At 54.4% G+C, this 70,828-nt stretch overlaps 1 protein-coding gene and 1 pseudogene across 1 annotated transcript; both read right to left on the bottom strand.

Moving 5' to 3' along the window:
• Positions 1–1,664: 1,664 nt before the first annotated feature.
• LOC120393483 lies at positions 1,665–37,995 on the bottom strand (annotated as a pseudogene).
• A 5,608-nt stretch (positions 37,996–43,603) lies between these two features.
• LOC120393491 (inositol 1,4,5-trisphosphate receptor-interacting protein-like 1) lies at positions 43,604–45,667 on the bottom strand. Its single transcript, XM_039518081.1, has 2 exons — positions 45,539–45,667; positions 43,604–44,168 (listed from the first exon to the last, which is right to left on the bottom strand). The coding sequence occupies exon 2, from the start codon at positions 44,163–44,165 to the stop codon at positions 43,605–43,607; it is 561 nt and encodes a 186-aa protein (XP_039374015.1). The 5' UTR covers positions 44,166–44,168; positions 45,539–45,667; the 3' UTR covers position 43,604.
• Positions 45,668–70,828: the final 25,161 nt, after the last annotated feature.

A 70,828-nucleotide genomic window follows, 5' to 3' on the forward strand; every position in this document is an offset into this window, starting at 1 on the left:
AGGGTGCCTTTGCTGCTTCTCCTGCTGTTTACTCTCTACAGATTCCTGCTTTGCAAAGTGCCTGCCACCCAGAGCAGACTCTGAGAGAAGCTCAGCCGATCTCAGGCTGATTGCCTTTGACTATACAGCAGCAGCACACACGGCATTACTGCTAACTTGCTTGGGCTACTCATCCTGTTTTCATGCACTGCACCTTCCCAATTAAGCTTTTACATCTGGGAGGGAAAATAGCTCTTGTTAACAAATCCACTGCTAGCCTGGACGTCCAGGACTGTCACCATGCTGCACTGCAGACACTCAGAAATTTCACACTGACATTTTCAGATCCTCGCTTCTCCAAGAGACCAGACCAGTCTGCTCAGAGGAGAATCTCATTAAATATTTACACTATAGGGCCTGCGTGACACACAGTATGGCAGTTCTCAATCCATCCAGCCAGAGGAGCAGTAGTAACACACACATGACAGTTTCATTACAATATCAGTGAGTTATCTCCATGGTTTGTAAGTTTAAATTGCTATGGACCAGCCTCTGCCAGCCTTTGGTTGCCCCTTGCAGTTTCACTGTTAGAAAGCTGCATTCATAGACTGGCTGAAACTCTCACAGATCCAGTGGCAGAGCCTTAGGGGGTACCAGGAATCCCACTGCCATAAGATGCAGGAAAAAATGTGCACCACCATTTCCCCCCAATGCGCCAAGACTCTGCATCTCCCAGCACCTGCGGCTTTGTAGTGCTACCCAGCCCAGTAGTGATCTGAGCCTCCCAGACCACACTTGGGGAGGGTGGGAAGGAATTTTGCAGCTGAGGAACAGACAAGAGATGAAGCCACTTGCCCAAAGAAACCACACAGACGGTCTGTGCTCAAAGCTGAGAATAGACCCTAGATCTCTGGGTCCTGTGCTTCAACACACTCCACGATCACACTGCAGCTCTCCCCAGCGCTGGCCATTTCTCTCTGGCCAACGTGAACCTGTCACCCCTTGTCCCCTTAGAGATGGGTCTGGATCGAACACCCTGAGACTCTGGGACACTTCTTGAGCTCCTGAGATACCAGAACCAGCTTACGCCTGTATAATGGAGCTAAATCTGTGCTCCTTTCCAAAGCCAGGCCAGAATCCCACCCCAGAACTCCTGGCACTTGCAGATAACACCCTGACCAGCACTTTCTCAGGAGTGGCAGCTGTAAAAGCCCCCTGAGATCAGCACATGATCCGACATTTTACATTTAGAGCCTACAGACTGTTTCCATTCACTGATGGTTTCTTTATTGATGTGTTCTCTCTGACAATGCGTTAGGGCTGTACAGGACATTAAACGTGGACAGTCCCTGGCACAAGAGCTTCCAGCGTAAGAAGGCTGGAGCCCGGGATGTGCTGGAAAGCCCAGAGATAATAGCTGGAGTTCCTAATCTGGGGACATCATGGAAGGCAGCAGGTCTCACAAGGGCACTGCCCACCTCACTAAAGGACAGAGCAAGGGAGATGGGTTGGCGAAGCTTCATTTCTCTGCTCCAGCATCCCGTCCTCCTCAATAAAACACCTTCTCCAGGAATGCGTGTTCAGGAACATGCCGGTGGGATCCAGCTCCTCCCGGATGGTGCAGAACTTCGGAGCTTGGGATACATCTTCTCAAAGTCCTTCCGGGTACAGGTGTGAGCCCTCACGAGAGGAAGCGGCCGTGTAGAGGTAGACCCTCTGCCCACGAACACTGAACAGACAGCGGCCAGAACACGAGCTCTCCGTGTGCTCGTCTGGAGAAGCTCCACCAGTAGCTGTGCAACAGCAACAGAGTCCCACGACCCCAGAGGCTTTACAAGCAGGACCAGGCTGGCTCCAGCTCAGGACAGAGGAGCAGCCCAGGAGTGGTGTGGTTCTTACAGACCGGAAGACCTGTGATGTCCAGAGTTGTCCAAACTATCACATACAGTGAAACCTGCCCTAGAAACCCCTACCACCTCAAACACCTTTAGGGACATCCCCTGTTTTTGTAAAGCCAGGTCTACGAAGCTCCTTTCCAGAAGCCCAGCCTTGGAGTCCCACACTGCATAGTAAACCTGGACATTGCATAATTGCTGGGCCCACTGGGTCTTCCAGTCATGCTAATGCATCCACACTGCACAACACAGACCTTCTGACTCAGGCCCACAGCACAATGACAGGGTTGGACCCAACTCACAGCCCAGGACCTGGGCTCCTGACCCGACCCCTAACCCAAGAGGTCCTGGGGCCCAGGCTCTGAGTCACTTGCTGGCCTGACTCAGAGTGATTGGTGTGTGGACGGAAGGGGGCTTGGTCTCAAACCTGAACCAGAGCCCGGGCTCCATGTGCAGTGTAGAGCAGACCCTCCTAAGTCTGAAGGACCAATTTGCTCATCCATGAGGTCTAGACTCAAAGCTGAGCCATGCCACCCACTTCCCCCATCTCTCCCTGACCCACATTGCCCCAGGAGGACCTCGCCTCACCACCCGTCCTTGAATCTAAAGGAGGCCTTTCCCTTGCCCCCCGTCCGATTCCATGCCACCCCACCCCTGCCCAGGAAGTGAGCAAGGGGCCAGGAACCCACAGCAGTGGAGATGTTGGGGCGTGTCAGAGAGGGCAGGCCAGGGTTCCCAGCTGAGCCAGATCACGACTCTGCCTCAGTGTGAGATCCAGGCAGGCCCTCCACTCCCTCCCTCATTACCCACAGAACCTGGGTGTGGGTCACAGTCATCTAGTTCACAAAGGGTTAAAGGCTGGGCTCTGATTCCTCCCTGAGCCCACGGGCCAGAGCTGCAGCGGTGTACCTTTTGCCCAGTGCGGTCGCCCCAGCCTTCTTCGCAGTGCTCTACCGTAGGCGAGCCAGTAGTCCAGCCAGGGCCACGTCAGCCTTCCCGTGAGACCTGAGGGCTGGGGCGGGAGTCAGTGGCTAGCAGCTGCCTCCATCCCCCTTCCCAGAGGATTTCTTTGGCGATTCCACAAAATGACCAAGAAATTACGTGACACCAGACTCGTTAGCCTCTTACGGACTGGCCACAGGGGGCAGAGCTACCACCGCCTTCACAGAGGTCATGGATTTCCCCCACTGGGGATGCTCGTGGGACCTACTGGGAGTCCTGAGTTCTGCGGCCCAGCCCAATTCGGGCCAGCAGTGGGGGTGTGAACCCGGCACTGTCCCAGCGCTAGAAGCAGCAGCCGCTGCCACGGAGCTCGAGGACTAACCCCCGGCTGGGTAGGGCCCATAGAACTCTGCTCCAGCTCAGACCAGATGGGCCAGAGACGTGCTCCTGCCTCCTAAGCCTGGGTTAAAAAACTGAGCCAAGGGCACTTGGGCTGAATGGCAGGAAAAAGCGTCCCGGGAGGGAGATGGTGGATCTCTCTGCTGTGCAGTGTCCCGGGAAAGGGGGCTGGGAGACCCACTTCGCTCGGGACAGAGCCCTGGGGAACAGGCTGAGGACCATTTTCCGGGTCTGTGTTTGTCAGCACAACGGGGTCCTGGTCATGATGGGGCCCCTAGACATCCCCACAATGTCAGAACAATTAACGTAAACAAGTAACAATAAAAATTCCCCGGGGACAGAGACCCGACAGCTCTTTTAATCTCGTATGTTCAGGATCAAACCAACCCAGCTGAGGAGTCAATAATCAACTCAACCCTTAAAATCCCCATGAACCAGCCCGTGTTGTAATCCCCATGTGACATGTGGGGAAGCTGAGAACACGCAGGAGGGGACTTTCAGACTGGCCCAGAGTCCCATAGCTGGGAACATCGTCAGGACTCTCAAGCCACTGGACAGTTTTCTGCCCCGATGATGCAGCAGGGAAGAAAACTCTGGGGCTTGCCGCCCACCAACTCGGGCCGAGCCGCGAGCAGTGAGATCTGGATCGGCCGAGCCGTCGACGTCTGGTAACACCAGCTTCCAATGTCCAGGTTAACTCTGGCTTGTGCGCAGCCAGCCATTTGCCAGAGCCAGAGCCCGTTCCTCGGCCCAGCCCGCTTTACCTGTACATAACCAGCATTCATGTAGCAGCTGTCTCTCTGAAACAGGGACTCAGCAAGATCATCGTCCCCCGAGCAAAGCGCACCCCTCCACTGGGTAGTGTGCACCACTTTGGGGTTGTTCTCCAGCACGGCCTTCGCTCCAGCAGGCCTCCTTACGTCTTCTCACTGCCCAGGCGCAAACCACTTTAGGCGCACGTTAGCACTGGAGCCACCGTCTCGCTGCTGGGCCTCAAATAGCCCTTCCCCACAGCGGGGCGGCGTTCTGAGCCTGACCACAACTCCCCTAGTGCTGGAAGGGCAGGGGCTGCGGGTCGGGATTGAGGGCACCAGCAGAGCTGTGTGGGGTGCCCAGAGCTGAGGATAGCAGGGGGCACCGACAGGAGGCGTGGTGGAGCCCAGAGCTGGGATAGCGAGGGTTGTGGGTGAGGATTGAGGCATTGGCAGAGGTGTGGGGTGGGAGCCCAGGGCTGGGATAGCAGGGGCTGCGGGTTGGGATTGAGGCGTCGGCAGGGGTGTGCGGTGCCCAGAGCTGGAATAGCAGAGGCTGCAGCCGGCAGGAGCTAATGGGTGGGAGCCCAGGGCTGGGGCTAGCAGGGGGCTGCGGGGTTGGGACTGGGGATGTCAGCAGAGCTGTGTGTGGGGTGCCCAGGGCTGAGATAGCAGGGGCTGGGCCAGGATTGAGGGGCATTGTGGCAGAGGTGGGGCAGGGCTGGAATAGCTGGGGGCTGGCGCGGTGGCCAGCGCTGCAGGAGCAGAGGCTGGAATAGCTTAGGGGCTGCAGCGCTGGCAGAGCCGAGGGGGCAGGGCTAGAATGGCTGGGGGCTGCGGCGCGCTGGCAGAGCCTGGGGAGCAGGGCTGGAGTGGCTGGGGCTGCGGCGCTGGCAGAGCTGTGGGGGCAGGGCTGGAATGGCTGGGGGCTGCGGCACGCTGGCAGAGCTGGGGGCAGGGCTCTGGAATAGCTGGGGGCTGCGGCGCGCTGGCAGAGCCGAGGGGGCAGGGCTGGAGGCCAGCTGGGGGGCTGCGGCGCGCTGGCAGAGCTGGCATGGGGGGCAGGGCTGGAGGATCAGCTGGGGGCTGCGGCCCGGCGCTTGGCAGGAGCTGTGGGGCAGGGCTGGAATGGCTGGGGGCTGCAGCGCTGGCAGAGCTGCGGGGGGAGCCAGGGCTGGAATGGCTGGGGGGCTGCGGCGCGCGCAGAGCCTGGGGAGCAGGGCTGGAATAGCTGGGGCTGGCACGCTGGCAGAGCCGAGGGGAAGCTTTCACAGCTGCCTGCACCACACTTGGCTCTAGCTGGCATTAAAATCCCTCCTCCTTTGTGAGCGTTTATTTACAGGTCGTTCCCAGAGAGAAGATGCTGAAGAGCTAAGCCGGGACCAGAACCACCTTCCCAGCCTGTAAGCCACCAGTGGAGCTGGTCCCTGCAGGACGGCCTCAGGCTAACAGAGAGCGATGCTGCTCTGAGTTTCTGCGCATGTGTTTGGAGAAATCCCCGCCCCATACACACACACACTGGGGTTCTTGGCCAGCGACGACCCTAAGCGTTTCACCGCCTCGTGCCGAGTGTGCTCTGAAGAGGCGACGAATTCACCCTTCTGTGTCTGTTTGAGGAACCTGCAATGGAGGAGGACCGGATTAGGTCCCAGTGCGCCGGCGGCTGGGTTACCCACGTGGGTGGGAATCGGCTGATTGGTCCCAAAAGTGGAACAAAACCAGGTGTGAAAGCAATAACCAGCAGTAACTTACGCCTCCAAGGGTATTGGGCACCTAACTCCCATTGGCCTCAGTGGGCGTTAAGCCACAGGAGTTAGGATCTGGGCCTAAATTCTGTGGGTCTCTGCATCAGCCCTGCCCCCATACCCCTAAGCCGTGCTGAGCCTAACACCTTGCTCAGTCATGTGTGAGGAGGGGTCTCTGCTGCCAGGATCACAGCACAGTGGTGCCCCATAAAGTCTGTCCTGGGCCCAGCCATCCTGGAAGGGATTGCTGGCTACCCCAGAGCCTGGCTGTCTCGCACACCCCAGCCTGGACATCCAGGTGCTCTGGGCACATCCAGCGGTCGCTGAGCAGATGAGTCAATCCCTACCACTGGAAGGCTTTCCGAGCCCGGCTCCTGCCTGAGTGGGACTGGGAAGCAGGAAGGAAAGAGGCACCGTGCAATCTCTCCTCTCCCGCTAGCATGCACAGGCCTGGGCCATGAACGGAGTGCAGAGCTGCATTGCACAGCCAGCAGTCCCGTACAGCCCCTTGCACGGCCTGGGTGTGGCAGGGGTTCCATAGGCTTACATGAGATAGCCCAGTCCTGGACGTGCTGTCTGAAGCGGCACTCGTAGTTGAAGATCTTGTAGCTGAGGTCGACATGCTCCACCTTGCCCTTGAAGAGGAGCCAGAAGAAGAAGCGATTGATCCAGCACACCAGGCTGGGCAGGAACGTGCTGCAGGGGAGACAGGGAGAGATCAGGGCCGGGGCAGAACCACAGAGACCACGTGTCAGATCCGCAGCTGATGAGGGGCCAGGGCTCCCCGAAGAGGTGGGTGGGTCTGACGGCCAAGCCAGCCCCTCAGTAGTTCCCAATGGGAGGCACCACTAAACCAGCTGCCCCCTGAGGTTGTAAGGAGGGGAAGGGGTTATCTTAGGGGGCAAAGGGAGGCCAGGGCTGGCTCAGGGTCTGTGAGGCCAAGGGGACCTGCAGGCCAATTGGGGCAGTAGGAAGGAGGTTGAGCTGCCTCTAGTGCACTGTTCAGTCATTGCCGTCACACCCCAAGCCTGAGGCGCTGCACCCCCTTGCACCCCAGCCGAGACGTCAGCCTCGGGCACTGGGAGCCAGAGAGGCCAAAAAGCTCGCTCGGACACACGCGTCCCTTAGAATCAGGGCAATGCCACTGCATGCCCCCTTACTGGCAAAGCCCCACACCCCATGTCACTGCACCACGGGCACAGTCCAGACAGGGCTGGGGCTTGAAGGATTTACATCACCGCATCATGCTGAAAACGCTGTCCCATGCCCTTTGCGTTATTTCAATCATTTTTAAAGCATTTGCAGGGCAGAGGTTATTTCCTTACATGGTGGGGCTTTTCGAACTTCTTCTCAGTCCCCTCAAGCTCTGGTTCTTATATTAACAATCCCTCAATACTGGGGTTTGAACTTGGGACCTTTAGATCCAGATTACAGACCTGCTACCAGGTGTGCTAAAGGAGCAACTCCATGAGCTCGCCCTGTCACAACATGCCGGCCTCAGCGTTTCTGTGGGTCTTCCAGACAGGCTGCAGTGACAGTGCCTAGAAGTCCTAACCCCCTAGTACCTACAGAGGAGGAGATTTCACGGAGTAGGGCTCTTTTAATCTAGCCAAAGGTAGCTCAAGGCAGAACGGCTGGGAGCTGAAGCGAGAGAAAGTCAGGCTAAACAGCGAGGGTAATTAATCACTGGGGCAGCTCACCCAGGGACATGGTCGATTCTCCATCACACAGAGTCTTTAACTCAGGCCTGGGTGTCTCTTGCTAACAGATCTGCTCTAGCTCAGCCAGAACAGAGAAAAAACTCACTTCTGTGCAACCTCTGAACACTCCTCTGCCATAAACCAGTTCCCTCCACCTCCACTATGTACCACTTACATCTGATTGGTTTTGATCTCAAGCTCCTTGCAACAGGGACTGCCTGAAGCTGCAGCTACCGGGGGAGTTTGGGGCTATTGCCATGTGATGTACGCTAGTTACTTGGCACTTTGTGGTAACAGCAGGACTAGAACTCAGATCCTCCTCCTCCTAAAGCATAACCCCTCTTGCCCGGCTAAGCTGAGGGAGAATCACCCTCAACAGTAGAGAATCACTGACACACACCGCTGAGTGTTTTTGTTTTTAACAACAGTCCCAGGGCTTTCTGCACCTCTGGGAATGGATATGCAGGGATGTAGCAAGGAAGTAAGGGAAGGTTCCCCCTTGCTCTGACAATGGGTGTCTGGAGAGTTTATTATCGCCTGGTGGTGATTTTATATCATGTTACACTTTCCATCCTTGCCAGGCCAGTCCCAGCCATCCTCCCTCCCTGAATTCAACCATCATCTTTCCGGCCTGACGTTCTCAGCTCCTGCAGGGTGGGGAAACTGAGGCACAAAAAGTGTATGTGTGTGTGTGTGTGTGGAGGGTGACTTCCTGAGGTCAGCAGCAGAGCCAGGACTAAAACCCAGGCAGTTCCACACTCTAAGTCAAGTTCCTTCAACCCCAGATCAGGTGCCTGACCTAATTCAGGTGGAACAGCTGGTTGCCTCTTCTCCTAGTCCTAGATTTATTCTGTGGATGCAGGGAACAGCGTAAATCCCCAGCAGCCTGGCGTGCTGCGTCAGCATATCCCAAGTGGACTCCTTAACAGCCATCCCACAACAGGGTGCCACACCAAAACACTACAGGAATCCATCCCTACCTGATCCAGGCAGAAACTCCAGCAGATAGTATCCGGCATAGTCCCAAAACCAGTTGGCAGAGGACGAAGGAGGCTGAAAGGTACCACATGAAGGCTCTGATCAGAGATTTCCCCTGGCAGGAAGAGACTGGCAGCCCTTTGTCTCTCTCTCCAGGACATTCACACTGACAGCAGGGAGCGGAAAACGGATGCTAGGGAATGAAGGTGGCAAAACAAAACTGCCCCCGCTCAAATCTGGCCAGGAGTTTGGGGTCATACTTTTGTGCAATGCATCATGGAGTCTTGGGTACAGGAGATACGGGGTTCAGTCACCCCTCTTGGCCATAGGAGGGCACCCCCGATAGCACAGCACCTCCAATGGGAGCGGCTTGGAATGCCACTGACTCATCACCCCATTTCTTCAAGGACATTGGGAGACTCCAACCCAAGCATTGGCCGGAAAGGGCCCTCTTCAGTCTGTCAAGGAGAGATCCCAGCCCCGGGAGAGGAGACTAGCAGAAGGCCCTGAGCCTGGCTGTCCCTGAGGCATGACTGGTGCCCTCTGGCATGGTGGTTTCCTCAACGCTGGGGTCTGACATTGTATCTCAAACAGTGCCTGATCTGCTTTTTCATTGCTGCCCGTGCGTGTGTCCTTCCTCGCCCCACCCTGGGGCAGGGTGGAAGACAGGATCAGGGCTGCAGTGGGACAGGCTGTACCTTGTTGGTATGATCCTGATAGATGATGCTGACGTTCTCGCTGTGGGGGAACCACAGGAAGCGGAAATATTCCGATCGCCGCAGGTGGCTGTCAAGGTTGTCGAGCACCTGTGTGGGGCAGAGAAAGAATGCAGTGGGAAGAGAAAGAATATAGGCTAAAGGAGAATCTCCAGTTGTTGGTTATAGTCTGGGGTCTATGGCACACAGTCGAGCAGTTCCGATTGCATCCCGTAGAGGGCAGTGGCACATTAGCCCATATGTTAGAGGCAGCAGACAGCCAAGAGCTGCTTCACTGGCCCTGGGGAACCGCTCCCTGATGGTGGGCATCTTGTCCTGGTGCTCAGAGCTCAGCACTTGGGACAGACCAGGGGCCTGGCAGTTGTGGGGTGCGGGTGGGGAAGCCAGATGCAAGGGCACTTTGTGATGGAGATAATAACTATATTAAATAGCAGCCCCGCCCCGCCCCCCAGGCCCACGCCCTGGGGAGCTCAGAGCCCCCACCAGGGTGCCTGTGATCAGAGCGAAGGCTAGTCTGGTCTGCAGCCACCTGGCCACGGGGCTATAGGACCAGTCTGTGCAGCCAGGATGGACCAGACCATTGTTACAAGGGTCACCGTGCAAAGGAACTTCTAGTCCCCCTTCCGTGGGAGCTGCGTGGGGGCACTGTCAGGGGGCCTCGTGCTATCTACACTGCGGGTCGGGTTGGTTTAGCTGCATTGCTCAGGGGGGTGGTTTTTTCACCCCCCCCCCCCGAGCGACATGATTACACTGTCCTAATTTCCTCATGTAGATATAAGAACGGCCACACTGGGTCAGACCAAGGGTCCATCCAGCCCATTGTCCTGTCTGCCGACAATGGCCAATGCCAGGTGCCCCAGAGGGAGTGAACCTAACAGGCAATGATCAAGTGATCTCTCTCCTGCCAGCCATCTCCCTCCTCTGACAAATAGAGGCTAGGGACACCATTCCTTACCCATCCTGGCTAATAGCCATTTATGGACTTAGCCACCATGAATTTATCCAGTCCCCTTTTAAACATTGTTTTAGTCCTAGCCTTCACAACCTCCTCAGGCAAGGAGTTCCACAGGTTGACTGTGCGCTGCGTGAAGAAGAACTTCCTTTTATTTGTTTAAACCTGCTGCCCATTAATTTCATTTGGTGACCCCTAGTTCTTGTATTATGGGAACAAGTAAATAACTTTTCCTTATCCACTTTCTCCACATCACTCATGGTTTTATATACCTCTATCATATCCCCTCCTTAGTCTCCTCTTTTCCAAGCTGAAGAGTCCTAGCCTCTTTAATCTTTCCTCATATGGGACCCTCTCCAAACCCCTGATCATTTTAGTTGCCTTTCTCTGAACCTTTTCTAGTGCTAGAATATCTTTTTTGAGGTGAGGAGACCACATCTGTACGCAGTATTCGAGATGTGGGCGTACCATGGATTTATATAAAGGCAATAATATATTCTCTGTCTTATTCTCTATCCCCTTTTTAAATGATTCCTAACATCTTGTTTGCTTTTTTGACTGCCACTGCACACTGCGTGGACATCTTCAGAGAACTATCTACGATGACTCCAAGATCTTTTTCCTGATGCGTTATAGCTAAATTAGCCCCTATAATATTGTATGTATAGACCAGGCCTGAGTTCTCTGGTGTCCGATCAATAAGAAAATTGAGCCCATTGGTATCAATAGGTTATTCAGGTCACACATAAAGGGTGCGTCTACACTGCATGGCAAACCAGGCCTGGAGACTGGGTGTTTCCAAGCCTGCACTTCAGCATCCAAACTACATAGTAAACTTGGGTTACCAGCTGCTGGACCCAGGTGTCAGCCCTGCTAATGGGTCCCACACTGGCCTTCCGGCTCGGACCTGTGCTTGGGCTGCATCCACACCACAAAGTGACAGGGCTTGGAGCAGAATCTCAGCCGGACGGGCTCTGACCCAACCCCCAGCACGGTCCTAGGGTCTGAGTCGTGAGTATTTGCTGACCAGAGTCAGCCTGATTTGTGTGTGGACGGAAGGGGGCTTGGACTCAAACCTGAGAGGCTGGACCGGGGAACGAGGTGGGGAAGCCAAGGCAGGGCACGCTTCTGAAGACAGTGTGACTGGCCATGACCACAGCATCCCAGAGGCTGGGGAGGAGGGTGGGCAGGAAGCCATGGGAGGTGTGGGGAGAGCAGCCGCAGTGGAGCTGAGAGGGCCGAAGCCGATGGGAGAGGGCCAAGCGGGAGGAACTTGGGAGGGTTGTTGATGGCTGGGGGGGGCAGGGCTGTGGTGACAGATGAAGCAGTGAGCATGCTCAGCAGCCATGTTGTGGCAGGGTGGGGTGTGGGAGACAGCTGGCTGCTATCGGGGGCTGCTGGAGTAGAGAGCTCCCCCCCCCCAAATGTCAGCACCCCCGGCCCTGCCAATAACAGGAGATGCATTTCCCCCACGCCCCTGCAAATCCAACCCCCCACCCATAAAATGCTCCTCAAGCCTGGGACCATCTGTGATCCCCATTGGCCAGGGCCATGGCCCTCAGATCCCATCCGACAGACAGCAGCACAACACTGCTCATCACCACCTACCACGTCTGACATGTACTGGCCAGGCCTAAAGCTACTTAGTTTCACGTGGGTGGACAAGACTCGCTAGGTGCTGTGGGGGCCTTAACACCCAGGGTCACATCCTCAGCTGGTGCAAATGGCCACGGTTCCCTTGACACCAGACGGGCTCTGCTGATTGGAGATCCAGTTGGCGTCAGCCCCGTGTCTGTAGCTGTTTGGCTGTGTGCTCCATCTCCGGGAGGTGCGGGGAGGCACTGCCTGGCTGCCAAGGAGCCCCCTCTCCTGGGAGCAGCTCGTCTTAGCAGAGTAACGGAGCTGTGATGGAAAGCTGCACACTGCCAATGTACCCCACCCCGGGGGTGTAACCAATGGCCCAGAGTGTCATCAGGGTAGCTGGGGCTAAAGAGAAACCTGAGGCCAGAGCAGGACGTGAGAAAGCAGGCGGGTCCGACCGAACCATGAATTCTCTCCAAGCAGCCCCTGTACTCCTCTTAAAAGCACCTGCTCTCTTGCTATTCTCTTCCACCTCACTGGGTCAACCGACGGGAAAGCCCCGCGGGGCTCTGGAAATGGGGGAACTACAGGGCATGGGCAAAAAGCCCACAGGGTCGATATGGGTATTGATATTGAGATGGTGATTTTCACACACTCACCGATTAATCCTGAGAACCTGGTGTTCTCCCATTCCCTGAACAGGGAAACTGAGGCAATGGGAAGTTATGTGACCTCAGCAAGATGAGGGAGGGCGTTTCTATCAAGACAGGGAGTTAGCCTGGGACTTGGGAGACCTGGATTCAATTCCTTGCTTTGCCACAGACTTTCTGAGACCGTAGGCACGTCACTTGGGCCCAGATCTTCCAAGGCAGTTAGGCACTTAAATACCATTGGAAAGCCCTGCCCTACCTCACAGGGAGGCTGTGAGCTGTTCAGATACGAATACCTCGTTCTTGCATAGATACTGATGCAGGCCATAGCCCGGCTATTTGGGAATAGAGTGGGGAAAAAAGCAAATGCAATTTTAGGTTGCATTAACAGGCATAACATGCAAGTCACGGGCGGTGATAGTACCACTCTACTCAGCGCTGGTCAGGCCTCAGCTGGAGAGCTGTGTCCAATTTTGGTCCCCAATGTATAGAAAGGATGGAGAGACACTGGAAAGGATCCAGAGACGAACAACAAAAATGATCCAAGGGGTGAAATGTAAACCATATGAGCACAGGCTGAAGGAACTAGGTACATTCACGTTGGAAAAGAGGAGATCAAGGGGGGACATCAACATTTTACATTCACATTATTCCCTTTATCAACCAAACTTGAAATCTCCAAAAAAAGAAACGATATCAACTTAGTTTGACAGGATCCATTTTCCATAAAGCCATGTTGATTGGCATTAATTACATTACCCTCCTTTAATTCTTTATTAATTGAGTCGTAACAGCCATTCCATTATCTTGCCCAGAATCGATGTTATAATGACAGCCTACAGTTACCCAGGTCATCTCCTGTTCACCCTGCTTAAATACTGGCAGATCTTTAGCTTTCTTCCAGTCTACTGGAACTGTCCCAGCAGTCCTGGACGTATTGAAATCAACTCTCTGTCCAGAGAGCTCCTCAGCCAGCTCTTTTACAACTCTTGCAAGTTATCTAGAGCTGCTGATTTAACAATCTCTAACTTCAGTAGCTGCTATATAACATCCTCCAAAGATACCAGTGGAATGGAAAGAGAATCACCATATGCTATGACTAAGGCTGTGAGTTTTTCATGGAGGTCACAGATTCCCCCAGCACCCACAACACGCTCAAGGTTTAGTCAGGGTATAGTACAAGTCGGGACAGGCCACAGGCCGTGAATTTTTGTTCTGGCCCATGACCTGTCCATGACTTTTACTAAAAATACCCATGACTAAAACGTAGCCTTAGCTATGACAACATCATAATTTTCCCCCCAGATACAGAACAGAAATATTTACTGCCTTTTCTGTATTACTATTGATAATCATCTTATTTCCAGCAAAGAATCCTGTGGCACCTTATAGACTAACAGACATTTTGCAGCATGAGCTTTCGTGGGTGAATACCCACTTCTTGCATCCGAAGAAGTGGGTATTCACCCAATCATGCTAAAATGTCTGTTAAACTATAAGTGCCACAAGATGCTTTGCTGCTAGATCCAGACTAACACGGCTACCCCTCCGATGATAATATTGACATCTTATTTCCATCTATTAATGGTCTGATACCACTGTCAGGATTCCTTTTGTTCCTAATATGTTCTAAACCTCCTTTCTATTGTCCTTTACCATCAATTTCGCCTGGTGTCCCTTTGCTTCCGTGATCCATTTTCAACATTTCTTAGCTTCTTATTTACATTCATTGCCATCAGCTTCACCTTTCTTCCATTTGGTTCATATATAATTTATCACTGCTTTCACCTCTCCCACAAACCAGGCTGATTTTTAACCAGTATGGTCTCCTTCCTCAGTTGTGGCTTTTGAGATATCTGTAGAGTTTTCTTAAACAATTCCCAGTGATCTTTCCCAAATTCACTCCTGAGATTGGAGTGCCACTTCCTTTGCCTGAGATCTGGCAGGTGAGCTCTGCAGTCAGTCCCATGGGTTCTCTGGAAGAAGTGGTGCATGTGGTATCCTGGATTCAGAGAGTGACATTGTGCTGCAGCATCTGCACGGCCAAGGCACTTTTCTGGTGCCACCCACCAGAGTGCACAGAGATATAAGCACAGTACTAACGATGCACAGCTGCCTGGCAACTCTAATGAGCAGTTTCCATTGATCCTGAGCCACCCCCGTTGCATCTGGAAGCAGACCCTGCAGAGCAGGATTACCCATGACACGCTGTGAGACCCACTGTCTCACGCCCATGTTGTGACAATAGAACTCACCCGCTAACATGGCCTGTCTTCAGGAGAGACCCTGATGGCTTAAGCCCTGTGGACAGTTTCCTTGGCTGCTGAGTGGAGAGAACCCTATAGCATTGCATGGTGCAAAAGCACCAGGAAAACAATCCCATAACCACCTCGCCCCATAACACAATCATTGCCTCTTCCAGACACGCCTTCCTTGCAACTCTGCCCCAGATGGACCCAGCAGATTTCGGAACAAACTGTGGGCTGGACCCTGTGCAGGGCAGGTGCTGAGTGCCAGGTGCACATGCCCGCAAACACCGGCTGCTGCAGACCTGGCATTGCCTTACCCCCGTGCACCCACTTGGGAAATTAAAACTCCATTTCCAGAGAAACGAGACTCCCCATTGGTCACTCAATCATCGGCGTGAAAGTCTCCCATTTTTAAAGATAAATCTGTTCCCATGCTGGGTTGCATCATAAATGCATGGGGGGGGGGGTGTAGTGAAAGTGGGGGATATTCCTTAACTGACTGCAGTCGCTCCCCGTCCAACCCGGGCCAGAACAGCTCGTCTCACCACGCACGGCATTTCACCTACCACGAAGGCCGCTTAAGAGAGGGCCTATCATTTTGTCCTCCCGCTTCTATTGTGGACATTACGGTACCTCCTGGAGGGTGGAGGGGAAGGTGGTCTCCAGCAGGTAGAACTCCGGCACGCACTGGAAGGTGATGGTCAGGACCACGCCCAGGCAGCCGAGATGCAGCCGAGCGGCCTGGAAGATTTCGGCGTTGATGGACTCAGAGCACTCCAGGATCTCCCCCGAAGCCGTCAGCAGCGTGAGCGCCACCACCTGTCAGGGGGAGACAATGACGTGGTGTTCCCAGCCACAGAGGCTGAGCGAGGATCGCCCCGTGGGGCATGGCTGGCAGGGCTATGGAGCCACTCCAGCCTTTGCTATAGCCACAACGCCTCCCCTCCCCTCGACAGCCGCCAGGCGGCTGGCATGCTGCCCAAGCATCTCTTTGAGTTCCCTTGCGCTCCCCCTCCGTCTACACCTATCGGCTGCCTCTTGTCTCATACTGTGATCGGAGCTCTCTGGGGCAGGGCTATTCCCTCTGATCGGTGCTTGCAAGGTGTCGGCGCCAATGAAGGGGAGGCGGTTCATGCCTGAGGCTCCTGGGCCAAACCCTCAAATCCATCACTGCAGTCAGTGGGGTTGGGAGCCCTTTGAGGAGGGTTACCATATTTCCCTGTGCTGCATAGGGGGCACCTGGTATTCAAGTGAGTTCAATGGCAATCAAACATGCAGTACAAACGTTCACATTAACATCCGTGTGACTGAGCCCCATTAAAAAGAAATACTGCGGAGTTGGATTCTGTTTATTTACCCTCTTATCATTAGGGCTTTAGGGGTCACACGGGGAGAGGTGACATACACACACTCCCATACACCTCTCTCACGGGGTGGGGGAGGAGTGACTGACCGACCCTCCCCTCCTCCCTGCCCAGTGCTCTCCGCCCTCCATGCCTGGCTGGGACCCTGCGACGGACCCACCTCTCTTGGTGCCTGGTGCCGCGTCTTCCCAAGACAACACGTGAGGGCAGGGCCGGCTCTAGGTTTTTTGCTGCCCCAAGCAAAAAAATTTTTGACTGCCCCCCCATCCCAGGGCTCCCCCACCCTGGGCTCTCCCCCCACCCACACCCCTGCCACCCCAGCGCTGGGCTTCCCCTTTCCCTCCACCAGTGCCCTCCCCAACCCCCATGCTGCCCCAGCCCTGGGTTTCCCCCTTTCCCCCCACCAGTGCCCCCCCCACACCTCCTGCTGCCCCAGCCCTGGGCTCTCCCCCACCCACCACCTGCACCCTCCTTCCACCGCAGTCCTGGGTCACTGGTAACTCGCTCCCAGGGCAGGTCATTCAGCAGGAATTTTGGATGTGCACAGAACACAGACAGGATTGGTTCCCATATGGTTACAGAGCTGCAGTAAAGTGCAACAATTTTCAGCTGGTGTGATTGGAGGAGATCTGGATGCATATTATAAGACTGTCCTCCATAAATGAGGAAAAGTTGAGGTGTCTTTATTATTCTTTTGTTCCACTCTTTCTTTCTATGGGGAATTTGCCAATGCAATATCACTGTCTTCCTTTTAAACAAACAAACAAACAAAAGGCAATGGCTGTTGAAAATAGCAATTCCAGTCCTAATAACTACTGGGGAGCATTTCTTGCTCAGTTTTATCCTACTTTTTCTACAGTAAGTTACAGTGGATCAGTATATTTGATTTGGGAGAAATGAAGTAACAGCTGCCCAAACTGAGCTTGAGCACTCCTGAATTTTGAGGTGTTCAAATCTGGAAGGCAGGTGCTGGGTGTGTGTGTGTGTGCGGGGCGCGGCTGTGGGCGCGCATAGGAGCACAACAGCATGTATGCAGCAGTGTGTCTGGCGCTGCGTGGAGCTAGACACGGGGGTGTGTGTGGCACAGTTCGGGGGGTGGAGGAGTGGAGACGGGGTACCGTCGGGGGCCGTCACGGGACGAGGAACAGGGGGCTGGATGGGGCGGAGGTTGGGGGCAGTCGGGGCAGGGAGAAGGGGGATTAGATGGGTCAGAGGTTTGGGGGCAGCCAGGGGACAGGCAGTGGGGGGATAGGCATGGGAGTCCCAGGGGTTGGTCAGCGGACAGGTAGGGGTGGGGTCCTAGGGGGCGTTGGGGGTCTCAGGAGGGTGCAGTTGGGGACAAGGAGAAGGGAGGCTTAGGCGGGGTGGGGTCCCGGGAGGGGCCATCAGGGGACAAGGACCAGCAGCGCTTAGATAGGGGGTGGGGTCCTGGGGGGCAGTTAGGGGCAGGGGTCCCAGGAGGGGTGATCAGGGGACAGGGAGCAGGGGGGGGTGGATGGGTTGGGGTTTCTGTGGGGGCAGTCGGAGGGAGTGGATGGTGGGGGGGGGGCTTCCCTCCCCCTGGAGTGTCCTGTTTTTTTGAATGTTAAAATATGGTCTCCCTACCACTCTCCACTCACAGCACGCTGCCGCATGAGGTCCCCCTCCTTCCTTTCCAGTTGGTAGTGGCCAAGGGAATGCTGGGAAATGTAGTTCTTTCCCTGCTCCAGGGCTGGCTCTATAGGCAGGGAGCTAACCAAGGAACTACAGCTCCCAGAGCCCCCTGTTGGTTCTCAACTCCTGGGCTGGATCCTTGCCGCCCCTGCAAATGGGCTGCCCCGAGCAGGTGCTTGCTTTGCTGGTGCCTAGAGCTGCCTCTGCATGGGGGGCACACAGGGTCATATGCCTCCCCCCCCGATTTCTGCCAGGGTTCACACCAGAACATGGCCAGCAGCAGCCTTTCCTCACTATGCAGGAGGGAAGAGACGGGAGCTACTTCCAGCCACAGGGAAGGGGAGAGAGGGATGACCTGGCCTGTGTCTTTGCAGAGCTCATGTCTTCTTTTTCTCTCTCCCCCTCCAAGCCCCCCCAGCTGGAAGCAGCTTGTCCCTTCCTGCCTGCATAGTGTCAAAAGGCAGCTAACACCGACATAACGCAGCCGCCTCCTGTCCCCCAGCTACAGTGTGGCAGTGTGGCAGGAAGGGGTTACGCCGGAAGGATGTATTGTGCTCCAGGGCCCAGGGAACCTGACTACAGGGACTTCAGCAAACTGGCCACAGACGTGGCTCAGCAGAGAGGCTGTCTAGGGGATGGAGCAGCTCGATGCTCCCTGGGGGCAGGACCCAGGGCAGGGGGTGTGAGTGAAGATGGTGCTAAGCCCCTGCCTGGGGGGCAGCTGTGGAGCCTGCGGGGTCAGGGGGCAAACAGGCTGGAAATTGCTTCCCCCCCTCCAGAGCTGAGCTGAGGGGCAGAGAGGCTTGGGCTTTCCCGGGGCACCGGCCCAGCCAGAGGCAGTGGGGGAAGGAAGGAGCCTGCGGACCAGGCTGTTGGTGAGCTGAGCGCTCCGACCAGGGGCTGGTTCTCCGCACTGTGCTGGGAGTGGGGTGCGCCCTGCCGGGGCGGGGGGAACATATGGAGGAGCAGTGGGGATGTGGAGGTGCGAAGGGGCACAGCAGGGAGAGGACAGTGAGAGGGGAGCACATAAAGGGTTGATGGGTGGGCAGCAGAGGTGACACATAACCAGCTGCCGCCTGGCACCTGCCCGCACACACCTGCTTCCGCAGATCACAGCACGCAGCCAGCGCTGGCCGGAAACGGGATGGGGGGCGGGGCCCTGCTGGCCGAGTGCTGGCACCGCGGGGGCTGTGCTGATGGACCAGCAGAGGGAGCGGCCAGCTCCATGCACTGCATCTTTGCCCCACCACCAGCCTTGCACACCCACCCCCATTGTCACCCACTGGACCCCCCCCTCACCACTGATGGGTGGGCGGCTGGGGAGCAGAAATCCTGCCAGCAGTGGGACCTGCCAGTACTAAATATAAAAATAATAGGAGATCTCCTAGAACTGAAAGGGACCTTGAAAGGTCATTGAGTCCAGCCCACTGCCTTCACTAGGCAGGACCAGGACTGATTTTTGCCCCAGCTCCCTAGGTGGCCCCCTCAAGGATTGAACTCACAATGCTGGGTTTAGCAGGCCAATGATCAAACCACCAAGCTATCCTTCCCACCCCCTGATGGGGAAAGATGAAAATACGGGACAATTTGCCTGATTTTAAGAAAAAGTTGGGACACCTGCAGGAGGGCTTAAATAAGGGACTGTCTCTTTAAAAATGGGACGTCTGGTCACCCTACCTTTAAGGCCCCGTGTCCTAGGCACTGCTGCAGTATGACTAGTAAGAGGATCACACACAGGGATCACTGCAGCCAGAGGGAGGATGGATGGCCCAGGGTGCTAATGTAGGACTTGGGACACGGGAGGTTGAGTCCCCTGCTCTGCCACAGACTCCCTGCATGACCTTGGGCAAATCACTTAAACCCAGATCCTAAAGGTGTAGGTGCCTGACTCGCATGGAAATCAATGGGAGCCAGGGGCTAGCCTATAAAATGCAGTAGGCTAAGAAATAAGTAGAAATGTGGCTTTGGCCTAATATAACAAGGTCCCAGGTGTCTCATGGCCTTTCCGGAGCTGGGCTTTAGTCTTTCTGTGCCTCAGTTTCCCCATCTCTCTGTCGCACTGCCCTGCCTTGCGGGGCCTTGTGAGATGGAACAGCTGCCGGATCTGGCAGTGCAGCCAGGAAATTCCCTAGCACACGCGGCCTATTGGCAGGCAGGCACCGGTGGCGTAGAAGGCTCTATAATAACTCCTGTTAACACTGCCCGATGCTTTAAGACAGGAAGTGAAGCAGGTTGTTGTATTCAGCTGAGCCTGCAGGGGGATTTTAACTGCATCATTTGGAATCTGACTAGGGCCTCACCATCCCGGGAGGAAAAGCCCTGGGATCCCCCATGACTACAGCCAGGAGCTTGGATTTTGTAACCCCTCTGTGAGATGGCACCTCCAACAGCCCCCGTCCCCCACCACCGCAGTGCCAGAATGCACTAGCTCAGAGACAGCAATGCCATTTGGAACATCAGCACTTTGGTTTTCCCTCCTCCAGGCACCAGCGTGTGGGAAAAGATAAGATCACTGGCCCAATGACATAATACTAATAATCCTTAGGTCTTCCAGCAGGAGATCTCAAAGCACTTGACAAAGGGAGAGTCAGCATCATTTTCCCCAGTTTTTTACTGGTTGGGAAACTGAGGCACAGGTAGAGGACATGACTTGCCCAAGGCCACCCATCAGGCCAGAGGCAGAACTAGGATTTGAACCCTGGTTGCCCAGTCCAGTGCTCTACCCACTAGGCAACACAGCCTCTACTCCTGGTGGTGTGAGCAGAAGGACATGGCAGGCTCTTTGCACGCGTCATTCCGCAAGGGGCCCTACTCCCAGCAGTGCCAGCTGCTGCTCTGAGGACAGGGGGGCTGGGAGGGGAATTCACCATCCAGCAGGAGGCTGTGGCACAGGGAAGTGCTGTCTAGGCCAGGGGTCGGCAACCTTTCAGACGTGCTGTGCCGAGTCTTCATTTATTCACTCTCATTTAAGGTTTCGCGTGCCAGTAATACATTTTAACGTTTTTAGAAGGTCTCTTTCTATAAGTCTATAATATATAACTAACCTATTGTATGTAAAGTAAACAAGGTTTTCAAAATGTTTAAGAAGCGTCATTTAAAATTAAATTAAAATGCTGATCTTACGCTGCCAGTCTGCTCAGCTCGCTGCCAGCCTGGGGTTCTGTTCACCTAGGCCAGCAGCGGGCTGAGCAGGGCCTGCGGCCGGGACCCCAGAGGATGAGGGCTGGAGTGTGTGGGGAGTGTAGGGCAGAAGGCTGAGTGGATGTGGGGGGCTGTGGCGATGCAGAGCAGAGGGCTGGGTGTGTGTTGGGGTGGGTGGGGTTCAGGGCAGAGGCTGGGGTTTGGGGGTGCAGGGCAGAAGGCTGTGTGGGGTTCAAGGGTCAGGGCAGAGGCTGGGGTATGGGGCTGCAGGGCAGAAAGCTGAGTGTGTGGGGGGTCAGGGCAGAAGGCTGGGGGTGTGGGGTTCAAGGGTCAGGGCAGAGGCTGGGGTATGGGGCTGCAGGGCAGAATGCTGAGTGTGGGGTCAGGGCAGAGGGCTGGGAGGTGTGGGGAGTGTAGGACAGAAGACAGGGGGGGGGGGAACAGGGCAGAGGGCTGGGAGGTGTGGGGAGTGTAGGACAGAAGACAGTGGGGGGGGGATCAGGGCAGAAGGCGGGGAGGTGTGGGGGGTGTAGGACAGAAGACAGTGGGGGGGCTCAGGGCCGAGGCTGGGAGGTGTGGGGGGTGTAGGACAGAAGACGGGTGGGGGTCAGGGCAGAGGCTGGGAGGTGTGGGAGTGTAGGACAGAAGACAGTGTGGGGATCAGGGCAGAAGGCTGGGAGGTGTGGGGGGTGTAGGACAGAAGACAGTGGGGATCAGGGCAGAGGGCTGGGAGGTGTGGGGGTGTAGGACAGAAGACAGTGTGGGGGGATCAGGACAGAAGGCTGGGAGGTGTGGGGTGTAGGACAGAAGACAGTGGGGATCAGGGCAGAGGGCTGGGAGGTGTGGGGGGTGTAGGACAGAAGACAGTGGGGGAGGATCAGGGCAGAGGGCTGGGGTGCTCGGCCCGTAGGGGTGCTCCCAGCCCCCTGCCTGAGCGGCTCAGGGGAGGGGGCTGGAAGGGATGTGCCTGTTCCACCCCCTTCCCCCAGGCTCCATCCCAACCTCTCTCTGTCCCCTCTAGGGAGCTGCCTGCAGGCTGCTGCTCTTCCCCCCTCCCCCTCGCTAGGGCCATCAGCTGATTGGCGCAGGGAAGGAGAGGGGGCGGGGCAGGAGAGCATCACTCTGGGGGAAGAAGTGGGGGAGAGGGAAGCTTGGTTGCCGCAGAACCAAGCTACTGCCTCCTGCCCCCAGTGAGGCGGTGGGCGGGGGCTGCGGGGGGCTGGGGGCCAGGACTGTGGCAGGCGGCTGCATGCCGCTCAGAATCGGCCGCGTGCCATGTTTGGCATTCGTGCTGCAGGTTGCCGACCCCTGGTCTAAGCCTTGTGGGTGAATTTCCCCCTGACAGAACATGAAAGGGGCCTTTCTCCAGCAGATAGCATTGCCAAGTTGATTTTGGACCTGCATTTCCAAATTAAAAGCATAAGCACCACGTCTGTCCTCTCTCCTTCTGCTGTTTATGTCCACACTCTGCCACCTGCCTGCCTGCAGGAAAACGACATCTGATTTCCAAGCCTGCTGGTGCAAAAGCGTCACCGTGTGGCAATATGAGTGAAACCCTTGTGACTGGCTCTGGACGGGGGATTTTTTGTGGGGGATTTGTGGTGTTCAATAGAAGAGTGGAGGGTACAAAATAGGTGCATGAGGGGGAGATTTACTAGTCACAACAAGGTATCGTGGGCTCAAAGAGGTTTGTACTGTAATACTGAGCTAAAGGAAAATCCCTGAAAGAGACCGGCTGATCATCTAGAAAGCTACAGAACCCAAGATCTATTGCTCCAGGACGTCCGCCCACGTGCCCGGAATATACCTGCTGCTCAAGTTGTCCTCGTCCACTTTATAGAGCCCATAGCTCTTACACAGACAGACTGCAGGTGGACCGGAGCTCACTGGAGCTCACTATGGAGGGAGGTGACCAGTGAGGTCACCCAGGGATCTGTACTGGGACTTGCGCTGTTCAGTGGCCAATGCCAGGTGCTTCAAAGGGAATGAAAAGAACAGGGCAATTTATCAAGTGATCCATCCCCTGTCGTCCAGACCCAGCTTCTGGCAGTCAGAGGTTTAGGGTCACCCTGTTCTGTCCATTCCCCATGGAGCTCTGGTACAAGCCACTGTCAGAGACAGGATACTGGGCAAGATGGACCATGCTCTGACCCAGTCCAGCAACTCTTATTTTCTTAGTGGCTTGGCCTTGGGACACAGAGCCTTTCCTTATGCACAACGAACCATTTGAGCCGCTCTGTATCTAACTCTGCAGCTGTGATCTAGCCCTGGAAGCACTGTTTTGTAAGGAGCTCAGAGATACTATAATATTATAGGTCAGTGGTCCCCAACCTCTTTGTCTGGTGGGCGCCAGATGAAGGACCACGGGGGCGGTGGAGCACACGCCGAAATGCCGCCAAATTTCTGTGGCATTTTGTCAGCGGCAAGCAGCGTCATCGAGCGTCCGCGAAATGCCACTGAAGTCGGCAGCATTTGGCGGGTGCTCCACCGGGGGTCAGGACGCGGGCCCATTTAGCTGCCCCCACGGGCACCGTGTTGGGGACCCCTGTTATAGGTGGTCGAGTAGCATGGCCAGTAATTCAGGTTGCTCAACACTTCCCATTATAAGACCCTGTTTTCAGTTGCTGTGCCAAACTTCATCCCATTGGGTGGAAATTTGACATGCTGCTGCAGGGTGAATTTTCTTGGAAAATTTCAGTCAAAACTGTTCAGCCATTTTCAAGACTGAGACTAGGGAAAATAACTTGCTTTGCCCAGGTTAAAACATTCTAGTGAGCTTTTCTTTGAAAAGCTCTAGCACCCCCATGCTTAGGAGCGGGGACTTGAAATTTGGCAGTCAGATAATTATGGCAGTTAGGGCCATATAAGCACTGAAATAAATATCTCCCAGGCTCAAATTCCTGGTACCCTGGGCACAGGTGAACTTCAGCCAACCTACCCCCAGCAGGCGGGAGCCTGGTCCTGTGGTTGCACTAATTCACCGGGTAGGCTTGCCTTGCCGCTCACTGCATTGTAACAGGCGGATTTACTGTTGCTTGCTACGATGTGCCTTTCAGGTACTTTATGGAATTTTTGACAGGCGCTTGTGAATTCTCGGGGATGTCTGTTCTCGAGAGGCAGCAGCTGCTTGGCTGTATATCGAGCCCCCAGCCACCCTGCACCCCATTCATTCCACTCCACTATTACTGCACTTATTTGTCATTTCTTAATGCCCCGATTCTGTATGAATTTCTCAGACATGAAGAAAGCCGGGCAAGTCTGCTCTGGAGCTAACTCTGCAGCTAGGATCTAACGGTGGCAGCGTTGCTCTGAGATATTAATGATGTCCTAGTCAGGGACCTGAGCTTGGGTGCCTCCCAAGCAGAGGGGCTCTTGCTGCTTTCAGTGAAGTCCCACAGAGGGTTTGCAGGACTGGGTCTCAGATCAGCAGTGCCTGATCCTTAGCATAGCGTTTCCTGGGGATGCCATGTGGGTCGCTCAGCACAGATCAGCAGGGATAGTGTAATGTAGTCAGCAGTCCCTTCCATGGCTACCGAGTCCAGGCCAGGACTGAAAGAGACCCTGTTTTCTGACACCAGGCAACACAGGGTGCGGAAGCTAAAGAACCACAGAGAACCACAGGGTCAGTCTGTGTCCAGCAGCAGCCCCAGTAGAGCATTCCCTTTATCTTCAGTAAAACTGAGTCCTGTCACTTTTCTACCACGAGAGGGGGCGCTCTGGGGAGCCAGGGGAAAGGAGAAAGAGAGAGGAACAGTAAAAGAGATGAAAAGAAACAGCCATTTTCACTCCTTTGACTCTTCCTGGCTCCAGCAGCATCAGTTCATTCCTCCAGCTGCTCTAGACGTCAGTGATGGAAAAGATCCGCTAGGGCCTGGAGTTCATTCCCTGCTAATGGAGGGTGGTTCCCTGCGGCTGACTGGCCTGGGCTTTGTCCAGTTCAGCTAGGATAAGCCGCAGGCAGCTGGCAAGCCCTGCTGCGCTAGATGGTACCGTAAGGGGTATGGTCTGTTCTGGGCCTTCTGTACCCGTAAGAGAGAAAAGATCAGTGACGGTGCCTTTGCCTGGCGCATTTCATGAGTTGGATCTTCATGGCTGACGTCAGGCCATAGAGGCTCTGTGAACATGCTGTGTGTGATGGGTGATGCAGGATGGGACTGGCCTGAGGATGGCAAACGTGGGGCATCTACAGCCAGGCTGATGGTCTAAGAGCAGCACATTGTGCTGGCTGGAAGCAGATCAGAGTTAAAACACAGGTCCCCTGTGATAGGCCAGGACATGGTATCCAGGGGGCCATGTGCTCAGTCCCAGGTCTGCATGTCAGCTGTTCTCAGCACTCCAGGGAGAGCCAAGGTCAGAGAGCCGGTCACCACCACACAGGGCCCAAGACAGGTGGGCAGAGAGTGAGGGGAATCCTGTCCAGACTAGCCTGCCATTAAGATCCAGATCCAGACAGGTGACGATACTGGCGAGAGACACGTAACGCGCCCATCGTACGCTCTGGCGGCTCTTCCAGCAGAAAGCAATTCCCCCTCTCAGCGTGTTCCCTGCAGCCCCATGGGGGCCAGGGACTAACCGGGGTGGGGGGGGGCAGCGTGGTCTAGTGGTCGGAGCGCAGGAGTGGGAACCAGCCTTCCAGCACTTCTTGTGTGGCCAGGGGCACCTCACTTCGCCTGGCTGGGTCTGATTTCCCCTCCTGTAGATTAGGGTTAATGACGACGACTCTCCTCTCTCTGAGGGGCGTGAGGAGGAGTCAGTAACTGAGAGGTGTTTGTGATTAACCCCTCCCACTTCTCCCTGTTCAGGAACTGAAAGCAGCAGCAGGGCTGGCGGGCAGGACGGGTGGGGGCTGTGATATTCCAGCCATGGGGAGGAAGGGATCCGCTCACTTTACAACGGAGAAAATCCGCCATCTTCCGGGCACCATGAGCAGAGCCCCCCTTTGCGGGCAGCGCCCCGGCAGCTCAGCCTCAGGGAGTTTCCTCCCTCGGAGGCTGGGGCCTGGGCAGATGAACTGGCCACCGAGCAGTGAATTCTGAGCTGGTTTATAGTGGGGGATAAACAGCACCCTGTGTCTGACTTGAAACGGGTCAGGCAAACCGTTCCCGGCCTAGTTACGGGTTCAAGGCCCTGCCCTGCCGGATTCAGCGCCGGCACTCGACTCGGGGTCTGTCACAGCCCAGCTGAGCACGTCCTACCCCCACCGGGGGTCTCCCTCTCTTCCCAAAGGGCTCGTTTTCATTCCGCCGGGTCCAGGCCTTACCTGGGTGGGCAGGATGCCGTGTTTGATGCCCGTGTTGTGTGTCCCCGTTCCAATAACCCCAGCAGCCGCCACTTCCGAAACGGCCCCTAAGCTGCACGCAGACAAAGAAACGGCATAGGGCGGTTAGTTGTGGTTCTCGTTCCCGGACGTGTCTCTCAAGATGATATTAATTAATGTGACACCCAGAACAAGGGTGGTTAATTGCCAGCTGCCCCAGATCAGGAGGTGCCAAGTCAATGTACTGCACCCGCTGCTTCGCATCAAACCGTGCTGAGATCACAGGCTGGTGGGCAGGGGATCCAGACACGGGCCTGATGCTCTGATTCAAGACAGTCCCTTTGATGCTCTCCCAGGGCCTTGGGCTGATCTCAGGGAACGCCACCTGTCCCCCAAATCCACGGCACGGACCCAGTGCCAGGCAAGTGGGGCTTGTGCACGGGGCAGGTCGAGCCCTGACTGCTTCTGGGCACTGCGGGGGCATGTTCACATGACACCAGCTGAAATGGAACCGGTGCCCCTGAGCCACCTTCCCTGCCAGCATCTGAGATCCTTTGCTACAGGGGTAACCTTCAGGGCAGCTCCACTAACGGGGAGCTGCCTCCTAACTGAGCCCAGCTGGAGCATGGCGGGCTGGGACAGCGCAGGGGGTAACAGCCCCACAGCCCCAGCACACTGACTGCCTGGCCTGCTGGCTGTTACCGGGCATGACACAGGAAATCCAGGTGATGGGGAGGCCTTAACCTGGGATGTAATTCTGAGCGAGGAAAGCGGTTGGAACTGGTTTGCAATGGATCACTTGCATTTATTTTCCCATGCTCTATGAGGAAATACTGGGTGAAAATTCAGCCATAGCACAAATCTCTAATGCTGGAGGTAGGACCTCGACAGGTCACCTAGTCCTGTCCCCTGCTCTCAGACAAGACTAAGCGATAACTAGACTGTTCCTGGCATGCCTCAGGAACGACAGCATTACAGGCGTCCGGTCTCTGGGACAGGGACTGTCACTCACGACGCCTCTCTACAGCGCCTCTACAACGGTGCCCTGATCTCGCTTGGGCCTGTACAAGAGTACAAATAAACAATAAACTCGTGACTCTTTTGCTCTTCCAGGCCCAAGCGAGTACAGGCTGTGAATCGTCAGGCTACACAATGGGGACAAGCGGGCACCCCAGACGTGCGCCCTACCACAATGCACGGTGACCACGCAAAACGGATCGTTTACTTCCGCAATTACCCACGTCGCTCACGCCCCTGAGGCATGTCTTTTTGAATCCCTGTCCACAGCCCAGCTAGCGTCCTGTTCAGTCAGTCCCCAGGAGCCCAGAATTAGTCCAGCATAAACTCCAATTGATCGAGCAAGCAAGCAGTTCAGTTACCCAGTGATTAAAGAGTACGCTCTCCCCTCGTGTCAGTGAAATTCACACATCAGGCATGACCACATGGCCTCCCATTTTAAAAATCTAAGTGTTTTCTAGCAGTGACTGTTTTTAAAAGGCTTTGAGGAGGATTCACTAAACTTTACTTCAAGTCCATAACTTCTGGTTGAACTATAGCTCATCTTTTAGAAACAGACTTCGCTCTTGAGTTAAAGACTTCGCTATAGACCCGCCCCTCACTCTTAAAGGTTGCACCTGATTTCTAGTCTGAATTTGTCTGGCTTCAGCTTCCAGCCTTCAGCTCATGTTAGGCCTTCATCTCCTAGACTGAAGAGCCATCTATCGAGAATCTCTTCCCGTGTCCTGCACTCCCAGCAGAAATCTATTGCCTGTTTGGAGCCAAGGAAGAGAAATCATTTGTCTGGGGCATGCTGTTGAACCATACAGTGTGTAAGTAAAGTCTTGTCTATACAGGAAGTTTACTGGTATAATTACCTTGTGGACTCTCTTATTCGAATAAGAGCCTTTTTCCAGTTTAGCTTATCCCGGAAATTTCCTGTGTAGACAAGCTCTAGACCCTGGCTTGGGGCAATGAAGGAGTCCAAGGATCAGAGAAGCATTAAGGTTGTCCTGAATAACACTGACACAGCAAACAGCTCACTTACTTGGGCAGGGCCAGCCCGTACTTGCTCAGCTCGACGTTTAGATCAGACAGGAGGATTCCCGCTTCCACCATCACTTGCCTCTTCTCCTCGTCCACCTGCACGAGATAAACTCTGAGGACTTGTATTGTGGGCCCTAGAGAGGAGCCCCCCACTGCTTGCCACCACCCCTGGGCACAGTTCGCACTGAGAATCAACCCCCTGGCCGGGTGGCTGCATAGAACTGGAAGGCGAAAGCCAAAGCAAGGGGGTTGGTTGGGTTTTGGTTGGTGAGGTGATACATAGCGTTCCACGCCTGGGCTGCGAGTCAGAACCTGGCCCCGCTGGGCAGCGATTGCAAAATGGCTCCTTGGTGGCCTATGAGCGGGTGGGTCTCATTCCAGGTCCTAGACCACAAGTGTCCCCAGCACAAATCCCACCAGCACAGCTGGTCCCAGTTCCTTGACAGTCTCAAATGTGCCACGGAGTGTGGAGTCACCTTCCCGTGTCTACAGAGAGGTCCTTGCTGTTGAAGCACACTGTGTCTGGGGAGGGCTGGGGGTGTGTGGGGAGGGGCAGCTTGCTCTAACGCTCTGCCAGCTCCGTGAACGGAGGGGACTCTGGTCTTGGAACCGCTTCACAGGACAAGAACCCACATGAACTTTGGACAAAGACTTGAGCCAAACTCTCGAGATGACCAGAAGTTGAGATAAGATGTCTTGTCTCCCCCTGTTGTTCTATTCTCGGGTGCCCCTGCATTTCTGCTTCCAGCCAGATGCCCCAGGAGAAAAAGCAGCTCTCTTGATATTTCCAGAAATAGGAATTCGAGACCTTATATATCACCCTCACCTCCCGAAGCAGGTCTCTGGAGCACCTCCAGAGGACAATGCCTGGAGGGAAGTCTCCTCATGTCCTTCACTTTATCTCCCAACAAGATAAGCTCTTGGACAAGGTCACAAATGGGCCAAGAGCCACGCGGGACACCGTCCCTTCCTGAAAGATGCTGCTGGTAGAAGGTGAGCGTGGGCAACATGCCTGCAGCGGCAGTCACCGGTGTGACTATGTAGTGCGTCCAGGCTCCTCGCAGAGCACCTCCACCGGGATGACTGTGGTTTGACCCAGCCTCTGAGCTACACATCCTGAAGCTTCCCTAGTAAAACACCCCAGGGGATGAATCCAGGGGATTTAGCATGGACCAATAAGCAAGCGGAGATGGTGCAGAGAGCTGTGTTGCGGAACCGATGCTATTCCAGCCCAGATCTTCCCCCTTGGCTCTGCCAATGCACCTCAGCACTGACCGGCAGCCTCCCTGCAGCTCCAGTCCTTTCCCTTGCTCCAGCCCTGCTCAGAATCGGACCACTTTGCAGTGCAGAGAAAAATCCACCCGCCTGGGACGAGCCTGACTCACCCAGACCATTCCAGCTTGTGCTCTACAGGACTCAACGCCTCTGCCCCCACCCGGTGCACTGACCCCCTGGTGCCCCCTGACCTCATGCTCTGCTTGGGGACACTGTCTATTCTGGATCATGCCTATGCCCTGTAAGCCCTGCTGTCACTGCTCAGCCAGGCTAACAGAGATGTTTCTACCCTTGTTGTTCCACAGCCCATTCATTAACATTGCAAGCTATTTATTTCAGTCCCTAAGAGCAAAAGCCATCAGGGAACAGGCCTTGCCTTTAATTAAAAGCTGCTGCTGATTATCAGTAATGACTGAGCTCTGGTGATTTATTAGCTTAGAATGAGCAGTGTTCCCTGTGGGGCCACCCGCCCCCAGCTATCCCAATCTGTCAGTGCCAGGCCCCAGACAGCTACAACCTGCCCCCTGCCCTGCCACAGAGGAGGCTGGAGGAAGGGGGGCAGAAATCAATGTTCAGCGGCAGTCAAAAAAGCAAACAGAATGTTGGGAATCATTAAGAAAGGGATAGAAAATATCATGTTGCCTCTGTATAAATCCAGGGTACAACCACATCTTGAATATTATGTGCAGATGTGGTCGCCCCATCTCAAAAAAGATCTATTAGACTTGGACAAGGTACGGAAAAGGGCAACAAAATGTCGAGGTGTATGGAACAGCTTCCGTCTGAGGAGCGATGAATAAGACTGGGACTTGTCAGCTTGGAAAAGAGATGACAGGGGAGGGGGGGATAGGATAGAGGTCTATAAAATCATGACAGGTGTGAAGAAAGTGAATAAGGAAGTGTTATTTACTCCTTCTCATAACACAAGAACTAGGGTCACCTAATGAAATGAATAGGCAGCAGGGTTAAAACAAAGAAAGGCAGTATTTCTTCACACAATGCACAGTCAACCTGTGGAACTCCTTGCCAGAGGATGTTGGGAAGGCCAGGACTATAACAGTGTTTAAAAAAGAGCTAGATAAATTCATGGAGGATAGGACTATCTATGGCTATTAGCCAGGATGGGCAGAGATGGTGTCTCTAGCCTCTGTTGGCCAGAAGCTGGGATTGGGCAATAAGGGATGGGTCACTTGATGATTCCCTGTTCTGTTCATTCCCTCTGGGGCAGCTGGCATTGGCCACTGTCGGAAGACCGGATATTGGGCTAGATGGACCTTTGGTCGGACCCAGTGGGGCCATTTTGATGTTGATTGTAAAGTGTGTGTGAGAGCAAAGCACAGATTAAAGCAACACTACTTTATTATTATATACAGCTGGTCACAATGTGATGAATTTAGGGTTTAAAATGAGGCATAATTTTGAGGTGACTTTTGCTAATTTCCTCCTGCACCCCTGGTTTTTCGACCAGGTGGAGAGTTGCCTGAAAGTTCTTTATTTTGGGACATTTCAAAATTTGAGGTTTTCCCTCCAGAAAATTCCAAATGGGATAAAATGTTAAAAAAAAAATTGTGTGATTCCCCCCCCCCTTCCCCTTTTTTGGATCAGCTCTCACTGTTATTGCTACGACTATGACACACAATAATTACTGATTTGCATTAACAGGACTGTTACACCAATGTGTCCCCAACCCATAACACCTTGGGAGATCCCGCAGCCTGGCAAAACAGGGACCGCCAGTACCTTGAGGATCTTGTTCATCTTCCCCATTTGAACCATGAAGTCATCTGTGCAGGCGATGTCCGAAGGGGAATGTCCACCACCGACCACCTTCACCCTCTTACTCCGCTGCCTGGCCAGATCCAAAATCTGCAAAGACATCACACTGTGAGTGCTGGCTGCTTTTCAAAGGCACTCTGAGCCCGGAGCACATGGAGAACCAGCTGTGCAGAGGACTCGAACCCAGGACACTTGTGTACAAGAGTAGCAGTGAGACCATTTGAGCTGGATGAGATTAGAACACAGCAAGCGCTTGTGGTAACAGTGCTGTCCTCTCTGAGCCTCCAGCCACTAGAGAGCAAAGCTTTACCACAGCACAGGTGAATAAAGAGGACAACGTTGCTAACGCATGTGCACCCAGTAAAATAAAATCTAGCCACTTATCCTCAAAGGGGCAGTAGCTGGTGTATTTACACTGACCATCCCCAGGGGGCGAAATCCTCCACATGCAGATGGCAGCCTGAGGTTCAGGCACCCCTTAAATGGACTAAAGTGGTGCCTAGACCTCGTGTTGCGTCCCCCAGAATTTCACCTTGAGTCTAAAAAGGCCGTTTTGCTTTGGAATGCGGATTCTCCTCCCCCTCCTCCTGCTTCTTTTAGTTCAAGACGTGGCTCTGATCAGGGAGAGGGACGGTTCTAAGAACCTGCAGGCGGATTCTCCATCACTGACAATGTTTAAATCAAGACTGGGTGTTCGGCTTAAAGCTCTGCTCCAGGAATTATTCTGGGGCAGGTCTCTGGCCTGTGCTATACGGGAGGCCAGACTAGATGATCGCTGCGATCCCTTCTGGCCTTGGGATCTCTGAGAGGAGCCCATGCTCTGTACTTCGGAGGCTTCGGTGGTTGTTCTGCATTCCTGGTGAGGGCTGGGTTGATTCTCAGAAGGAAGGGAGATACCTCAGCCCTGAACCTTCCACCTACCCATTCTGCCTTGGCTTTTTATTCCAACGGACTGTTGGACTGAAACCTCCTTCTTACCTCTTTGATCTCCTCCACCGACGTTGGCTGGAAGTACAGTTCTGGAGAGGAGCCGTAGGTCCTAGCCCAGTTCTGGAACTTGAACCCTCCCTGCCCATGAACCTAGGACAAAAACAAATCAAACCTGACAAAGGGAATGATTTTTTTCACACAACATGTGATTAAACTGTGGAACTCCCTGCCACAGGAAGCTATTGAGGTAAACAACTGAACAACATTGCAAAATGATCTGAATATTTATATGGACATCAGGCATATCCAGAGCGTTCATAATTAATGACAACGGAATCCTGGAAGGGATATTAAGTATTGGACCTCACGCTTCAGGGCTATGCCAGTCTCTAACTATGAGAGACCAGGAGGTGACCTAGCTGGGGGCAGATTATCCCATACACACCTACTGTGGGGTTTCTTACTCCTTCCTCTGAAGCCTCTGCCGCTGGCCACTGTCAGAGAGAGGACACGGGGCTAGGTGGACCTTGGGTCTGATGCAGCCTGGCTGTTCCTATGTTCCCTTGACAGCACCATGGTCAAAACCAGAGGAGAGGGGACAATGGGATCAGGATAACCAGATACCCAGCCTGCCTCTGCAGGTCAGATCCGGAGCGGCGAACGGCCCCTAGTAATCACCAGCTGAGGGCTGTGCAGCGGCCAGGCCATGTGCAGGTCACGGCTGGCCTGCACCTGACGCCTAGAGCCCAGCGCTGACAATGGGGACTAGCACTGGGCTTTGGACAGGAGAGTGAACCAACGTCTCCTCGCCGAGTCAGCCACTCCAGGGGGTGGAGATCACTCAGCTACCTCTGCTGAACAGCTTCCAGGGAATAATGAACTTCAGGGGCTGTCAATCCAGAGCCTCTCGCCAACCCTGTGTCCTAACAGGGTCAACACACCAGCAGCAGCACGATGGGGTCCCATGTCTGCACGGCTGGGAGCAGGAAAACTCCAGAGACACGCTGGCAAGCGCTCCCGTGCTCAGCCCCACCCTGCTCCCCTCCTGCCTCTGACACCCCACTGCCCCCACTCCCCAGGCTCAGCACCCCTGCTCCCCTCCTACCCCAAACCCTCCCCACTCCCTCGCAGAGTATCACCCCACTCCTCCTATCCTGACACCTGACTGCTGCCAGATCCCCATGCAGAGCCCCACCCTGCTCCCCTCCTACCCGACACCCCCACTGCCTCCGCTCTCCATGCAGAGCCCCACCCTGCTCCCCTCCTACCCGACACCCCCACTGCCGCCCGCTCTCCATGCAGAGCCCCACCCTGCTCTCTTCCTACCCGACACCCCACTGCTCCCGCTCTCCATGCAGAGCCCCACCCTGCTCCTCCTACCCGACACCCCCACTGCCCCCGCTCTCCATGCAGAGCCCCACCCTGCTCCTCCTACCACTGGCACCCCCACTGCCCCGCTCTCCATGCAGAGCCCCACCCTGCTCCCTCCTACCCGACACCCCCACTGCCCCGCTCTCCATGCAGAGCCCTCACCCTGCTCCCCTCCTACCCGACACCCCACTGTACCCGCTCTCCATGCAGAGCCCCACCCTGCTCCTCCTACCCGACACCCCCACTGCCCCCATGCAGAGCCCCACCCTGCTCCCCTCCTACCCGACACCCCCACTGCCCCCGCTCTCCATGCAGAGCCCCACCCTGCTCCTCCTACCCGACACCCCCACTGTCCCCCGCTCTCCATGCAGAGCCCCACCCTGCTCCCCTCCTACCCGACACCCCACTGCCCCCGCTCTCCATGCAGAGCCCCACCCTGCTCCTCCTGCCCGACACCCCCACTGCCCCCGCTCTCCATGCAGGCCCCACCCTGCTCCTCAACCCGACACCCCACTGCCCCCGCTCTCCATGCAGGCCCCACCCTGCTCCTCCTACCCGACACCCCACTGTCCCCGCTCTCCATGCAGAGCCCCACCCTGCTCCCCTCCTACCCGACACCCCCACTGCCCCCATGCAGGCCCCACCCTGCTCCCCTCCTACCCGACACCCCACTGTCCCCGCTCTCCATGCAGAGCCCCAACCTGCTCCCCTCCTACCCGACACCCCACTGCCCCCGCTCTCCATGCAGAGCCCCACCCTGCTCCCCTCCCGACACCCCACTGCCCCCACTCTCCATGCAGAGCCCCACCCTGCTCCTCCTACCTGACACCCCACTGCTCCCCATGCAGAGCCCCCACCCTGCTCCCCTCCTGCTGACACCCCCACTTCCCTCCGCTTCCCAGGATCAGCACCCCCTGCTCCCCTCTTACACCAAACACTTCCCCTCCCTCATGAGTCCTCAAACCACTCCTCCTATTCCAGACAACGACTACTCCTGTGCAGAGCCCCACGCTGCTCCTCCTACCCCAAACACGCTCCCCATGCAGGCTCCCACCTGCTCCTCTCCTACCTCTGACACCCCACTGCCCCCACCTCCCCAGGCTCAGCACCCCACCGCTCCTTCTTACTCCAAACACTGCCTCCCTACACAGGTTCCCACCCCACTCCTCCTATCCTGGACACACTGACTGCCCCCATGATCCCCATACTCAGCACCCACCCCGCTCCTCCCTCCCTGACACCCCAACTGCCCCTGCTCCCCATGCAGGCTCCCACCCTGCTCCCCTCCTACCCCAACTGCCCCTGCTCCCCATGCAGAGCCCCCAGGCAGCTCCCCATCTACCCCTGACACCCCCACTGCCCCCGCTCAGCACCCAACCTGCACCCCTCCCGTCCCTGACACCCGACTGCTCCATGTGCGAAGCCCCAGCTAACACCCTGACTTGCCTGTTCTGCCCCTGGTTTGCAGGGTGCAGGTTGAGGTGACAGTCTGGCGTGGCATGTGTCACCCACAGAAGGAAATGGGCTTTGAGGGGCACAGGCAAGGTGCCAGAATGCCCGCCACCCCGTTTATAGCGAGCAGCTGCTGCCATTGCAGAGGAGTAGAGCTGGTTGAAAGTTTTCAGGAACAGTTTTCCATAGAAAGATGCTGACCTGAAGCAACTGAAATGTTCCCGGGAACGTGTCAATTCCTTAAAGCTTTCACTGGAGGCCAGTCTGCAGCCCGCCGGCCAGCCCACCCACCGGCCAGCCAGAGCTGGCGGGTGGGGCTGGCAGGAAAGCAGGCAGGCCTGCTGCCTGGCTCCCTGGCATGTCCGCTGGCTGGCTGCCCAGCAGGCAGCACCGAATGGATCGGTCCATTTGGCTGGAAATTCTGCCAGGTCGATGTTCATTCTAATGCAAAATGGAACAAAAATGTCGACCCAGCGGAATTGACTGGGCAATGGAAATTCCCTTCTCCGGCCAGCTCTAGTGATGGCGCTGGGACTGAGAGAGAAAGGGGAGGAGAGGCGCGGATGGAAGGTGCTGTCCCTGCTGTTACTGAAACACCCTCTGCTGTCTCCCACCAGGACAGCGGGGATGTGTGCACTGGAGCTGGGGTGTAGGTAACGGCCGGTGTAGACGTACCTGCACTAGCTGGATCAGAGCTAAGGACAGCGTGGGAGGGGGTAGCTGCCCAAGTCCGTGCCTAGGGGCTCGGACGGGATCCTACTCGGGCCCCGTGCGTGGAGCTGGCTCCTCGGGCTTTGGAGAATGGTCACTTTCACCCCCGAAACGCGTTACAAAGTGGGCACCAACACAAAGACGCAGGAAGCTCCTGGGTGCCCAGAAGGCTCCTTTCCTATCAGTGGGGCTGACCACAGCTCGCTCAACACAGCAACGCCTGATCCCCCCGGCTCCCCCTGGCAATCCCTGGCCTGCCAGAAGCTGCCTTTGTAAACGGTTCTCTAACTGCAGCTGCAAACCCCTGTATGGCCACCCAGCTCCTGGGGTGCATCCACACTGTCTCTAAACCCGGGCTGCCGATCCAGGCTTGTGGACTCGGCGTTTCCGCGCCTGCACTCAGTGTCCACGCTGCATTGTGAGCCTGTGTTAGTGCGTCTCCCAGCTGTGTTAGCGCGTCCCTCTGCGCTCGCCGACCTTCTGACTTGGGCCTGCGTCCACACTGCACGGCGACAGGGCATGGACCCGAGTCACAGCAGGGCTCAGCTCTGACCCATGCCCCAGCCAGGACCTAGGAGCCAGGTCCTGGGTGCTCGCTGACCCAGGTCAGCCTGATGCGTGTGTGGACGGAAAGGGGCTTGGGCTCAAAGCTGAGCAGCGCCTGGGCGTAGCCTGGGAGGCTGGGCCATGCAGAGTCCTTAACGCCAGCGAGGTTGCTGCTCCTGCTGGGGAAATGGGCCCTCCACAGGGAAATCCCTCTGCAAATGGGCCCCATGAAAAGCCGGTGTGGCCCCGTCCAGCCGGATCTGTAACTGCAACTCTTGGATTTGCAAGGCATGGTCATCTCCCCCGCCCCCCTCCTATACATCCCCACCGCATATAACCCTCCCTCTGAGAACCTGCTACTGCCTCAACACCAGCTCGAGACCCTCCGACCCCAGTTGCCAAGCTACAAAGTCCTCACCATCCCAGCATTACAAGGGAGGAAAGCCAGGGTCTGTCTTCACTGCAGGTGGACGGAGCCTCCCAGCCCAGGCAGACAGACTCTTGCTAGCAATCACCGTGCGGAGTCCCAGCGATTGTTTGTGCACTGGCTTGTGGCTGTGGAGCCGGGCTGGGCGGCTCGCTCCCAGCTGCAGCGTAGACACCCCCCTTTGGACTAGAACCCCAAGGCTGCTTCCTCACTTGTCTCTTTCAGCTCCGCTCCTCAGATCCTCTCTTGAGCCCTGCCCCCCCGACTCTGCCCCCAGTCTCAGCACTGTTTGTGCAAGAGCAGCCCTGCTGCATGGTCTCCCCATCTGCTGCACTCCTGACACACTCTCACGCCCCCTTTGCTATTGCATGGGGAGTTTAGCTTTGTGTTTGCACTCTGCAGACCCAGTTTGTCTTTGAGAGGCTGTACAAATAAGGCCCCTTGTCATTGCATTGTCTGGGGCTCCCAGCAAGCAGCCAGGACCTATCTCCTATCTCAGACACCAGCACTGGAGACAGATTCCTTGGGTGGGGTGGGGATTCCTCAGGGCCAGGGGCTTGGGGAGTGGCCAGCAGCAGTTCCCCCCTCCTTTCTCAGCACTAAATCCCAGCCCCCAACAGCTTCTGAATTACAGCTGCTGGGCCAGACCAAGTCAGTTCTGGGGGGACATTTTGCAAAGGTTTTCACTGGTTTTAAAATTCCCCATGGCTTTTTTTTTTCCTTTGAAAAACCTAAACGAAAAACTGAACCAAAAACTCGGTGTCTGGTTAAACAAGAATGTTCCATTTTCAAAACACGCGCTTGTTACAACTAATCAGTCATCACCAAATAATGCTGCGGCTCAGAGGAGCCCTGTTAGTCTGTATCCACAAAAACAACAAGGAGTCAGTGGCACCTTAAAGACCAACAGATTTATTCGGGCACAGGCTTTCGTGGGTAGGCTTTTCATGGGGTTTTCTTATCCACAAAAGCTTATGCCCAAAATAATTCTGCTTTCCCGAGCCCCAGTCCTGACCACTGGGTACCAAAAGCAAAGTGGTTTGGGGTGTGGCGCCTGTTTGTTTCATCCACAAGTTGGGTGTTGGTCAAAGAGGCATTTTTTGTCCAACCCTCCACCCTCAAAGTTACAATTTAAAAACTCCCCCACGTGTGTTCTGCACCCCCAGCCACCCCTGGATTATCCCTGCGCTGCAGAGCCGCAACCAGGGGTTTCACCCTCACCCCTGCTCCCGGAGAGGCCAGAAGCAGTTTCCTCCAGAGGCAGATCCTTACCATCACGCTGGTTTCGCTGGGGTCCGGTCTCTGCCCAAAGCAGGGCCCCTGGGCTGTGGCTCCAGGCAAAGGGGGGTCTGCGGGGTGCAGGGAGCTGTGCCCAGATGGGGCAGTGGAAGAGGAGCAGGAGCAGGGTGTGGGGAGACCGTTCTCCTGACCTGCAAGGGCAGTGGAGAGCAGCTGCTGAGTCAGCCTGGCTGGGTGCAGAACCGGTTTGGGGAAGTGTCTGGCCAGCAAAGCACCTCCCTCCTCCAGGCTAAGAAGGGCTAATGAGTAACCGCACTCGCCTTGTCTCTGCAACCTGCCCCCTACCCTCCTCTGAGCAAGCCAGGCCCCAGGAGGAACCATGGCAGAGCTGATCTCTCCGACCCGGGGCCCTGTGGACCAGCACATGTGGGGCCTGCACAGCTGGCCTGCATGTTAGGTCCAGGTCTGGCAGGAAGCGGATTGGCACCGGGCTCACGCCTCCTGCTGCCTCCAGGAGCAACCTAGAAAAGATACAGGGCACAAACAGCTTGGGCCCAGCCCTCTGCCTGGCTCAGGGCTGGTTTTAAGCCGGCTGGTCTGTGCCCCGTCTGTTACTGACACAAAGCCGGGCGTGGTTTTGTCAGCACTGGACAGGGCCACCCTTTCGAAGGGCATGCCGTGTTCAGGAGCGTGGGAGTGGCCACCCTCCCCGTGGCGGCTTTGGCAGAAGGACCATCCAACGGTTCAAGTATGAGGCTGGAGCTCCGCCACAGGCACTCTGCATGACCCTTGGCACGTCACTTAGAGTGTGTCTACACAGCAGCCGGGGTGTCACTCCACACACACCCGCTAGCTCTGCTTGGTGGCGCCTACAAATAGCGGCATGGCGCGGCAGCCTGAGGTAGCTGCTGGAGTACAATCCACCCGCCCGGGCACCGGGTAGCCAGGTGCCATTTTTAGGTGCTAGCTCAGGCAAGGCTGACAAGTGCAGCACTAGGAATCACACCTCCCAGCTTCTGTGTAGGCGTACCCACCACATCCAATTTTTAGCGGGATGCAGGTGGGAGCCTGTTCGGAGTTTCAAAGTGCCTAGGCCCCAGATCCTCCATGGTAATTAGGTGTGTAACCAGGTCAGTTGCTTACTGTCTCCATAGCGCCTCCTTGTGGCCAGGGTGCTTGTTTGCTTGCTCCCAGTTCACCAAGTGATCCAGATCATGCTGTACCAGTGACCTGTCCTTTCGCTGGTTACCTCTCCCCAGTTTTTGTGTTGTGTGCAAACTTTTATCAGTGATGATTTTGTTTTCTTCCACTGATAAAAGGTTAACTAGCATAAGGCCAGAGCAGCCCCACTAGAAACAATCCTGCTTATTTTGATACCCAAATCCTGCTATTCCTGCCACCGCAGTGCCCACCCTTGTTTTCTCCTTCACAGAGCTCCATAAAAAACTCCACACAGTCCATGGGGAAATTTGGGGCCCAAATTATTCAGTCCTCAGGTACACGCTGGCCCTCCAGTTCAGTGTCTCTCTCCCTTTAGTTGGGGGTTCCCAGCCCTCTTGGCCAGAGCTGGTTCCCAGTTCAGTGTCTCTGCAGGAGTCAGTCTTTGCTGCATCTTCACGCCAGATACAGCATCTCAGGCATCTGTTCCTGAGCATCCCCCCAGGTTACTATCCGGCCTGCCCCAGCTACTTCTCCCCATCACCTGCCCCTGGCAGCTCCTGCTGCCTTGTGCATAGAGATAGGAACTGCTTCCTGCTCTCCGCTGGGGCTCATCAGGTCCTCAGGGCTGGCTTGGCCCCAGGCTCTCCAGCCCATGGGCAACCACCCTGTTACAAAGTGCCTAACTCCCACTGTAACCAATGGGAGTTAGCAGCAAAGAATCCTGTGGCACCTTATAGACTAACAGATGTTTTGTAGCATGAGCTTTCGTGGGTGAACACCCACTTCTTCGGATGCAAGCAATGGGAGTTAGGCACCTAACTACATTTGAGGATCTGGGTGTCTAACTCCCATTGACTGGAAAATTCCACAAGAAATCTGCATCTTTAGGTGCGTAAACACCTTAACAAAGCTGGCCCTGGCCCTGGCCCGGGGGTGAACCAGGTGTAGTGAGAATAAATCCAACCGGAGGAGGAGAACAACCATCCCTAGCTCCCAGGAGACCTGCACTAATAACAGTGACTGATACCCCAGCGCATGGTCAGTGCTGGAAGAGGGAGAAAAAGAAATGCCCCCAATTGTCCCATGCTACACACTGAGAAAAGCTGGGCTGTGGTGTTGCGGGACCCCCTTCGCCCAGACCCGGGGCTGTCAGAGCTGGTCCCAGCAAACAGAGGAGGTTGTAGCATTCCAGGCCTGGGATTTCCATCTCGTCTAAAAGTGCTGGCTCTCAGGAGCGTTCTCTGGGGGCAGACGGCTGCTGTGGGGCAGTGATAAGGGAACCCCCCCCCCAACACACACACGCAGCTCATTAAAGAAAAAGCTATAACTATTCATCACGTTCCCCAGGACAATGAGTGCTGACCGCAGGGGGGATGATAAATCTGGGCCAGGCGATCTCTAGGAAGTGTGTGTGGGCCTCTGATAAATGACTGATCTATGGCAAAATAAATGGCAGGCGGTGAAAGGGGACTGGGTGTTAGCAGCTCTAGTATTAACTTCATAATTAGCTGCAGCCGCTCACAGGCTGGCTGCAGAGGTGCCCGGCTGGTACCCTGTGAGAAGAGCTGGCCTGTCACAGGCAAGGCTGGGGAGCGCGTGCCAGGCATCCTTTAGGTGGAGTTATGAAACAGTGGGTCAGGAGACAAGGAAATTGTTTCTTAACTCCAGGCCGGGATGTATTTATGTCATAGAGTTTAAGGGCAGAAGGGACCAGCGGATCATTACCAGTATATCACAGGCCACCAGCACCACCCAGCACCTGCTCAATGCACCACTGAGCTCTGGCTCAGAAACCCCTGCTGGTGGAGAGGCAGCTGCTTTATGAAGCATCAGAACCTGCTCAGAAGTCGCTGATTCCCAGGAGCTGCCAGCTAGTGCTGAGCCGGAGGGTTTGCTGGTGTCTAACAGTCCCACGTGCCTTTCCCATATTAAGGATGAGAGGGGAGTTCAGTCTCCACAGCTCACCAGTCGTTGCACTGCCAAATGGTGCCCAATGAGACACTGCCCTTCCTGAGCTGGAGAACTTCCTACCCGAGATCGGACTCCAGCTGAGATCGACTCGCTCCGGCTCCTTTTTGAACCAGGGGCCTAGAGGCCAAAGGCCCTGGAGCCTGTTCCCCAGGTCTGATACTTGGCCTGCCCCGTTTCCTTAATAACCGACATTCTCTCTGACGCTGATGTGATGACCTTGGGGTTTTGCTACTTGGCATAATGGCGTCTGCATCATCATCATCTTCTCCCTGGGCCTTCAAATCGCCCTTGGAAACTCCTTCATCTGATGCCATCTAACATTGCCCTTGATCCAATTCCCCACAGACGTTTTCTTAGCCGCATTTGGTGCGAAGCAGTGAATCATTCTGGGTACAGCACCTGTCCAAGTGACACATTCACGCCAAGTTCCTGCGGCTCCGTTAATTCATGCTCCTGTTATCTCACCGCACTGGAACAGCAGGCTTTGGTCAGTGCAGTAAAGCGCAGTCATGTCTGTGACCTTGGAATGAAAGGCTGGGCGACCATTGGAACATCGGCCTCTGCAACAGCTCAGCAGCTTTGATTCAACGCGCCAGCTGGGCAGTACCAAAGGTCATTAAAAGCTGCACAACGTGCCCACAGCTATTCCACAGCTTCATCACCAGGCTGAGGCAAAGTGCAACCTAGTGAATTAGCCAGTTAACAGAAGCTGGTTGGGACATTCCAATGCATTGGCAAGTTAACTATTGCATAGTTCGTCATCTTCCCACATTGCCAAAGACCTTCCGGGCAGACTCAGCTGCTGCAGATTCTCAGCTCTGCAGCGGGTCCTTTGGGATTCTTAAAAGTCAACTTACTGCTGCTAAACAAGGTGAAGGCTGGTGACCAATATGCTCTGCTCACAGAGCGCAGGTATCAGCAGTGGAATATTTCCATACGTACCATCATCCCTTATCAATGTCCTTCAGCCATTACCTGGAGGGGCCACCTCCTGGGGAGAGATGGTGGTTTGGAGTTCTATGCTCACTCAGCCCTAGGTAGCTGAGATAAGACTATTCATGAGATTTGCCAGATTGAAACAGGACTGAGACCACCCAGTCATTTCACGCAGATCCAGTATCGTGGCTTCTGACAGTCCCCAGTGCCAGATGCTTCAGAGGGAATGAACAGAACAGGGCAATTTGTTGAGTGATCCATCCCCTCGTCATCCAGTTCCTTGTGTTAGTTTTAAACCTGCTGCCTATTAGTTTCCTTGTGTGACCCTGGTTCTGGTGTTCTGTGAAGGGGTAAATAACACATTGTGGAACTATCGGCCATGACTCCAAGAGCTGTGTTTAGCTGGGCCTGGTTTCCGTGGGTGGTTTTTCCAGGGAGTTTTAAAGGCCCATTCCCAGTGCTGCTGGAAGTGCCGGCAGCTCAGAGCTGAGTACGTCTGTGCCTGGATGGTCTTTCCCTCCACCCGGTGAGAGCAGAGTGAGGGGTGCAGGTTTAGTGACTCCGAGGGCAGCTGGGCCGGGCTGCCCCCTCCCCTTTCACAGTTCAGCCCTGCTGATTAAACTCGGACATTTGCCACCCAGAGAGACTTCTGCTGAAATCGGTGGGGTTTTCGCTGTGGAAAGGAAGGGCAGGAGTCCAAAGTTTTCAATCAGGCTCGGCTGTGAGGAGTCAGTGAAATATTCATTGGGCCAGGGAAAAACAAGACTCCCCCAGTAGCCAGTGATTGGGACGCTCCCCCAAGAGGTGGTAGATCCCGGCTGGAACCCCTTCTCCTCCTCAGGGAGGGGGAACTTGGGTCACGTCCCTGGTGAGGACCCTGGCTCTGCACTGTGAAGGAGAGCCTTCTTCTCCCACCCGGTTTGTGTTCTTCCAGGCAGCCTACCGGATTGGGCCCCACAGGCGAATCAGGCAGCGAGCACCTGTCTTTCCCTGGTTCGCGAATCACAGGCATATCTCTGAGAGCGGGTGGGGTGGGGCTTGGCACCTCCTCTCCCATTAGCATCTTGCCTGCTGGCTTTGTGGATCACATTCTTAAGAGCCTCTCTCTCTCCCCTGCCTTTTATAGGGCACCTAGGGCCCTTGCTCAGGCTTCGGGGATCGCACTGTTGTGCCTGTGACTTTCTAGGCACCTAAACATTAGGCACTGCAATGCTCATTCTTTTTGTGAATCTAGCGCTTAGTTGCTCTGTGCCTCAGTTTCCCCATCTGTACAATGGGGATTATCACACTGCCCTGCCTCACAGCGTTGTGACCCACGGTGGGCTGACTCGGCCTGGCATCGTCCAGCGAGGAAGCTACCTGGGTCTAGGAGCGTGTGAACCCATCTTCCCTCCCCTTTCCTTTCCGTGTGGGCGACTGACAGTCTGATCATCTCACTGGACGCAATCAGAGTAAGCGGTGCCGTCTCCCAGAGACTAGCCGACGCTCTTTGCTGAAGAGAGCTGTAGAAGAGTCGTGGTCATCCTCGTTAGTCTCTCCTGTGTGAGTACCCTGTAGGGAAAGATCCTTAGTTTATGAGCCACTAGTGTGGACAGGGCACCCTCCCTGTGTGTGTGTGATTGGAATATGGGTGGGGGACAGTCTAAGCATTCCACCTCACCCCTTAAGGGTACCCCAGCATATTACATGTACGTTATGGTCCTAAAACCTGCAGGTATTTAGAGAATTGGAATCTTCACACGTGTGAAAATCCATCTAAACAATGCCCATCAGAAGGGACTAGGCATGCGTGTATATTAAAGGTGTCTAGTTTTTAATTGTTAGAAAAGGGTGGGGTGGGTTGCTCCAGTGAATATACATGATTTATAATGTAATGGAACTGTCTATGGTTTGAGTCCCTGACACTGGCCAGGTCCTCAGACACTCCCTGGAGGTGCAGTTCATAACAGTGCCACAGGGCCGCTCTGTCGGGGAAGTCGGGATGCCGGGTGCAGGAGCCCCCGGGCCCTGCTTCGGCATCGTCCTCCTCCTCCTCGCTGCTGGAGTCGTAGCTGGACTCGGGCTCCAGGCTTGGCCTGCAGAGCTCAAAGAGCAGGATAAGGAGCAGGAACATACAGAGACACACATCCCAGGCCACGTATTCGGCCCCCTCTTCCCCCTGGCTCTGGTTTGGCCCCAGGCTCTGGTGTGGGCCCGGCCTCTTCGCTTGGTTCCTCTGCTCACACTCCAGCTGCAGGCGCGTCATCTCCAGGGCCAGCCGCTGCTCCTGCTGCTGCGCCCGCTGCACCGTTGCCAGGTCCTGCTTGTCGCTGACCCTCAGGGGGTGGTGCACAATGACCAGCACCGCCAGGAAGAGCAGGCTGCCCACAGCCATGGCCTGGAGAAGGGGAGAGAAAACCACTCAGGGGATGCAGGAGGGAAAGGATGGGGGAGGGGTATCCTGCTCCCCTTCCACCTCTGCCAGAGCTTTGGGCAGCATCCCCAGGTGCCTGGCTGGGTGCTGCAGGAGCTGTACTGGGAGAGCACACGGCCTCCTCCAAGAGGCACCGCAGGCCTGGAGCCAGGACTGGGAGAGGTCATCTCCCCTCCAGGCCAGGGGGTGGGAGCAGGGAGTTCCTTCTCCGATGGGTGATTTGGGGAGTGGGTGAGCCTGGGGGATCTGAAGGAAGGACAGAGAGATTTGGTGTCTAGGGGGCAGGAGGCTATGAAGTAAGTGAGGTTTGGGCCCCTTGGATGGGTCAGGAGGATGGAGGCCGGGTGGGGTATCTGGAATCTAGACCCAGGGCTTGGGGGAAGGTTGCTTGTGCTGCTGGGGTCGTGGGAGAATGCGGGGGTCAAATTCCAGGTGCATTAGGCATGCTGGCTCTGAGTCATGGGTGGGATTTTCTGTCCCGTTTCGCCCTGAATCTGCAAATTTGTTTGATACCAGCCTGAGTTTGACTGCGGGTTTCTGCCAAGACACATCTTAGTGCTATATCGTTTGGAAGCTAATTGCTGGCGAATTAGGGAGGTCAGAATAGTCCACTGGAGTCAACGGGATTGTGATCTAAACAACTCCCTGATGTGGGGGAGGTTTGGAGTCCACCCCAACCCCCACAGCCCTGAGTCTCATGTAGCCCCACGGGAGCTGGAAGCTGAGCGCTGTCTCATTGCCTTGAGGAGCTGTGCTCTGTCAGTTTCCTCTCTCTGGAACCACGGGGCCATCGTCAGCTGGGTACGAACGGTTCAGATCGTCCCACCTCTCCCTAGAATGTGGGTCAGTGACCCCAGCTCCAGAGCCAACTGCTTTCCAAGACAATTGGTCCCTTAGTCGAAGGGCTGGAATTTATAGCGGAGCCAAAGAAAAGCAAATTGCTGATAGGCAGCATCTGGGCCACTTGCAGTTAAATAATTCTGCCTACCCCCAAGCTTAGGAAAGGCTAGTTACTAACTAGCCATTAGGGCCACCGATTGGGGGGGCTTCATTTCTGAGCGCGTGGCCTGATGTCCAGAAGTGCGGAGCGCCCATTACTCCAGTTTGCAGCCGCTCCGCACACGTGAAACTCAGGCCTGGCTGTCTCAAGCTGGGCACTTCAAATTAATGACCGCTCTTGGCAATTTGGTCCAATGCTTCTTAAATGCTAAGGACTCTCTTAAGGAACATGTGCTCCAGCAGTCAGGATGCTTCTCCAAGTCCGTGTTCGCTGCTCCAAGCTTTGCCTTGGGGCTCCCCCTCCATCTGCCTCCACCCAGCCTCTCCATACTCACTCTGTGGAGGCGTCACACTCTCTAAGGGAGGGTGCAGCTTAAGCCAGGGCTGGCCCAGCTACAACCCTGCCAAGAGCCACTCTCCGGGATGTTCCCCTCGCACTGCGCTGGCTGGCCTGCCTTCCCCACCCCCGGCCCGCCGACACCAACCCCCTGCCATTATTACCCACTCTCTGTGCTGTCACCCCGGCCAGCATCCCTTTAAAGGGGCGGCACACGAAGCCCCATGTGTGCCCTGCAATGTCAGACCCTGCCCTGCCCCTCCGCCATTGCCCGTGTCCAGCTTTGGGCGATCCCAGCAGAGGTGTGACTGATGGGAACTGGAGCAGGGCAAAGCTGGTGGGATGACTTGTGACCAGCCTGAAGTGCAATGTTTACCCCAGTCTGAGCAGCTCTGAGCAAAGCTAGCCAGAGCTGTGGCAGGAGCTGGATTTTGAGCAAGTCTGGATCGGATGATAGTACCAGCTCGAACCCAGGCAGAAGCCCATGAGTTTTTGGTCCATCCGTAGCAGTTTCAGATGAGTTACTCTGGGGGGAGAAAGGGGAGCTGGCATAGTGGGGGGGGGCAGTATCCAGTAGAGGGCCGTCTGGTTGCCCTTGGTTTTGCTCTGTCTTTGATTTTCGCTCTGCTCTGTCACTGGCTTCCCCTGGCTCCTGCGCTATGTCTTCTCAGTCTCTCCTAAGCAGGACGCAAACCCACTAACAGCTAGGGATTGCTGATCGCCACTGGCAGTGTAACGACCCCAGTCACTGGGGGGCTTTGAACCCAGCACCCAACCTTAAACCTCTGCCGCAAGATCTACCGGAACAGCCCCGTTAGTCGGCAGTAGCAATCTGCTCTAAGAGACGCTCTCCCAGGGCGTTGCAGCTGGAAACCCCTCTGGGTGTTTTCTGCTGGGTTATTCGGAGTGTAACCCTTCTGCCCCTCTGAGCTGGCAGCAACAATGGCCGGGTTCAGTATCCAGGGGTTCCGTTTCAATAACGCAATGCAAAACCGGCTCGAGCCCCCACCCAGTGACCTGGGACAATTACCTACCACCCCCCGGGCGCCTCTAGGAGACAATACTTCCCCTCTCGCAAGCACAGAGTCTGAGTGTAGCAAAATCCTTTTAATAAAGGAGGGAAACAATGTGGCATCATATTGGGGAAACACCACAAACAGGATTCATAACATAAACCATGAGCAAAAGACCCACCAAGTCAGTTTTGGCAATGTCCTTTTCCCCTTAGGGTCTTAAGTCCAATTACCCCAAAGTCCAACAACCCCAAAGTCTCTGTCCCTGGTCAGTGCTGCACCAGATTTCAAAAGTTTATCTGCGGAGTTTTACCCCCTCCCAGCCTGGGTGGAAATGGCGGGGCGGGGGGGGGGCGCACACAGGGTGTTAAGGAGCACCTTACATGGTCTGGGGCCGACTGCCCTGCCTCTCCGTGGAGTTCTGCTGGAGCCTTCACCACGAATGGCTCCACTCCGCTCCTCCAGCCGACCCGTGAGCCGCTCCAGCCATCCCTGCAAACCGCTCCGCTTGCTCGCTGTTCCGTGGGCCACTCCAACCGCCCCACAAACTGCTCCACTCCGCTCACATAAAAGGTTGTTACAAGGAGGAGGGAGAAAAAAATGTTCTTCTTAACTTCTGAGAAAAGGAGAAGAAGCAATGAGCTTAAATTGCAGCAAGGGCAGTTTAGGTTGGACATTAGTAAAAACTTCCTAGCTGTCGGGGTGGTTAAGTACTGGAATAAACTGCTTAGGGAGGTTGTGAAATCTCAATCATTGGGGATTTTTAAGAGCAGATTGAACAAATACCTGCCAGGGATGGTCTAGATAATACTTAGTCCTCACTTGACTTCAGAGGACAGGACTAGATGACCTCTCAGCTGTTCTGTGATTCTATAACACATAAGTGTGTATCTGCTTGTAATTGTAAATAGGAGATAATCAACTCCAATTTCCATTTGAACTAATAAATGAATTCTTGTGCTAAAACTTAATAAACTTATTAGGGAAATTATTTCCAATATCTGGCCTTTCTGGTCATATTGGGGAGGGACTGGAACCACTTTGGTGAAGTTGTGAAGGAGCGGGGGAATGGCTGACTGGGAAGGTGGAGGTTGACACCCTGGTGAGAGTATGTGTAGAACTAGCAGAGCTGGTAGGAACAGGGGAAGAAAAAGCTGAGGCTATGGAGGACACTTCCAGCCAGGTCAGTGGGCCGGCAATGACCACAGCCCTGGACAGCTTCCAGAATGTGTTCAGCCAGGGGGTGGCTATCCTGGCCCATGACACAATTTTGCTCAGGAACGAGGGCAGACCAGATGATCAGTCATGCCTCAGGTTAAGAATTTGTTGCAATTATTTTTAGTAAAAGTCACAGACAGGTCAGAGGCAATAAACAAAAATTCATGGAAGCCCGTGACCTGTGTGTGACTTTTACTAAAAATAATGGGGGTGGGGAAGCTGACAGGGGGAGGATCAAAGCCCAGTCAGGAGGATGAGAGCCTGAGCCCCACTTCGGGATGGGGAGGGTCTAGCACCTGCTGCCACCGTGGCTAACAGCTCCGTGGCCCCTGCCGCAGCCCCAGTAGCTCAGAGCTCTGGATCCACTGCCACAGCCCCAGAATCACAAAGCTATGGGAGCCCCTGATGCCTGTGGCAGCTCACAGTTCTGGGTCCCACCACCGCCTGCGGGGGCTGAGAGCTGCTGGGTCTTTGGCCACCCAAGGCAGCTGAGAGCTCAGGGGTTCCCACTGGCTGATAGCTCTGGTGCGCTGCCCTGGGGCTGACGTGGAAAATGTCTCGGAGGTCTCTGAAAGTCACAGAATCCTTAACTTCGGTGGCATAATCTTCCCCGTTCACCACAGCAAGTTGTCCATAGGCTTGGCTAAGGATAAGCAGTGGAACTCCAGAGACTGAGGCAGTGACCACACTTTGGGCAGAAGGTACAACAGTCACTCAGTTGCTCCAGTCAGTAGAGTTGTTCACCACTGGGCTCAGAGTGTCAGCTGGTTGCTGTCAAGTGCTGAAGGCTGGAATGTTGTGGCCTTGGTAACGCTGCTCAGGCTGCTCGGTGCTTGTGTCCTTGGAGCTCCAGTGTTATCAATATTCACAGAAAGGCAGCGTGCTCATTCAGCAGACCTCGATGTTACTCATCAAGAAAAACCACAGGCACGGTTCGGTGACAAAGACACCCAGCCAGGTTTACTTCCCTCCAGGTATAATTCTAGCATTCTGGCCATGAACCAAATGTGCTTCTGAAATCCTTCTCCCAGGTGGTTATACCCCAAGAAATCCTTATTGACCAAGGACCTAACTTCACTTTACAACTAATGAAAGGACTGTGCAGTCTAAATGAGGGTAACAGCATTAGGAACATTGATCTACCATCCCCAAACTGATGAATTGGTGGAGCAATTTCACAGAACTTTGATGGCGACATTAAGAATTTTGTAACTTCAGAATCCAAACATTGGCACTAACTCTTCCTCCACCTCCTTTCTGCTCTCAGGATGGTGCCTGAAGCCTCCAAGATTTCTCCCTTTGAACTGCAGTCTGGGATGCAGGCAGATGCTGCCAGTAATGTCTGGTGTAAGTACCACCCTCCACAGCTCCCATTGGCTGAGGGAGAGGGACTGATCTATCATCATTAGTTGCCAGGCAGATTCAGCCATGGAGGCAGATTCACTTTTTTCCCACAATGAATATAAACAAGCCAAAATACCGAACACAACTACCTGATGCACACCTTGCTGCAAGCCTGAAGGTTTCAACTGCTCAGTCCCTGAGGCCAAACATCAACAAACTGACAGAAGTGAAGTGTGTCTGGCAAACACTCAAAACTCTCTGGCAGCGAAGAATTGTATAAAGTTGTATGACAGTTTTATTATTGCTAAGAAATTTGAAATAAAAAATACAATATAAACATTTTCTTTTCTGAGCACCATCTTCAGTGACATTATTAGCCCGCTGGGAGGATCTGAGGACTGCACTGGCCCTAAGGTAAACTGAGTTTGAGACCCCTGGTCTAAGCCTTGGCTCTTCCTTTATTTTCTGGTGTTTCCGTAGTGCCGGGTGATTAAATCGAGTCTGCAAAACTGAATTTGCCCTGACAATCTGAGCCTCTGTTATCAGAGAATCATTTCTTCACTCCCGGGGGAGGCTCTCTGGCTCAAGTTCTGCAGGGTCTATTTTCAGCTCTTCCCACTGCTCAAGGAGCCAAGAGGATTGTCTTGTAGTCCAGGCCAACCTGATTGTCCACAGGGACTGTACAGGGGAATCATAAAGGTCGCTGTCCAGCACAGAGACTGTCAGACACTTGAGACTGATGCACTGATTCTTGGGGCTCTGCCTTTCTGTCGCCGTAAGGAGATTTCCTCCCTGTGCCGAGCGGGATTTTGGTGAGTTACCAGTTTCTGCACGAAAGTTAGAACGAAGGGCTCAAGAAGAGTTCAAGGGTTCAAGTAAAAAAAAAGCCAGCTGGGTAGGAATTCATCATCAGGGCAACTTGATCTGTTTAGTGTTGTCAGAAACACCAAGGGATTGATCTGGTAAAACTGGAATTATAAATGTATTGGAAATGGTTTAGACAAATTTGTTGTTAGTTAAGATGTTGTTGTTAAGATAAGTTCTTTGTGTCTTACTGTGTCCTCTTATCTGTCTCAGTAGCTTCCTTTTTTTGGTTTATGTGGATTTTCCTCTGGTTAGCTCACATTTTTCCAATTCAGCAATTTCACAGTACTGTTAAGAAGTACAGCCAAAGCCTCTGCAGTGGGTATTTGTGTTACCAGAGGGATCACAAGAAAAGGCCACACACTGGCCAGATTCTGCTCTCACATTCTGCCTTCACTGGGTCACTCCCGATTGACACTGGCCTCCCTGAGAGAAATATCAGGGCCCACATGTTTGAAATCCCCATCTTTCATGTGCAATCTCAGAGCACAATATAAACTGGGGGTTTCCTTCTGACTTTTTCAGTTCCATACAGAACAGCGTTCTCTGTAGCAGGATGTGAAGCCGTGATTCTCGTAGCTCGGAGCCAAAATGTAAACACTAAGGGTGAAATCTTGGTCTCATGACGTTCAGTGGCAAAACTCCCAACACAGCCAGGGGATCACCCTAAATCCACACGTAGGGACTTAAATAAATGGCCTGATTTACACCGGCCATGAGCCTCCAGTGACTTCAACTGGAGTCGTCCTGTGGCCTCTAAGGCCGGGTGAGCTCATTCAGACCAAAGAAGAACTGACAGGGGAGTTGCTGAAATCTCAAACTCACAGGCTTAGGGTTGAAAACAATCAGGATAACAGTGTTTTTGTAGGAGGAGAGAGGTCTGCATTCTTTGTGCCCCTGCATCTCTGCTCCTGGAGAGGATGAGAAGCAGAAAAAAGCAGTTAAAATAGAAGCATGTTTCTGGCTTAGGGGAACCCAACAAGTCCAGGAGTGCACTGTGTGTGTGGTGCAGCGGGCAGGGATGTGCAGTATCGAAATCAGTGGCGTAGAGTCCTAAAACTGGGCAAAATTGGGAATGCACATCCTGCCTAATGCACAGACCAAAGAGGCATCATTAGGGTGGGGGTGTCTCAGACTGTAGTGGAATGTGGACAACGCTGTAGCAGATTGTCTCTGACACCATCCCCCATCCAGACTCTCCCTCCTCCTGTGAGCAGCCCCACTACAGCCTCAGGAAGGGATGTCTGGATTTCTAAGGGGCTTCAATACGTTAACTCTGTCATTCCAAGAAAGAGTTACTCACTCTGGCTCCTTTTAATCGCCACATCCTCTGTCCCTCCCACCGGCTCTGTCCCTCTCTCCTTCCCTGCACAGGCTGAGCTGCTGCTGGGTTTCCTTCACCCCCAGAAAGGCAGTTCAGGCTGATCTCCCACTTTTCTCCAGTGCAGGCAGACACTGAGTTTCACCCAGTCTGTGGACATATTTCTCCGACCTGTCGCTGTGAGGTCTGGCACTTGGGTTTGCTCCTGGGTGAGGGGTATCCCTGTGTGGCAGGGTTGGAATTTGTGGGGGTGGCAGGGCTACATGGACAAGCAGGCAGTGCTGGGGGTTGTGGGAGGAGGAAATGGGGTGTACTCTGACAGACAGGCAACACTGGAGGTTGTGGGGCAGGCGGGGGTGTGGGCTACACCAAGAGCGGTAACGCTGGGGGCTGTGATGCAGGTACGGGGTGAACTCAGACAGGCAGGCAGCGCTGGGGGCTGTGGGGCAGGTGCGGGGTATACTCAGACAGGCGGGCAGCGCTGGGGGTTGTGATGCAGGTACGGGGTGTACTCAGACAGGCGGGCAGCGCTGGGGGGTGTGGGGCAGGTTCGGGGTGTACTCAGACAGGCGGGCAGCGCTGGGGGTGTGTGGGGTAGGCAGGGGGATGAACACGGAGAAGCAGCAGTGCTGAGGGTTGTGATGCAGGTGGAGGGGTACACAGAAAGGCAGGCATCACTGCTGAAATTAATTTTTTCATTGTGATTCTTGGTCAAAGGCCAGTGCTGGAGCCTTTCCTGACCCCAAGTGCATGTGGGCTGGTCTCAGGGTCTCTTTCCCCTGACAAGCCACAGAACTGCAGCCTGCATGTCACAACCTTCACTCAGTTTGTTTCCAGTTGTTCTTATTCAATGTTATTTATGTAACTTCAGGCATTAAACTGATGGAAAGAACCACTGACCTTTGCTCCTCAGCTGGTTGAATCTCCCAGTGTATTCTGACCCCCTGTCTCCACTCTCCTTCCCCATCCCAGCCTGCCCCGATTCCAAAAGCACTCTGGTTGCTGTGCTTAGATGTTGGGCTGCATGTGCGTGTTCTCCCTGTGTCCTGTCCCAGCTCTGCACAGACAGCCGGCATGAGTGAACCTTGAGCGAACCACCCAATGACCACAAGATCTGCTAAGGTACGAAGGCACCCAGCCAGATTTATTGTCAATGAAGTATCCCACAGACTCTGCCAGAACACTAATACACATATGCCTGTAAGAATGGACCACTCTGATATAGTTAGTTACAGCCCGCTGACATGGCTAGTTATCAATATCTTTGTATATGTTGGTTCAATCAAAACATCTTTATTACGTACTGTCATCCCACCCAGACATTTTTTACTTTTTCTTGCTGTTGTCTCTGGGGAGCTGCTGATTCCCAATTTACAGCATAATTTAGTGACAACCATACAACACAATCTCATAACTTCATAATATGCATTGTTTTATCTAAATATGCATAATATACATATTTAGATAAAACAATGATTTTCAGCAGATCAGAATCTTTCCCCTGACACCTCTCATGGTATGCTTTATATGCAATATCACAATTATATATAAAGGAGAAATATGGGGTTACAGGGCACTCCCCTGATGTATAGAGTATTGCACATGTCTCGGACAAAGCTGGGTGCTTGCAAGAAAGAATCCCATCAAAAGAAACAAGGGAAGTAACAGAGGTGCAGGCCTGTAGCCATAAATACCAAGACCTCTGTGCCCTTCATGACCATTCTGTTCAGCACAAAGTCATATCTCACCATGATAATATCTGTTTTCATGGGGAAAAGTTGGCTCCTTTCCAACATGGGGATTGCATCATAGATCAGATCTATGGTCCATCTAGTCCACAATCCTCTCTCTGACAGTGGCATCCCCAGGTGCTGCAATAGAAGGTGTAAGAAACCCAGCACCGTGTGGATGGGGGAATGACCTGACCATCATGAGGGTGTCACCCTTAACGCCTAACAGCTAGAGATTGGCTTATGCCATGAAACACAGGGGCAGATAGGCTTTCCCAAATATTTATTTAGCTGTAACTATTATAACTGGATAGTATTACTATCCATGTAAATGTCCAAACCATTCCTGATTCTTGCTTAGCTCAAGGCCTCAACTATGTCTTGTGGCCATGAGTTCCTCAGGCTAATTAAGCATGGAGTGATGAAAGCACTCTTTTTATCAAGTTTTGAATTTGACATGTTTCAGTGTAATTGAATGTCGTCTTGATCTTTTGCTATGAGACAGGGAGAACACATTCTCCATCTACTCTCAACCAGTCAGTATTTTATAGATTTTTCTCATATGCCCTCCTATTCATCTCCTTTGTAAGGTAACAATCCCAGTCTTTTCAACCTCCATATGAGAGTTTCCCTGGACCCTTGATCATTCTTGTTGTCCTTGCCCAAAACCCTCTAGTTCTGCAATATCCTGTGTGAGAGGGCTGCTCAATATTACACAGAGGAGTCCGGAGGAGGGTGAAACATTGACTGACTATTTTCATGGCATTGTATTTCCTGTAGGATTCCCCATCCCATTTCTCCTGAATTCCAACATTTTCCTTAGTTTCTGGTCATGCTAACACTGTGAGTAAAGTTTCACAGGTTTGTGTACTGTGATGTCCAGATCCCTCTCCTGAGTTCATACTGTTAAATTAGAACCTTGTAATATATTTGAGGAATTGAAGTTTTTCCCTCAATGGGCATACACGCTGCAGTTATTGACATTGAAGGTCATCTACCATCATGCTGCCCATTCACTTGGCTTAGTTAGCTCCCTCTGAGAACTTCTCTGGACTTAACTCTGACCTCAATAATCTGGTGCCGTCTGTAAATGTTGCCACCTCACTGCTTGCGCCCCTTTCTAGATTGTTGATAAGTACAACATATTTACTGTACTAATTACAACATGTGTAATCCCCATCACTGTGCTTCTCTCCCTTCACAGACACCTGGAGCATTTCTGAGCCTCATCGTCGCATTGACCACCTCATGGCAGCTCTCAACCTCACCCCCTCTGACCCTTCAACATTCATCCTAATGGGCATCTCTGGTCCGGAAGCTTCCCATGTCCTGATTTCCATCCCTTTGTCTATGTTCTACATTATGAGCCTGCTGGGAAATTTCACTGTTCTGTTTGTTGTAGGGAAAGAGAAGTCCCTGCACAAGCCGATGTACCTGCTGATCTGCATGCTGGCACTCACAGACATTGGCACGTCTACCTCTGTCATGCCAAAAGCCCTGTGTATATTTTGGTTCAATTTGAACGGCATTACTGTGGGTGGCTGCCTCACCCAGATGTTCTTCCTTCATGCAGTTTCTGTGATGCACTCAGGTGTCCTTGTGACAATGGCCTTTGATCACTATGTTGCCATATGTAACCCCCTGAGATACACCACCATCCTCACTAACGCACAAATAGCTAAGCTAGGGCTAGTGGGATTGATAAGAGCTGTCATCTTCGTTCTGCCTGCGCCTCTGCTCCTCAGCGGGCAGCCATTCTGTGCCAACCGCATTATCCCGCACATGCACTGTGACCACATGGCTGTGGCGAAGATGTCGTGTGGGGATATCACAGTCAACAGGACGTACAGCTTGGTGACAGTGTTTGTAGTCATTGGGTTAGACCTGACCCTCATTGCCCTCTCCTATGGTCTGATCATTAAGGCTGTCTTCAGAATCTCCCATAAGGAAGCCCACCAGAAAGCCCTCAACACTTGCACAGCGCACATCTGTGTGATGCTGACCTCCTATACTACCTTGCTCTTCTCTAGCCTGACATATGAGTTCGGTCAGGGCATCGCTCCCCATCTTCACATCATCTTGGCCAACCTCTATTTTCTCATCCCCCACATGCTGAACCCTATTATTTATGGGGCCAAAACCAAAGAGCTTAGTGACAAAGCGGTCAAATACATCTGCAGAATGTAATCACCAGGGGCCTTGTATTTTAATCCTGTCTGACAAGAGGGGGAAAGGATAACTCCTCATTAATCAAGGGTGCGCTGTCCAAGTTTGGCCGAGCTCAGCATTGTGGAAGTTCACAGCCTCAGAAATTCCTCACACCTAATGTATTATCTCTCCATTACCAAGCACTGCTCTTTCCATTGCTGAGTTCCCTCTTTCTGACCATCACCTGATCTCCTTCAGCATCACCTGTCAGCCCCCAATCCTAGATACCCTCTCATTCAGACTTTCTATGACTTACAGACCACAAGAAGATACTGCAGCTTTCTGAAGCAAGGTGGTTTTCCATTAGTCCCTGTGTGACAAATGGAAGCTACTGTTTTTGATAGCCAAGACAAATAAACAAACTAAAAATGCTGAACTTCTTTATCATATATGCAGTGATCTCGTGAACAAAATTTGCCTGAGTTTGTAGGTCAAATACTTCAAGAAGCCTGGATGATAAAGTGAGTGTTTCAGTTTGAAAGTGCTAATTTACAAAAGCTGTGGCAGGAATTGAGGAGATCTTACTAAAGCTTATTGGTGATAGATGTGAAACTGCATTTTTGAGAATGAGACTGCTGTGCTAAACTACAACAGCACCTTTGTGTCAAATTATTTACTGCTTTGCACAGTCGATTTTGGAGTCACTTTGAGGTGGACCTTTCAAAACACACACTACCCATTGCTATTCTCAAAGATGTCAAGAGTAATGGTACGTCTACACTATGGGACTATTCCGAATTTGCATAAACCGGTTTTGTAAAACAGATTGTATAAAATCGAGTCTGCGGCCACACTAAACACATTAAATCGGTGGTGTCGTCCACGGTCGAGCTAGCATCGACTTCTGGAGCGTTGCACTGTGGGTAGCTATTCCGTAGCTATCCCATAGTTCCCGCAGCCTCCCCCGCCCCTTGGAATTTCCAGGTTGAGATCCCAGTGCCTGATGGGGCAAAAATCATTGTCGCGGGTGGTTCTGGGTAAATGTCGTCAGTCACTCCTTCCTCTGGGAAAGCAACGGCAGACAAGCATTTCGCGCCTTTTTTCCCTGGATTGCCCTGGCAGATGCCATAGCATGGCAATCATGGAGCCTGTTTTGCCTTTTGTGACTGTCACCGTATGTGTACTAGATGCCGCTGACAGAGGCGATTCAGCAGCGCTACACAGCAGCATGCTTTTGCTTTTGCATGACAGCAGAGATGGTTACCAGCCATACTGCACCATCTACCAATCCATAAATTGGTAAAAAGATGATCATGGCTACCAGTTGTTTTGCACCATTTGCTGCTGTCATAAGTGCCCCTGGCTGCTCTTAGCCAGGGGCGCAAAAGCCAAAATTGGGAATGACTCCCTGAGTCAATCCCTCCTTTTTGGTATCTAAAAATAGAATCAGTCCTGCCTAGAATATGGGCAAGTGTACTAGAGAACCACTGTATCATAGAACCAGAGAGCACAGCTGCTCTGTGTCAGATCCAGCAGAAATTATGAGCTGTATGCTATTCACAGGGGGTGCTCCTGCAACAACCCCACCTGTTGATTCCGTTCTTCCCCCAGCCTTCCTGGGCTACTGTAGCATTGTCCCCCCACTTGTGTGATGAAGTAATAAAGAATGCAGGAATAAGACACACTGACTTGTTAGTGAGAAATGAGTGGAAGGCAGCCTCCAGCTGCTATGATAGTCCAGACAGGACAGTAAGGAGTGTGGAGGAGAGGAGCCCAGCATCCCTCTGCTAGTCCAGGGGCAACTGAATCTTTTTTTTACACATGAAGGGTGGGGGCTGACAGAGCTCAGCCCCCTGTTGCTATGACAATGATGGTTATCAGCCATACTGCACCATCTACCAGGAAAAATTAGGGCCAGGCGCCCTTGATCGACCTGACGGATGCTAGTCAGCATGGTTACCAGCCCTTTTGCACTGCCCCATGTGCCAATAGGCTGATGATGAGGACGGGTACTAGTCGTTTTGCACCATCAGCCACCCATGGCGGGGGGAGAGCAAGGATGTTGGTGTTGAGTGCTGCAGCATCGCATCTATCTGCAGCATTCAGTAAAGATAGGGTGACATGTAAAAGAGTCAAGAGAGGATTGTTTTCCCTTTCACTTCTGGGGGTGGGTGGGGGGGTGCGTAAATTGCCGAGCTATGCCCTGACCCACCGCGGACACTGTGTTTGACCCTAGAAGCATTTGGAGCTCAGCCAAGAATGCAAATGCTTTTCAGAGAGACTGCAGGAACTGTGGGATAGCTTGAGTCCTCCAGTCCATGAGCGTCCATTTGATTCCTTGGCTTTCCGTTACGCTTGTCACGCAGCAGTGCGCTGAGTCCCTGCTATGGCGTCTGTCTGGAGATTTTTTAAAAATGTTTTTTAATTCGTCTTCTGTAACGGAGTGCTGATAGAACAGATTTGCCTGCCCTTACAGCAATCACGTCCACATGGTCCATGCGGGAGCTCTTTCTTTATTTTGATTTTTAACTGCATCGCCACATGTGCTGATCGGAGCTCCACACTGGGCAAACAGGAAATATTCAAAAGTTCGCAGGGCTTTTCCTGTCTACCTGGCCACTGCATCCGAGTTCAGATTGCTGTCCAGAGCGGTCAGTGGTGCACTGTGGGATACCGCCCGGAGGCCAATACCGTCGATCTGTGGCCACACTAACCCTAATCCGATATGGTAATACCGATATTAGCGCTACTCCTCTCGTTAGGGAGGAGTACAGAAACCGGTTTAAAGAGCCCTTTATACCGATATAAAGGGCCTCTTAGTGTGGACGGGTGTGGCGTTAAATCGGTTTAATGCTCCTAAAACCAGTTTAAATGCGTAGCGTAGACCCGGCTTAAGTTTCAAGATTTCATCTTGGAGTTTGTGAAACAGATGAAACAGGGATTGCCACCAAACATCCAAGTGATTGAATCGCTTGCAAGACTAAATCCTTCATGACCTGGTTTAGGCAATCTCTCATTTTTGCCATTGTTTTGTGGAGACCTTGGACAGTTGGAGCAGCAGTGGAGAGTTTTGCTTATGGTTCACTGGCCTCATACTCAGGACAGTCAAGTTGAGCATGTTTGCGTTGAAGTTCTCGAACATACTGATGCCGCTGAGGACAAAGGCTTCAGTGAATTTGTGTATTTGCTCTGTTGTTGCCAACACTGCCTTTTAGCAATGCTGCACTTGAAAGACTTCTTTTTCTCAAATGGACTTGATAAAAACAAAACTCTTAGAAAATATTTTTCATGTTAGGGTGTATATTGTTGACCTCAATTTATGGGCTACTTTAATTACGGTTTGTGAAAAATCTGATCAGAATAGATTTAGATTCTTGGCCCAATTCAGGTTACAGGGTTAGGAAAACTCAGAGTTCAATGACATGAACAGACCCTCGGGTTGTGTGTGCCAAGGAAACTTATACTGAGGACATTACTATAATGTTAAGATCTTTATTAAAATTAATGAAAAAATAATCAAAGATATAAAGCACAGTGTTACAAAGAAGTAATACTGTTCTATGACCTCTGGTGGTAACATCCCTATTCTTAAAGACTACTTAAACTAGCAGACTCACATCCTTCCCTGACAATTTGGTAATGGGGACTGTGATGCTCTGTACCTCGAAACACCCAGCACCCCCATGTTCATACTTATACAATGTTTGTGTGGTATCCAATGCAACATTTGTCATTTTGGGTGTCTTCAGAAGGCTCATGATGAACTAAGCATTGTTGTTATAATATGGAGATATACCTATCTCATAGTAATGGAAGGGACCCTGAAAGGTCATTGAGTCCAGCCCCTGCCTTCACTAGCAGGACCAACTACTGATTTTGCCCTAGATCCCTAGGTGGCCAACTCATGGACTGAACTCACAACCCTGGGTTTAGCAGGCCAATGCTCAAACCACAGGCAAAACTCTCCAGGAGCAGAGGGGCAGTTCACACCTCATCAGTGTGTGTATGAGACAAACCCAGCCCAACCTCACAGGAACTAAGGACACTGGCCTAGGCTGCAACAAAGGGTCTGTTGGACTCTCCAGTGAGTCACCCCCCTTCCTCTGGCCAGTCTGGGACTACGATGAGGTAATGCTCACCTGATTCTGGAGGGGGGAGGGGCAAAGCCAAGAGGGGAGAAAGAACATGATAAAAGGGAGAGACGTTTGCTAGGCTCTTTCTCTCTCTTCCATCTCCATCTCCAGACACCACCACCAAGCGACTGAAGTGGTGATGAAAGGGGAGAGCCTGGCTGAAGGGCAACCGGCCTGCCTGTGGTGACAAGCATCTAAGTTTGTAAAGGGCACTGAAAGTGTTAAGATCAGCTTAGAATACGTTTTGCTTTTACTTCATTTGACTAAATCCAACTTGTTATGTTTTCACTTATAATAACTTAAAATCTATCTTTGTGGTTAATAATTTTGTTTGTTTATTCTACCTGAAGCAGTGCGTTTGGTTTGAAGCATGTCACAGACTCCCCTTGGGATAACAAGTCTGGCACATATCAATTTCTTGGTTAAATTGACAAACTCATATCAATTTGCAGCATCCAGTGGGCATAACTGGACACTGCAAAACGGAGGTTCCTAGGGGTTGTGTCCAGGATTGGAGGTATTGGCTAGTGTCATTAGGGTGCGCAATCCAAGGAGCAGCTTACATGGCAGAGGCTGTGTGTGAACAGCCCAGGAGTGGGGGTTCTCACAGCAGAGCAGGGTAAGGCTGGCTCCTAGACTCAAGGATTGGCGTGACCTAGCAGATCACCTGTCCGGATAACACCAGAGGGGAACGTCACAGAGACAGGTGACGCAGAGGAGTTCAGCCATTGAGAGTTCAGAGTATGAGGGGAACCCTGCCTTGGTGGCAAAGGTGGAATGTGCAGGAGCCTTTCCATTGCATGTCCCGTTATCAGGGATTCAGCGCAGGGCTTGTTAGCTGGGAGGAGATGCTGAGATTCTATGGTAATGGGCGGCTGCACGGAAATGCTGATAGATAAATGAATACGTCTAAGCCTTGGCTCTTCCTTTTCTCTCTGGGGTTTCAGTGGTACTGGACCACTCCATCAAATCTGCACGACTCAGTTTGCCCTGAAAATCTGAGCCCTTGTTATCAGCGAAACATTTCTTTACTCCCGGGGGCTGAAGTTCTGCAGGGTCTATTTTCTGCTCTTCCCACGGCTCACAGAGCTGAGGGAATTGTGTGTGGAATCTGATGGACTGCTTGCCAGGTAGGGTGAGAAACTGCTAATTCATTTCCAATCTATCTAATACTTTAAGCTTAGTTTGTGATTTTGTTTATTTGCTTGGTAATCTGCTTTGATCCATTTGCTATCACTTATAATAGCTTAAAATCTCTGTCTACTTAAACTTGCTTTTTCCTTATCTAAAGCACTTTGCCTTTGAGTGAAGTGCCTGGGGAAAAGATCAGCTTGGTTCACGCAACCACAACTTGGTTCACAGGCTTGCTGCACATCCTTCCCACATTGAGCGGAGGGTAAACCCTATCCATGAGCTTACATTGTACAGATCCTTGTGCAGTGCAAGACAATTTAATTTTGGGTTTATCCTGTGGGGGGTGTCAGCCTGGGGAGCTGGGAAATTGTCTGGTGTCTGGTGTTTGTACTTGGGTGGCTTAGGAAAGCCCTCAGGTAGCTCAGTTTGGTGTATGGCGCCATCTGCTATCATGTTGGGTGATAACAGGGCCTGGAGAGGCTGAATCACCAGCAAAGCAGGGTGAAAAGGGGCCAGGCCAGCTGCGCGGGTGGGGCGGCATTTTACCGGGAGTGCGGCAGGCAGCTCCGGCAGACCTTCCGCAGTCATGCCTGCAGGAGGTCCACCGGAGCCGCGGGACCAGCGGACCTCCCGCAGGCATGACTGCGGCGGGTGCGCTGGTCCCACGGCTCGGGTGGACCTCCCGCAGGCATGCCTGCGGATGCTCCACCAGAGCCGCGGGACCAGCGGACCCTCCGCAGGCACGTCTGCAAGAGGTGCCCCGGAGCCGCGGGACCGGCAACCGGCAGCGCGCCCCGCGCTGCGCACCACCCTGCTTGGGGCGGCGGAATTCCTAGAGCTGCCCCTGCAGGCCAGCTGGGTGGCTAGAGGGGTGCAGCAGTTCCCATGGCTCCCAGGGGTGACATCCCATCACACTCATACTATCCGGAGCCCAAATTAGGCCCTTAGGCACCTGTGATGCAAGGGTGGAGGAGGAACTGTACCCTGAACAAAAGATCCAGATGTAGCAGTTGTTTGTTTTCTTTACTGCTGTGTTCTCACCCCAGGAGGGCACAGCTACCTAAAATACAACCGTAGTTCTGATGCAGGATAACACAACCTGTTTCTGCACTGATTTCTGAAAGATCAACACAGTATTGACATTTTTATGCTGACCCGATGCAGAGAGTAGATGAACTGTTAGAACAGTTGGGAGCTGCCAGATATAGACCCACTTTAGACCTCACAAAGAGATACTGGCAAGTACCGCTGATGCCAGAATCCTGGCAGAAGCCTTTTCCACACCCTTTGGCCTGCATCAATTTAGCATCAAGTCATTTGGCCTCCACAGGGTGTCAGTGAATTTCAGAGGCTAATGGACTGGATATTACAACTGCCTGGGTGGGATGTAGCACTACGCTGCTACGATCACTTGAAAATGGTTTTTGGTCAGTATCTTGTGGCAGCATTCCCACACAAAGTGCAGATGGCAGTACATTACACACAGGAAAGAAAGGCATCATCTGTTGCTAGGCTGAACAGTCTGCAAGACACAGTTTGCAAGACTGACAATCTGAGCTCCTGGTGTCAGCAAATCATTTCTTCACCCCTGGGGGAAGCTCTCAGGCTGAAGTTCTCAAGGGTCTATTTTCTGCTCTTGCCACCGCTCATGGAGGTGAGGGAATTGTCTGGGAGTCCTGCCAACCTGAGAGTCTGCAGGGACTGTACAGGGGAATCAAAAAGGTTGTGGTTCAGCACGCCAAGTGTCAGATATGTGAGATTCGTACATTGATTCTCAGGGCTCTGCCTTTCTTTCACAGTAAGGAGATTTCCTCATTCTGCTGAGCAGGATTTCGGTGAGTTGCCTGTTTCTGCATTAAAGTTAGTGCTCAGGGTTCATGTCTAGAACAATCTAGGCAGGAATTCACCAGGACAGCGACTTCACCTGTTTATTATTGTCAGAAACACCAAGGGATTTTCCTGGTAAAGTTGGAACTACAATAATCTAAATAGTTTAGACCAGTGGTCTCAACCTTTTTGTCTGGCGGGCGCGGACGACGAGCCACTGAGGACCATGGCTGGAGGACAAGCACCCACCGAAATGCCGATGATGAGCAGTGTCATCCAGAGGCATTGCCGCCAAAATACTGCTTCTCGGCAGCTCTTCGGCGGATGCTGATTCTCCGGCCAGTAGGCGGGTGCACATAGATGCCCTGGAGGGTGCCATGGGGCCCGTGAGCCCTGTGTTGGGGACCACTGGTTTAGACAAATATTTATGATGATCAGTTTCTTGTGTCTTACTGTGTCCTTCTATCTGTCACAATAGCTTCCTTTTTTGGCGGCTGCGTGGTTTTTCCTCTGTTTTGCTCATGTTTTCCAATTCAGCAACTTTACTGCCCTGTTAGGCTGTACAGCCATAATCTCTGCAGTGGGTATCTGTGTACCAGAGGGTTCACAACAAGAATGGGTCACACACTGGCCAGATTCTGCTCTCACATTCTGCCTTCAGTGGGTCACTCCAGGTGGACACTGGCGTCCCTGAGAGCCAAACCAGGTGTTCTGGAATCTCTATCTTTCATGCCTGGTCTCAGAACGCCACATAAATTAGAGGTTTCTTCATAGTCTTTGATCGCTCTACAGAATAGCGCTCTCTGTGGCAGGATCCGAAGCCGTGATTTTCACAGGTTGGGCTGAAAGTTAAACTCTAAGGGTCAAACCTAGGCCCCATTGAGATCACCCTAAATCCATATGTAGGGACTTAAATAAATCCTTATAGAGGTGTCTCTGCCTCTTGCATGACTGACTCAGCCTTCTGAAGCTGCCCCGCTCCAGGCCAGGGGGCCTGTTTGTGGCTTGCTAGCCGAGCGAGGGGCCTCCATGGGAAGTGGGGGGGGGGGGTTAGCACCTGGCTGGCGTACGTGGCTCCCCGCCTGGTGTGCTGGCTTTGTGGGTCCCCTTCCCAGGTGCCCGCCTCTCCCAGTCACTGTGCAGGGAGCCCAGGCGCCGAGCTTCGCTTCGTAGAGCCCAGGGATCGAAGTGACTGATAGCTCCACGCTGCATCGCTCTACCCCAGAGACTTTGTGGGTCCAGCCGCAGGGACTTGTTCAGGATCACCCGGGATGGACCTGTCTGAAGCAGGAAATGAACCCAGACCTCTTGAGTGTCAGGCCTGTGCCCCGCCACTGGGTCCCCCATGCTCGCTTCCTTCCTAAGGGGGCTCCTATCTTATGAGCCTTGTTCCCCTCTGTTAACAATACAGCTGAGGCCATCTCCCAATCACACCCAGCTCCTCTGCACACCCACGGCCGGCCAGGCAGCCGCCCCGCACCCACCTGTCCCGTCTTGTCCCAGGTTAGTCCCACTCCTGTGAGGCACAGCATGTAGGGACACAGCTGTGCCCATAGGGAGCTCACCACAGGATCGGGGCCTAAGCCTAAGAGCCCTGTGGGGCAGGAGATGGCTTGTATGCCATGTCTGCCCAGCACAGGGCACCCTGCTCCAGGATGGGGCTGACGGGCCTGAATGAAGTCCTCACCCCCCCGCCCGCACCCCAACCCACTGCCTCACCCTGAATTCCTCATTTCTGGCCCCACCCCAGAGCCGGCACTCCCAGCCAGAGCCCTCACCCCCTCCTGCATCCCAACCTCCAGAGTCAGCCCAGTGAGTGAGGGTGGGGAGAGTGAGCGAGGGAGGGAGGGGGGATGGAGCGGGAGGGGGCGGGGCCTCGGAGAAGGGGCAGGGCAGGGGGCAGGGCAAGGAAACCTGCCGTAGCCCCGCTGTGCCGCCAAGTGGACTTTTAACGGCCTGGTCAGCAGTGCTGACCGGAGCCACCATGGTCCCTTTTCGACCAGGCCTTCCTGTCAAAAACTGGACACCAGGCAACAGTAGTGCCAGCCACTAGACCCTGCCCGCTCTTCTCCTGCTGTGTCGGGCCCCAGATCACTCCTGCAGATTGCACACAAAATAGAGGTTCTTCTTCGAGTGATTGCTCCTATGCATTCCATGTAGGTGTGCGTGCCGCGCGTGCACGGCTCTCCGGAACATTTTTACCCCAGCAACTCTGGCGGGCCGGCTGGGCGCCCCCTGGAGTGGCGCCGCTATGGCGCCGAATATATACCCCAGCCGGCCCGTCCGCTCCTCAGTTCCTTCTTACCGCCCGTGACGGCCAGTTGGAACAGTGGAGTGCTCCTTTACCTCCACAGCCCTAGCGTTTCTCCGTTCTTTAGCACAGTTTGTTAACTTAGTTTAGTTGTTAGATTAATTGAATAAGTTTAGTTAGTTATAGTATCAGTAGGGAATTAGAGGGATTAACCCCTCTTCTTCCTCAACCGGTGCGGGCTTATGCCCAGGGCACCGGGATTCAAGCCCTGTGCAGCTTGCCAGCAGCATATGCCCGTGGGTGACCCGCACGACTCCTGCCTGCGCTGCCTCGGGGAGTCTCACAGAACTGATAAGTGCCCGATCTGTGCAGCCTTCAAACCCCGAACGAGGAAGGAGTGGGACTCTCGCTTGAAGCAGCTCCTCAAGGAGGCTTCGCTCCAGCCTCCCGCGCCGACCCCACTGGCGCCGAAGTCATCCTCGGCGTGCAGCGCACCGGCGGCACCGAGCCGCCCCGGTACCGAGGCCCCTCGACACCCGGCACCGACATCCCGGCACCGCTCCCTCTCCCCAACGAGGAAGCATAAGACGCCGAAGACGACCTCAAAACATCCTCCGAGGCCGTTAGCCCAGCCACCTCCGACAGAGGCGGTACCGGCTGTGGCGGTGCACAAACCGTGCACGGGGCCGTCGAGTCCGGCACCACCCTGCTCCCCGGTACCAGCCGAGGTCGAGCTGCAGCTCCCGTCCACGCCTGAGGCGTTTGCGACGGCGAGAGAGCTTATCGAGCTCACAGAGGCACTGAGCCTCCGGCCCCCGGCACCACCGGTGCGGGCTGTCCAGTCGGTGGGCAAGCCGGCAATGAATCGGCCCCGACCCCGACAGAGCGGGGCGGTTGGCGCTCAAATCTCGGACCCGGTCCCGATCTCGGAGGCGGTCACCGCCACGCCGATCCCGGCGCCGCTCCCCGTCTCGGCGCCGCTCCCCGTCTCGGCGCCGGTCGCAGTCCCGGTACCGCTCAGCATCGCGGTACCGGTCGCACTCCCGGCGACGTTCCCGCTCCCGTTCCCGGTCACCGGCACCGCTCTCGATCACGGTCACCCAGTCGCCGGCACCGCAGGAGGTCCGGCTCCAGAGCCCATTCTCGGCACCGAGACTCCCAGAGCCGCTCCCGACGCCGTCGGTCACCGTCGCGGTCGAGCACCCGACGCCGTTCGAGCTCCCGGCACCGGTCGAGCTCGCGGCACCGCAGCGCACTCCAGTCCCGCTCTCCGATCCGGTACCGCGATGACCGGCACCGAGCCTCGGCGCTGCTCAGAGACCTGCCACCGGCATCGGAGGCACACTCGGGTGTCGCCTCAGCTCCACCCTGGCCCTCTCGTCAGCCCTCGATCGCTTCTCCCGAGGGCAGTGGTGCAGACTTTGGAGCCGAGTCCCAAGGCCGGGAACATGGACCCCATCAGTGGGGATTTTGGGTTCCCTGGGACTACCATGACCCTCGAGGGCTTCCCTTTCCCCCGAGGCAGGTGGGAGCAGAGCGTCGGGAGCCAGAGGCCACAGTCAGCAGGCCGCCCCCATCACCAACGGGAGAGGCCACATTGCCACAGGATCCGACTCAAGATCCAGGTTCCGTGGCGGCTGAGCACCCATTGGAGGAGCAGGCTCCTGATGAGGTACTCCCAGGTCGGTCCTCGTCATCTTTTCCGGACGAGGCGGTGGTGGGGGCATCCACGACCGACCCCCCACCTATTGATTTACGGGCACACCAGGACCTTCTCCGCTGGGTGGCGAAGGCCATTAACCTGCCCGTCGAGGAGGTCCCGGAGGACGAGGACCCAGTGACTAATGTCATTGGAGCAGAGGCCCCGATGTGGGTGGCCCTGCCCTTTATCCGCACGATACAGCGGAATAGCACTACCATCTGGCAGTCGCCGTTGTCGGTCCCCCCCACGTCACGTGGGGTGGAGAGGAAGTACTCGGTCCCGCCCAAGGGGTACGAGTATTTGTACATGCACCCAACTCCGGACTCTCTGGTGGTCCAGTCTGTAAACGACCGGGAGAGGCATGGACAACCTGCGGCAGCGCCGAAATCTAAGGAGGCACGGCGCATGGACCTGTTGGGGCGCAAGGTCTATTCAGCGGGTGGTCTTCAGCTCCGAATCGCGAACCAGATGGCGCTGCTTTCCCGGTACACCTTTGACATCTTGGTGTCCCTGGGGAAGTTTTTGGAGCTGACCCCGCCAGCCTTACGCCAAGAGTTCTCGGCGCTCTTGGAAGAGGGCAGGAAAGCCTCCCGGTCCTTAATTCAGGCCGCCCTGGACTCCGCTGACTCGGGAGCCAGAACCGTGGCCTCCGGGGTGACTATGAGGCGCATTTCGTGGCTGCAGTCCTCCACCTTGCCGCCTGAGGTGCAGTACACCCTCCAGGACCTCCCCTTTGACACCCAGGGTCTCTTCTCAGACAAGACTGACTCCAGAATCCAGACCCTGAAGGATGGCCGGATTGCCATTCGCACTCTGGGCATGCACATGCCAGCTACCCAGAGAAGGTCATTCCGGCAGCAGCCCTACCGGCCCTTTACCCAGGCCAGGTCAAGGCCTTTTAACAGTCGCCGTGCAGCTTTACACCGCCGCAAGCCGTCGGGGAGCAGGCGTAACCAGGCTCAGGGCCCTTCCAAGGCCCCTCAGGGTCCCAAACAGGCCTTTTGATGGGACACCCGGGGACAGCCCATCAGTCTCCCTCCAGGATCCGACCCCGTTATTTTCCGACCGTCTTTCCCACTTCCTCCAGGCGTGGTGCTCCATAACATCGGACAGCTGGGTCCTCAGTACCATCCAGCACGGTTACCGCTTTCAGTTTATTTCGCCCCCTCCCTCCCACCCACCTTCCCTGTCCCTCTTCAGGGACCCCTCTCACGAGAAAGCCCTCTTACAAGAGGTCGAGACTCTGTTGAGCGTGGGTGCCATAGAGGAGGTGCCGCACAGCAGGCGGGGCAGGGGATTTTATTCCAGATATTTTCTCATCCCCAAGGCGAAAGGAGGTCTTCGTCCCATCTTAGACCTCCGGGAGCTCAACAGACACCTGTACAAGCTCAAGTTCCGTATGGTCACCCTGGGGACCATCATTCCTTCCCTGGATCCAGGAGACTGGTTTGCCGCCCTCGACATGAAGGATGCATACTTTCATGTGGCAATTTACCCTCCCCACAGATGCGTTTCGTGGTCAACGGTGAACACTACCAATTTGCGGTACTACCCTTCGGCCTATCCACCGCACCAAGGGTTTTCACCAAGTGCATGGCGGTGGTTGCCGCAGCCCTCCGCCGGCGTCAAATACATGTCTACCCATATCTCAACGACTGGCTAATACGCGGGCCATCCCAAGAACTGGCAGCGGATCAAGTGGCCGAAATACTGTCTCTGTTCTGGTCACTAGGACTCCTTATCAATGCCGAGAAGTCCTGCTTGACTCCAACGCAAAGAGTGGAGTTCATAGGAGCGGTCCTCGACTCCAACTTAGCCAGGGCCTGCCTTCCTCGTCCTCGGCACCAGACAATAGTCTCGATCATACGGGACCTGCATGCCTTCCCCACAACGACGGTGCGGTCCTGCCTACGCCTACTGGGCCACATGGCAGCGTGCACGTTTGTGACCGCGCACGCGAGGCTGCGCCTTCGCCCATTCCAGATTTGGTTGGCAGCGGTGTACCGCCCCCATCGCAACCCCGTAGACATGGTGGTGACGGTCGCAAAGCCCACTCTCCAGACGCTCAACTGGTGGCTGGACCTGGAGGTCGTCTGCGCAGGCGTCCCGTTCCGCCTTCCTCGCCCGTCGGTCACCCTGACCACAGACGCCTCGGCACTAGGATGGGGTGCTCACATGGGCGAACTACACACGCAAGGTCTCTGGTCGGCCCAGGAGCTCTCCTTCCACATCAACGTCCGGGAGCTGAGAGCGATCCGCTTGGTATGTCTCGCCTTTCGGTCCCACCTGCAGGACCGCAGCGTAGCGGTGTTCACAGACAACACGATGGCGATGTTCTATGTGAACAAGCAGGGCGGAGCCCGGTCCTCCCTACTCTGCAAAGAAGCGATGCTCCTGTGGGACTTTTGCGTGACCCACTCGATTCGCCTAGAAGCGTCTTTTCTGCCAGGGGTACAGAACACGCTGGCCGACCAGCTCAGCAGGTCGTTCACCTCCCACGAGTGGTCCCTACGCCCAGATGTGGCCCACACAATTTTCCGGAGGTGGGGGTTTCCCCAGATAGACCTGTTCGCCTCCAGGGAGAACAGGAAGTGCCACAGGTTCTGCTCGTACCAGGGTCGAGCTCCGGGATCCCTGTCAGATGCATTCCTCTTCACATGGACGGATCACCTCCTCTACGCATTCCCTCCGTTCCCGCTCATACACCGGGTGCTACTCAAGCTTCGGAGGGACAGGGCCCGCGTAATACTCGTCGCTCCGGCCTGGCCGAGACAGCACTGGTACACTCTGCTGCTCGAGCTCTCGGTTCGGGATCCCATTCCCCTCCCGTTATGGCCGGACCTCATCACTCAGGACCTCGGCAGGCTTTGTCACCCGAACCTGCAGTCCCTGCATCTTACAGCTTGGTTCCTGAGTGGTTGACCCGCGCAGAGAGGGACTGTTCGGCGGCAGTGCAGCGAGTCCTGCTCGAAAGCAGAAAGCCGTCGACGCGCTCTACCTACCTCGCGAAGTCGAAACGTTTCGCGATTTGGTGTGACCAACGAGGCCTTCATCCATTCCTAGTCCCCATCCTGACCATCCTGGACTACCTCTGGTACCTTAAAGGCCAAGGTCTAGTGATCTCCTCCTTGAAGGTGCACCTGGCAGCCATGTCGGCGTTTCAGCCTTCTATGGGTGGTCGGTCCATCTTCTCCAACCAGATGGTTTCCCGATTCCTTAAGGGCCTCGATCGTTTGTACCCGCCGATACGTCATCCTACTCCAACGTGGGATCTGAATCTGGTTCTGGCCCAGCTTATGAGACCACCCTTCGAGCCCCTGGCCACGTGCTCTCTGCTTTATCTCTCTTGGAAGACAGCTTTCCTCGTGGCGATTACATCGGCCAGGCAGTGTCTGAGCTCCGCCCTGACGGCCATTCCACCGTATACCGTCTTCCATGGTGATAAGGTGCAGCTTCGGCCACACTCAGCCTTCCTCCCCAAAGTGGTGTCGGCCTTCCATCTCAACCAGGAGATCTTCCTCCCGGTCTTCTTCCCGAAGCCGCACGCCTCATCCCGTGAGCAGCAGCTCCACACCCTGGACGTTCGCAGGGCCCTCGCTTTTTATATCGATCGGACGAAGCCCTTCCGGCGTTCGACCCAGCTGTTTGTAGCGGTTGCCGATCGCATGAAAGGCGAGCCGGTCTCCTCGCAGCGAATTTCCTCCTGGGTGACGTCATGCATACGGACATGCTACGAGCTTGCTCGCGTGCCACCATGCCGCCTCACCGCTCACTCAACCACAGCTCACGCCTCGTCGGCCGCCTTCCTGGCCCATGTCCCTATCCAGGACATCTGTAGAGCGGCCACCTGGTCTTCTGTCCACACCTTCGCTTCCCACTACGCGTTGGTGCAACAATCTAGAGACGATGCAGCCTTCGGCTCAGCAGTCTTGCACTCTGCCACGTCTCACTCCGACCCCACCGCCTAGGTAAGGCTTGGGAATCACCTACATGGAATGCATAGGAGCAATCACTCGAAGAAGAAAAGACGGTTACTCACCTGTAGTAACTGGTGTTCTTCGAGATGTGTTGCTCCTATCCATTCCAGACCCCCCCTCCTTCCCCACTGTCGGAGTAGCCGGCAAGAAGGAACTGAGGAGCGGACGGGCCGGCTGGGGTATATATTCGGCACCATAGCGGTGCCACTCCAGGGGGCGCCCAGCTGGCCCGCCGGAGTTGCTGGGGTAAAAATGTTCCGGAGAGCCGTGCATGCACGGCGCGCACACCTACATGGAATGGATAGGAGCAACACATCTCGAAGAACAACAGTTACTACGGTGAGTAACCGTCTTTTTATTAGCCACCTGCAAGCCCCAAACCTAACTTTCTTCCAAGGCCCAGAGGCGGCTCTCCTCTTTGGAGGCGGCGCTGTTGAGGGACGGGGACAACTTCCTCTGCCAGGCCTGCATCCCCTCCCTGCATTAGGTCACTTTCAGGGTCACCCGTTCTTGGTATCCACCATACTCTGCTGAGGGCCCTGTTTCCTCTGGAGAAGGTTCTTCTCCCCTGATCACGCTGTCCCCTCGCCTGGCATCGGGGGAGGCTGCCCCAGATCCCTGGGGAG

The sequence above is a fragment of the Mauremys reevesii genome, unplaced genomic scaffold (genome assembly GCF_016161935.1).
Source record: "Mauremys reevesii isolate NIE-2019 unplaced genomic scaffold, ASM1616193v1 Contig20, whole genome shotgun sequence".
NCBI classification, from domain to species: domain Eukaryota; kingdom Metazoa; phylum Chordata; order Testudines; family Geoemydidae; genus Mauremys; species Mauremys reevesii.

Bases quoted from the DNA above. Each gene is read 5' to 3' on its own strand.
- LOC120393491 (XM_039518081.1), bottom strand. From the start codon at position 44,165: ATGGCTGTGGGCAGCCTGCTCTTCCTGGCGGTGCTGGTCATTGTGCAC.